At 44.4% G+C, this 55525-nt stretch overlaps 4 protein-coding genes across 11 annotated transcripts; 2 read left to right on the top strand and 2 right to left on the bottom strand.

Annotated features, from left to right (window-relative positions):
• The first annotated feature begins 1618 nt into the window (after positions 1 to 1618).
• LOC121573695 (dnaJ homolog subfamily B member 5) lies at positions 1619 to 19333 on the top strand. 7 transcript variants are annotated; one of them, XM_041885873.2, is made up of 5 exons: positions 1770 to 1824; positions 2313 to 2437; positions 3311 to 3563; positions 4098 to 4771; positions 17108 to 19333. In XM_041885873.2, the coding sequence occupies exons 3-5, from the start codon at positions 3353 to 3355 to the stop codon at positions 17339 to 17341; spliced, it is 1119 nt and encodes a 372-aa protein (XP_041741807.1). In that variant the 5' UTR covers positions 1770 to 1824; positions 2313 to 2437; positions 3311 to 3352; the 3' UTR covers positions 17342 to 19333. The 7 variants fall into 7 exon arrangements, with proteins under 7 accessions (XP_041741840.1, XP_041741849.1, XP_041741807.1 ...); XM_041885880.2 differs by having other exon boundaries at positions 1781 to 1846; XM_041885906.2 differs by lacking the exon at positions 2313 to 2437 and having other exon boundaries at positions 1619 to 1824.
• A 123-nt stretch (positions 19334 to 19456) lies between these two features.
• On the bottom strand, positions 19457 to 26885 carry akr1a1a (aldo-keto reductase family 1, member A1a (aldehyde reductase)). 2 transcript variants are annotated; one of them, XM_041885944.2, is made up of 10 exons: positions 26790 to 26885; positions 21724 to 21837; positions 21506 to 21625; positions 21255 to 21406; positions 20939 to 21134; positions 20808 to 20857; positions 20548 to 20697; positions 20380 to 20452; positions 20090 to 20176; positions 19457 to 19881 (listed from the first exon to the last, which is right to left on the bottom strand). In XM_041885944.2, the coding sequence occupies exons 2-10, from the start codon at positions 21802 to 21804 to the stop codon at positions 19816 to 19818; spliced, it is 975 nt and encodes a 324-aa protein (XP_041741878.1). In that variant the 5' UTR covers positions 21805 to 21837; positions 26790 to 26885; the 3' UTR covers positions 19457 to 19815. The 2 variants fall into 2 exon arrangements, with proteins under 2 accessions (XP_041741878.1, XP_045082878.1); XM_045226943.1 differs by lacking the exon at positions 26790 to 26885 and having other exon boundaries at positions 21724 to 22541.
• Positions 26886 to 28068: 1183 nt separating this feature from the next.
• On the bottom strand, positions 28069 to 37891 carry LOC121573746 (transitional endoplasmic reticulum ATPase-like). The gene is made up of 17 exons (XM_045226941.1): positions 37740 to 37891; positions 36431 to 36542; positions 36035 to 36207; positions 35774 to 35916; positions 34847 to 34977; positions 34292 to 34423; positions 33983 to 34085; positions 33706 to 33839; positions 33326 to 33461; positions 33107 to 33219; positions 32181 to 32345; positions 31925 to 32047; positions 31454 to 31666; positions 30968 to 31276; positions 30611 to 30766; positions 29304 to 29458; positions 28069 to 28653 (listed from the first exon to the last, which is right to left on the bottom strand). The coding sequence occupies exons 1-17, from the start codon at positions 37754 to 37756 to the stop codon at positions 28548 to 28550; spliced, it is 2421 nt and encodes an 806-aa protein (XP_045082876.1). The 5' UTR covers positions 37757 to 37891; the 3' UTR covers positions 28069 to 28547.
• Positions 37892 to 47909: 10018 nt separating this feature from the next.
• LOC121573751 (neurofilament heavy polypeptide) lies at positions 47910 to 55152 on the top strand. The gene is made up of 4 exons (XM_041885969.2): positions 47910 to 49010; positions 52562 to 52761; positions 52852 to 52976; positions 53170 to 55152. The coding sequence occupies exons 1-4, from the start codon at positions 48143 to 48145 to the stop codon at positions 54488 to 54490; spliced, it is 2514 nt and encodes an 837-aa protein (XP_041741903.2). The 5' UTR covers positions 47910 to 48142; the 3' UTR covers positions 54491 to 55152.
• Positions 55153 to 55525: the final 373 nt, after the last annotated feature.

Below are 55525 nucleotides of genomic sequence, written 5' to 3'. Positions count from 1 at the left end.
ATTTTCCAGATTGACTGACCTTCATGTCTTAAAGTAATGGTGGACTGTCATTTCTCTTTGCTTATTTGAGCTGTTCTTGCCATAATATGGACTTGGTATTTTACCAAATAGGGCTATCTACTGTATACCACCCCTACTTTGTCACAGCACAACTGATTGGCTCAGACGCATAAAGAAGGAAAGAAATTCCACAAATTAACTTTTAACAAGGCACACCTGTTAATTGAAATGCATTCCAGGTGACTACCTCATGAAGCTGGTTGAGAGAATGCCAAGAGTGTGCAAAGCTGTCATCAAGGCAAAGGGTGGCTACTTTAAAGAATCTCAAATATAAAATATATTTTGATTTGTTTAACACTTTTTTGGTTACTACATGATTCCATATGTGTTATTTCATAGTTCTGATGTCTTCACTATTATTCCACAATGTAAAAAATAAATAAATCCTTGAATAAGTAGGTGTTCTAAAACTTTTGACTGGTACTGTACGTCTATAGCAAAACACACATACACCTACCCACAGACTTGACAGATGTACAGGGTCTCTGCTGCCACAGGAAAACCCAGCTGGCCACAGGGGAATGTCTCAGGAAATGTCAACAGGAGATATACTGTACTAAGGTATGTGCCCTGACACCAGACACCTGTGTACATGCTGCATGCTCTGTTCTTCACCACTGAGTCACTTGTTTCTTTCACACCTCCTCACCACCCAAGAGAAAGAGATGACTCAAGCTACAGCCGGACTCATCCTGGGCCCACTTTCTCCTTCTTCCCTCTTCTTTCTCTCTGTCTCTATGATTGTCCCTCGGCCTCTGTCTCTCCCCCTTCCCTCTCTGTCTACCTTGACTGGCATGCCCACCTGCATCTCTACCTCTCCATCCATCCCACCTATCTCCACCTTTTCAATCCTCCCCTACTTCCTAATGGTTCTGCTCTCTCCTCTCTGAGGTACATTTACTGCTTACATTACAGGCTTCTGAACATAGTGATTTTTCTTGGAAATTGCATAATGTAGGAATAAAAACTATAATCAACTCGTTTAAATATGCTGTAAGTGCTAAGCAGGCAGGTAATGTGCTTAATGGTCAAAATGTCAAGGAACATATTCTGACAGCAGAACTCTACTGATGACATAACACATCCTCTTCAAAGAGAGGAGAAGAGAAGATGTAGACATGAGGACAGATATAAATACAGTTAATATAGAGCAGGAGATTAGGAAGGAGATGGGCTGCATCTCAATAGTCACCTCTCCTCATATGTAATGAGACTGTGGGTGAAGAAGGTTCTAGTCCCTGAGTGCCAGTGATCACATGTACCAGCGCTGATTATACCACACCAGTGCTGTTTATACCACAGGCATAGGCTACACATGCACAATATACACACACTGTCCCAGCCTCTAGAACCATCCACGGGCATTGGATACATCTGCCAGCCAGCCAGACAGAGAGAGAGAGAGAGAGAGAGAGAGAGAGAGAGACTGTTTTCTTTTACAATGGAATCCCAGCTCTCTCAAACAGAAGCAGAGCTGGAGTGTAGACTAGACTAGCCCTAAACTCCATTCCTGGGAGCTCAAGTAAACCAACAACTCAATGAGTGGATGGATGATTTAATGGATTGGATAAATTGATAACTGAATTCAATCAACTCCTCAGTGCAACAAATTATTGGGAGGGTACGACCGATTGGTGGGCGGGTCCACCGTGGCTGACAGTGCGCATTGAACAGTCCACCGGCAAAATACTCAGCTGTCGCGCAGAGGAGCGGCGAGGGACAGTCAGTGAAGTCCAGAGACAATCACTCGGACACCGTAAGACGGTACTGGACTAACTTACTGAAAGTAGGCATAGTTATAGACTTTCTGACCGGGGCCAGTTGGCTATCAGGCTATTTCAGTTTATGGACAGGCATTTGATTTCTTCACTGCAGGACTGGCCGTTGTGTTATAGTCTACGTACGCAGTATTTCTCCTTTGATGTTTTACATTGGAAGTGGAAATCAAGTGATGAAGGTCTATTTAATTGAACATCACATACCGCATAACTACCATATGTGATTTGGAGTCATTGATGGATTGGCAGTAATACGGGGTTTTTGGTTTTATTCATTGACGTCAGAGCGTTCTACTGTTTGGTCACCGGCTATTTCAGGTTAAAATTAGCTTTTTGGTCTTCATTTAAGGTTAGGGTTGGGCGTAAGGTTAGCAGTGTGGTTAATGTTAGGGCTATTGTAGAAATAGGCGGGGTTTAGACATAATTAAGACTTTGTGGCTGTGGTAGGCCAACTAGTGACGACCGCTATTTCAGAACAGGTGAGCGATTGAACTGACGTCACAAGATAAAGACTCGAGCGGGATACCCCGGCGGGAGAGAGGAGAGGGACGGGGACATGTTCGTCTGATCTGCCGATTTTCAGCTGAAAATTATCACTGGTAGGAAACGTTTAATTTCGTCCCTCATCTAGTGTTGTTTTTTCTCCCCAGCGCCGGCTGCTGTCAGTTTCCACGGCTGTCATACGCTAATTAAAGCCCATGGAATATGCTGTGTTGCGCCTCTCCGGTTTCTGCATTTGCCAATCGATAGGTTCGATTAACACACAGAGAGTCGTTATTGTCTCTGGTGGAACAGCAACTGCTCATGAAATTCGGTGCTGCGCGGATCGACTCTAAAGCAAAGCTGTGGTGACCTGTGTGGTTTCTTTGTCTCGCTCTCTACGGTAGAGATTCACGGCAGTGTGGGTAGGTTATTTTGGTTACATGAAAAACAGAAACAGAAAAGCACCTAAATAACAGCCGTACATAGTCTACCATATGTTGTAGTTTATTCAACGACGCTCGCAGGGAATGTAGGTAGGAGACTGTCGACACTGACAGACGCATGGTCAGTGTCATATTCAACAGCACTGCAGTTTCATGAGGCTATAGCATGTAATGCCTCTTTCTCACACTATGTGCGTGTGTGAGTGTGTATACCTGTTGTGCTTTAGTGTGTGTAGTAGCAGATTGAGTGGTGCCAGATGGAAGGAAATTCCTCACATGCACTAACTTTTAGCTTTTACTACACTGCCATGGCAACACAACCATACTACATTACTATAGCAACATGGCAAGTTCCACAAATATATCTTATCTCAATGGGGAAAATACTTCTAGATTCATTAGAATACTCACCTATTTACTTACGTAGGTGTGTGTGTCTCACCAGAGAGTCATGCTGGTGTGGATCAGTTTGTCAGCCATAGATGTTATAAAACCCTGGGCATCCCTAACCCAGTAACCTTTCTCACACTCTTCCTCTACCTCCAGAGAGCCAGGTGTGTGTTGGGGGGTCACAGAGAGGTCGTTGCCATGGGGAAGGACTACTATAAGATGCTGGGTATCCCTAAGGGTTCTAACGAGGAGGAGATCAAGAAGGCGTATCGCCGCATGGCACTGAGGTTCCACCCAGACAAGAACACAGACGCCAACGCAGAGGATAAGTTTAAAGAGATCGCTGAGGCCTACGAAGTTCTGAGTGACCCCAAAAAGAGGGTAATCTATGACCAGCTAGGAGAGGAGGGTAAGAGAGAGAGGCTCACTATTCTGAGAGTGTGGTCGGTGTGATTATTATAAGTGTCATAAAGTCATCTATCTTTCTGTGTGGATCATTGTGTGATAGAGCGAGAACACTGAGCAGACTCCTTTCCTTATTTAGCTATCCCCCAGCACCTCACCCTTCTGCCTCTACTGTCTGACAGTTTACCAGTCTAACTGTTCTCTCCTGTCTGACCAGGTCTTTCCACAGTGTGTTTCCATCTCTCAGAAAGGACTGAATCCATGAGGTGGCGGAGATAAGAATAGCAATGAGGTGGTGTGTGTGTGAGTGTGTTAAGCCCCCCCCCCCGATCCCATGGGAACTCTCTCGCCCATGTGGGTTCTCTATGACTTCTGCTCATGCCTCCAGGGCCTCCGCTCCTCAAACTCCCTCCTACCTGCTGTAAACAACACTAAAACTCTACAGAGGAGGAATTAGACTACATCTCCATGTGGGTGGGTGTGTGTGTGTGGTGAGTGTGTACTCACAGCCCTCTCTCCCTCCCTCTCTGTCTGTCAGGTCTAAAGGCGGGGGGCAGTAGTGGTCAGTCTGGGGTTCCTGGCGGGTCGTACCACTACACCTTCCATGGGGACCCCCACGCCACCTTCGCATCCTTCTTCGGCGGCTCCAACCCCTTCGACATGTTCTTCGGACCGCACCGCAACCACCACAACCACCATAACCGCTCCAATGGCTTCCACTCTAAGGTCCACAACAACCACAACGACCATGACATGGAAACTGACTTGGATGAGGATGACCCCTTCGCCTCTTTCACACATTTCGGCTTTCCCGGGGGGGTCAACGGCATCCCTGGCCATGGCGGAGGCAGGAGGAGGGGGGTGCAGTCGGAACGTCTGGGGGGGTCCAGGAGGCAGCAGGACCCCCCGGTGGTCCACGAGCTGAAGGTGTCTCTGGAGGAGATCTTCCATGGTTGCACCAAGCGGATGAAGATCACCAGGAGGAGGCTAAACCCTGATGGCAGGAGCAGCCGTACGGAGGATAAGATCCTGAACATTGTGATAAAAAGGGGATGGAAGGAGGGCACCAAGATCACCTTCCCTAAGGAGGGGGACGAGACACCAGAGAACATTCCAGCAGACATCGCCTTTGTGCTCAAAGACAAAGGACACACCAACTTTAGGAGGGACGGCTCCAATATCATCTACACCTGCAATATCAGTCTGAAGGAGGTAGGATCGGTCTGTCTGTCTGTCTGTCACTCTGTCTAACTTTCTTTCTCACAAAGCCTCTCTCCACAAATACCTTCACAGAAAACTGTCTGCCTGTGGCATTGCTTTGTCCAGACTACAAAACTCAATTTTTCTCTCTGCCTCTCTTTCGCTCTCCTTCTATCCACAAATACCAGACAGAACACTCACACAGAACTGGAGGCCTGTGGTATTACCCTGTTCAGACAATAGGATTTAACAACAACTATTTTACCCTACACAACACTCACTGTGTCTATTTACCTCTCTAGGTTTTCACAAGGGAAGTGTGTGTGTTAATATTATTTTAGTAAGTAAGGATGTTCTAATAAAGTGCATCAAAAGTCACGTCTCTCTGTCTTTCCTACTCTGACTCAGCGCCTCAGGCACCTCTAACAGCAGTACACTGGTGTTCATGTTTCTAGCACTAGTCTTTGGGCAGTGCCGGGAGATGTCTGTGTGTGCAGTTAAACATCAGTACTGCACCTAAAAGGAACTGTTCCTCTAATGAATACACTACCTAGCTCATCACATCCCTCCAGTTTCTCTGTGAAGTGAGCTGAGCCCAAGGTGGGCAGACTGAGTGCTGTGCAGAATGTATCTCTGACACTGCAGTGTGAGTGTGCATGGAGGAATGTGTTATCCCTGTGTGACAGGGCCACTCACACTCTACCCTGTCCTGCCTCATATGTCTTCCTTTATGATAGCTCTTTTAATGAGCACAACAGTCGTTATAGTGCTAACTAAGTCGTCTACTGCTAAAACAGACAATGAAGCATTTATACACTTAGACAGCGCTCTCTTTTTCTCTCTCTTTCTCTCTCTTTCTTTCTCTTTCATACACGCACACACACCTACACACACACAGAGAGAGAGAGATAGAGAGAGAGCAGGATTGTGGTGTGAGGGTGGTACTCTGACAGACAGTTTATTTAATTAAAGCTCTATTCATGTGTGGTCACTAAGCTCAGTTGTGACCAGCCTGTGAAATGAAACACTCTTTTATAGTTCCAATATAGCTGCCATTCATCTGCTGCCTGTATTAATGGGCTGGCTAATAACAGATCCTCGAAAGGTGCTTGTTGTGTACATATTCATTTACACAAGGAGCTCAGTGCTCAGATGGGCATGTTAACCAGTAGTCCTATCTTACTTCTGTCATAAACAGTTATCTTAGTGTCACAAACTGCCATAAATGTTTTAGTTATGAGATAGTTAATGCAGCTACTATAATGCATCCAGTAAAGACAAAGGCAGTCCAGTTCAGTTGTTGGAATGTGCAGTGTTAAATGACATAGTTGCTGTGCTCCGGAAATGCACAGATTTAGTATGCTAACTTAGATCCAGGGAAGGACAGAGACCGGAGTGAGAGGTGGGGAGGGAGGAATGGGAGTTGTTGGAGGGAGAGAGTATTGGGGAACTGGGTCATCTGAATTAGTATCCAATACAGCTTAATTTCTACTGCCAGGGAGCTCTGCTTCCATCCAGCAGCTATGGGAGGTATAATTACATAGTTCTGGCACTGGGCCTCTGTTGATTGGCTGGCTCGGTTTATATACTCTATTAGCTATGCTGGTTGATTTTAAACTCTCTGTTAGCTATGCCGGCTGGGTTTTGGCCCTATGATAGCTTGGTTAGATCCTACAGTGCCTTGCAAAAGTATTCAGCCCCCTTTTCGTTTTTCCTATTTTGTTGCATTACAACCTGTAATTTAAATTGATTTTTATTAGGATTTCATGTAATGGATATACACAAAATAGTCCAACTTGGTGAAGTGAAATGAAAAAAATAACTTGTTTCAAAAAATTATACAAAATAAATAACGGAAAAGTGGTGCGTGCATATGTATTCACCCCCTTTGCTATGAAGCCCCTAAATAAGATCTGGTGCAACCAATTACCTTCAGAAGTCACATAATTAGTTAAATAAAGTCCACCTGTGTGCAATCTTAAGTGTCACATGATCTGTCACATGATCTCAGTGTATATATACACCTGTTCTGAAAGGCCCCAGAGTCTGCAACACCACTAAGCAAGGGGCACCACCAAGCAAGCGGCACCATGAAGACCAAGGAGCTCTCCAAACAGGTCAGGGACAAAGTTGTGGAGAAGTACAGATCAGGGTTGGGTTATAAAACAATATCTGAAACTTTGAACATCCCACGGAGCACCATTTAAATCCATTATTAAAAAATGAAAATAATATGGCACCACAACAAACCTGCCAAGAGAGGGCCTCCCACCAAAACTCACGGACCAGGCAAGGAGGGCATTAATCAGAGGCAACAAAGACACCAAAGATAACCCTGAAGGAGCTGCAAAGCTCCACAGCGGAGATTGGAGTATCTGTCCATAGGACCACTTTAAGCCGTACACTCCACAGAGCTGGGCTTTACGGAAGAGTGGCCAGAAAAAAGCCATTGCTTAAAGAAAAAAATAAGCGAACACTTTTGGTGTTCACCAAAAGGCATGTGGGAGACTCCCCAAACATATGGAAGAAGGTACTCTGGTCAGATGAGACTAAAATTGAGCTTTTTGGCGATCAAGGAAAACGCTATGTCTGGCACAAACCCAACACCTCTCATCACCCCGAGAACACCATCCCCATAGTGAAGCATGGTGGTGTCAGCATAATGCTGTGGGGATGTTTTTCATCGGCAGGGACTGGGAAACTGGTCAGAATTGAAGGAATGATGGATGGCGCTAAATACAGGGAAATTCTTAAGGGAAATCTGTTTCAGTCTTCCAGAGATTTGAGATTGGGATGGAGGTTCACCTTCCAGCAGGACAATGACCCTAAGCATACTGCTAAAGCAACCCTTGAGTGGTTTAAGGTGAAACATTTAAATGTCTTCGAATGTCCTAGTCAAAGCCCAGACCTCAATCCAATTGAGAATCTGTTGTATGACTTAAAGATTGCTGTACACCAGCGGAACCCATCCAACTTGAAGGAGCTGGAGCAGTTTTACCTTGAAGAATGGGCAAAATTCCCAGTGTCTAGATGTGCCAAGCTTATAGAGACATACCCCAAGAGACTTGCAGCTGTAATTGCTGCAAAGGGTGGCTCTACAAGTATTTACTTTGGGGTGGGGTTAATAGTTATGCACGCTCAAGTTTTCTGTTTTTTTGTCTTATTTCTTTTTTGTTTCACTTTTTATTTATTTAGCATCTTCAAAGTGGTAGGCATGTTGTGTAAATTATATGATACAAACCCCCAAAAAATCAATTTTAATTCCAGGTTGTAAGGCAACAAAATAGGAAAAATGCCAAGGGGGGTGAATACTTTCGCAAGCCACTGTATGCTAGCTACATTGGCTGGTTTCAGTCCCGATGTCCTACATAGGCTTTAGGTCTAAAAAATAACAGGCCCAAAGTTATAACATCTATAGAAGAGACAGGAATGCCAATGGGGGAGGTGTTGCTATATATATTCAGTCATATTCCTGTAAATCTTCAAATCACATTTTATTGGTCACATACACATATTTAGCAGATGTTATTGTGGGTGTAGCGAACTGCTTGTGTTTCTAGCTCCAACAGTGCAGTAATATCTAACAATTCACAACAATACACACAATACACACATCTAAAAGTAAAATAATGGAATTAAGAAATATATAAATATTAGGACGAGCAATGTCGGAGTGGCATAGACTAAAATACAGTAGAATAGAAAATAATACAGTATATACATATGAGATGAGTAAAGCAAAAATATGTAAACATTAAAGTGACTAGTGTTCCATTATTAAAGTGGCCAGTGATTCCAAGTCTATGTATATAGGGCAGCAGCCTCTTAAGGTGCAGGGTTACGTAACCGGGTGGAAGCCGCCTAGTGATGGCTATTTTACAGTCTGATAGCCTTGAGATAGAAGCTGTTTTTCAGTCTCTCTGTCCCAGCTTTGATGCACTTGTACTGACCTCGCCTTCTGGATGATAGCGGGGTGAACAGGCAGTGGCTCAGGTGGTTGTTGTCCTTGATTAACTTTTTGTCCTTCCTGTGACATCGGGTGCTGTAGGTGTCCTGGAGGGCAGGTAAATTGCCCCCGGTGATGCGTTGGGTAGACCACACCACCCTCTGGAGATCCCTGCGGTTGCGGGTGGTGCAGTTGCCGTACCAGGCGGTGATACAGCCCGACAGGATGCTCTCAATTGTGCATCTGTGAACGTTTGTGAGGGTTTTAGGTGCCAAGCCAAATTTCTTCAGCCTCCTGAAAACTTGAGCATGCATAACTATTCACCCCACCCCAAAGTAAATACTTGTAGAGACGCTTGTGCGCCTTCTTCGCTTTTGCGCCTTCCTCACACTGTCTGTGTGGGTGGACCATTTCAGATCGTCAGTGATGTGTACGCTGAGGAACTTGAGTCTTTCCACCTTCTCCGCTGCGGATTGGGGCGTGCTCCTTCTGCTGTTTCCTGAAGTCCACGATCAGCTCCTTTTATTTTGTTGACGTTGAGGGAGAGGTTATTTCCTGGCACCTCACTCTCAGGGCCCTCACCTCCTCTCTGTAGGCTGTCTCGTCATTGTTTGTAATCAGGCCTACTACTGTTGTGTCGTCTGAGAACTTGATTGAGTTGGAGGTGTGCGTGGCCACGCAGTCATGGGTGAAAAGGGAGTACAGGAGGGGGCTGAGCACGCACCCTTGTGGGGCCCCTGTGTTGAGGATCAGCGAAGTGGAGGTGTTGTTTCCTACCTTCACCACCTGGAGGCGGCCTGTCAGGAAGTCCAGGACCCAGTTGCACAGGGCGGGGTTCAGACCCAGGGCCCGAGCTTAATGATGAGCTTGGAGATCCTCTTAGAGAGGATCTCATGTCAAATGCTGTTGAAGTCATATGGCTACAGGTTCACCTGCCTATTATTGTGGGAAGTTACTATAGACCACCTAACAGTCCGTATCTGGATAATACGTGTGAAAATGTTTGATGGTGTATGTGATATTAACAGAGAGGTATACTTTCTGGGTGACCTAAATATTGACTGGTTTTCATCAAGCTGTCCAATCAACAACAACAACAAAAAAGCTCCAAACTGTAACCAGTGCCTGCAATCTGGTTCAGGTAATCAGTCAACCTACCAGGTTATATACAAACAGCACAGGAAATAAATTATCCACGTGTATTGATTACATCTTTATTAATGCTGCCGAAATCTGCTCTAAAGCAATATCCACACCCATCGGATGTAGTGATCATAATATAGTAGCCATATCTAGAAAAAAGTACCAAAGGCTGGGCCTAAAATTGTGTATAAGAGATATACAAGAAGTACTGTAGTGATTCCCATGTTGAAGATGTAAAGAATATTTACTGGTCTGTTGTGTATAATGAGGAGCAACCAGATGCCGCACTTCACGCATTTATGACATTTCTTCTTCCAGTTACTAATAAGCATGCTTCCATTAAGAAACTGACTGTAAAAACTGCAAAATCCCCATGGGTTGATGAGGAATTTAAAAATTGTATGGTTGAGAGTGACGAGGCAAAAGGAATGGCAAATTAGTCTAGCTGCACAGCCAATTGGCAAATATATTGTAAATTGAGAAATCATGTGACTAAACTAGACAAAAAGAAGAGGTTAAGTGTTCAGAGATATAAAGGATTTTAGTAAAAAGCTTTCGAGCACCCGAAATAATAAAATGTTGGGCAAGAAGGCAAACTCAGCTCCATCCTTCATTGAATCAGATGGCTCATTCATCACAAAATCCTCTGATATTGCAAACTACTTTAATTACTTTTTCATTGGCAAGATTAGTAAACGTAGGCATGACATGCCAACAACAAACTGTGAACCTTCATATCCATGCAGAACTGACCAAATTATGAAAGACAAGCATTGTCATTTGGAATTCCATAAAGTGAGCGTGGAAGAGGTGAACAAATTATTGTCTATCAATAATAACAAACCACCTGGTACTGACACCCTGGATGAAAAATTACTGAGGATTGTACCAGACTATATTGACACTCCTATTTGCCATCTCTTCAATCTAAGTCAACAGGAAAGTGTGTCCCCTCAGGCCTGGAGGGAAGCAAAAGTCATACTCTTACCCAAGAATAGCAAAGCACCCTTTACTGGTTCAAACATCCGACAAATCAGCCTGCTAGCGACCCTCAGTAAACTTTTGGAGAAAACATTTGTTTGACCAGATACAATGCTATTTCACAGTAAACAAATTACAACTGACTTTCAGAACATTTATAGGGAAGGGCACTCAACATTTACGGCACGAACACAAGTGATTAATGATTGGCTGAAATAAATGTATTCATTTTGTTCGATTTCAGTGCAGCTTTTGACATTATCGATCATGGTCTGCTGCTGGAAAAACGTATGTGTTATGGCTTTACGCCCCCTGCTATATTGTGGATAAAGAGTTACCTGTCTAACAGAACAGAGGGTGTTCTTTATTGGAAGCCTCTCCAACATAATCCAGGTAGAATCAGGAATTCCCCAGGGCTGCTGTCTAGGCCCCTTACTTTTTTCAATCTTTACTAACGACATGCCACTGGCTTTGAGTAAAGCCAGTGTGTCTATGTATGCGGATGACTCAACACTATACACATCATCTACTACAGCGACTGAAATGACTGCAGTTAGTTTCAGAGTGGGTGGCAAGGAATAAGTTAGTCCTAAATATTTCTAAAACTAAAAGCATTTCATTTGGGACAAGTCTGTCCATAATAAAGCGCTGCTCTACCTTAACAGCACTATCAACAAGGCAGGTTCTACAGGCCCTAGTTTTGTCACACCTGGACTACTGTTCAGTCGTGTGGTCAGGTGCCACAAAGAGGGACTTAGGAAAATTGCAATTGGCTCAGAACAGGGCAGCACGGCTGGCCCTTGGATGTACACAGAGAGCTAACATTAATAATATGCATGTCAATCTCTCCTGACTCAAAGTGGAGGAGAGATTGACTTCATCACTACTTGTATTTGTCAGAAGTATTGACATGTTGAATGCACCGAGCTGTCTGTTGACTAGCACACAGCTCAGACACCCATGCATACCCCACAAGACATGCCACCAGAGGTCTCTTCACAGTCCCCAAGTCCAGAACAGACTATGGGAGACGCACAGTTATACATAGAGCCATGACTACATGTAACTGATGCAAGCAGTAAAATTTGATTTAAAAAACAGTTAAAAATACACCGTATGGAACAGCGGAAACTGTGAAGCAACACAAACATAGGCACAGACGCATGTATACACACACGATAACATACGCACTATACACACACGATAACATGGATTTTGTGTTGTAGATATGTGGTAGTAGAGTAGGGGCCTGAGGTCACACACTTAATGTGTTTTGAAATCTGTTGTGAACGTATTGTAATGTTTTTTAAATGTATAACTGCCTTAATTTTGCTGGACCCCAGGAAGAGTAGCTTCTGCCTTGACAGCAGCTAATGAGGATCCATAATAAATACAAATACCTGTTTCGTTTTGGTTGTTGTCAGTGACTCTTTGTTAGTTCACCCTTCTGTTTGAGCGACATTTTTAGTTTTCTTGCTGGGGAACGAAACAACACACACATTCAGTGGCAGCGTAGTGATGCCTGGAGCAGCGGGTATACTTTAATTTTGTTAAATTTTTTCCAAATGGCCCGTCCGGCGAAGGAAAGGTGCCCTGTGTGAAAAATTATATGAGAAACAGTGACATACACTCTGACCTAAAATGATACATCCCATATTGGTTACCCTTTCAAGTCAAAATCATTTTTCCTGTTCCTTAATTGTTTCAAACCTGGATGTTTTACTTCATATTATGAGGCATGTCTTACCTTGCTTCAAAGTAGCCTATAGGCAAACTCCCACTATAGAAATGTGGAGGCAATTATTTTATAAAGACTCACTGTCACGCCCTGACTTATGGGACTCTAGTATGTTGAGTCAGGGTGTGGAGTTCTATGTTGTTATTTCTATGTTCTCGTTCTAGGTTGTGTGTTTCTATGTTTGGCCGGGTGTGATTCCCAATCAGAGGCAGCTGTCGCTCGTTGTCTCTGATTGGGGATCATAATGTAGCCTGTTTGCATCATTAGTTGTGGGATCTTGTTCCGCGTATAGGCTTGTATTGTGTTTAGCCTGAGGACTTCACGTTACGTTGTTTTGTTGTTTTGTTCGTGTGTTTATTTTGATTAAATAAACATGTATGCATTTCACGCTGCGCCTTGGTCTGACCCGTCCTTCAACGACCGTGACAGAAGATCCCACCAAACACGGACCAAGCAACATGCCCAGGAGCAAACACCCTGGACACAGGCAGGGAAGATTTGGTCTTGGGAGGAGATATTTGCGGGGAAAAGACCATGGGCGAAGGTAGATGCCCAGGCAGGAGAGGAGCAACGGCAACACAGAGGGCGCCGGCCAAGGAGGAAGCCCGAGAGGCAGCCCCAATAAACATTTTTTGGGGGGCTAAAGGAGTGGTCGGGGAGCAAGAGAGAAGAGCCCCGACCACTGCACCCGGTGGGTTTCCAGTTTGAGTCCCTACGACCATGGGAAGAAGAGTGGGAACAGTTTTATACTGAGGAGTCGGAGGATGACGACGACGATGAGTTTCTGTTCTCTAACTCGTGGGGGCTCCCGGAGGAGTCCTCACTGGAGGAGGAGTGCCGAGAGAGAGAGAAGAAATCGGATCTGCAGGGTAAGAGAGGAGGCCACCACATTACGGGGGCTGATAGTAAGAATAGAGCGGGAGAGCTCCATTCAAGAGGAGGCACTGCAGGAGGCTTGTAGGGAGAAGGAGGAAGTAGATGCACGGAGAGAGGAGCTGGTTAGGCAACATAAGGAGCGTGGGTTAATAGAGGAACCCATGTATGCAGAGATACGCACTGTATCGCCAGTACGCATGCACAGCCCTGTGCGTTCTGTGCCAGCGCCCCGCACGTGTCGTGCGAAAGTGGGCAGCCAGCCAGGACGGGTTGTGCCGGCTCAACGCTCCTGGTCTCCAGTGCACCTCCAAGGTCCAGTATATCCTGCTCCGGTTCTACGCACTCTGTCACCAGTGCACCTTACCAGTCCTGTGCGGCCCGTACCTGCTCCTCGCACCAAGCCAGTGGCGTGTGTCCCCAGTCCGGTCCGGCCCGTTCCTGCTCCTCGCACCAGACCAGTGGTGCGTGTTCCCAGTCCGGCCCGGCCCATTCCTGCTCCTCGCACCAAGCCTGTGGTGTGTGTCCCCAGTCCGGCCCGGCCTGTTCCTGCTCCTCGCACCAGACTAGTGGTGCGTGTTCCCAGTCCGGCACGGCCCGTGCCTGCTCCCCGCACCAAGCCAGTGGTGTGTGTCGCCAGTCCGGCCCGGCCCGTTCCTGTTCCTCGCACCAAGCCAGTGGTGCGTGTTCCCAGTCCGGTACGGCCCGTTCCTGCTCCTCGCACCAAGCCAGTGGTGCATGTTCCTAGTCCGGCCCGGCCCGTTCCTGCTCCTTGCACCAAACCAGTGGTGCGTGTTCCCAGTCCGGTCCGGACGTTCCTGTTCCTCGCACCAAGCCAGTGGTGCGTGTTCCCAGTCCGGTACGGCCCGTCCCTGCTCCCCGCACCAAGCCAGTGGTGCGTGTGTCCAGTCCGGCACGGCCCATGCCCGTTCCACCGGTGCCTGCTCCACTCCGGAGCCAGAGCAGTCCGCTCCACCGGTGCCTGATCCAGCTCCGGTCAGCGGCTCCGCTCCACCGGTGCCCAGTCCAGCTCCGGTCAGCGGCTCCAGTCCAGACTCAGACGTCAGCTCCTCTCCAGGTTCGGGGTCTCCCACACCAGGGTCCAGACAGGGCTTGGTACATTGTGGGAGGAAGGAGAGGGGCAGCAGCGCGCCAAGGTCCAGACCAGACCAGGGGCGCAACGGGGAGGCTGAGAGAATGTGGTCGTCACGCCCGGAGCCGGATCCGCCTCCGAGGCGGAATGCCCACCCGGACCCTACCCTGTTATGTCAGGTTTGTGCGGTCGGAGTCCGCACCTTTGGGGGGGGGGGTACTGTCACGCCCTGACTTATGGGACTCTAGTATGTTGAGTCAGGGTGTGGAGTTCTATGTTGTTATTTCTATGTTCTCGTTCTAGGTTGTGTGTTTCTATGTTTGGCCGGGTGTGATTCCCAATCAGAGGCAGCTGTCGCTCGTTGTCTCTGATTGGGGATCATACTTAATGTAGCCTGTTTGCATCATTAGTTGTGGGATCTTGTTCCGTGTATAGGCTTGTATTGTGTTTAGCCTGAGGACTTCGCGTTACGTTGTTTTGTTCGTGTGTTTATTTTGATTAAATAAACATGTATGCATTTCACGCTGCGCCTTGGTCTGACCCGTCCTTCAACGACCGTGACACATACTCATATGCGTCAACATTTTAAGCTAAATATTCCGATCTGTTCCATCAGCCCTATTAATTGACATGGCATATACCTCCACTACACTACTTTGATACGTATCAGTGGGGATTATGAAGTGAGTACACACAATGCCCACTGAAAAATAAGTGGGTATACCTGCATATACCCTCCAATACACCACTGCACACATTGTAATGTTGTAGTATTGTGGATTTTATATTGTACATTTGTAATAATAATGTAATAATGTCTTGGAGGATGTATTGTTTTATTTATGATGTAGGCTTTTGTGTTTTGCTGTGATGTCATTGTTTTAACCCTGTTTGGACCCCAGGAAGAGTTGCAGCAGCTAATGGGGATCCTAATAAATACTACACTGAACAAAAATATAAACGCAACATGTAAAATGTTGGTTCCATGTTTCATGAGCTGAAATAAAAGATCCCCGAAATTTTCCATATGCACAAAAAGCTTATTTATCTCAAATTTTGGCCACAAATCCCTGTTATGGGCAGGCATAAGCTATGGACAACGAACAGAATTGCATTTTATTGATGGAAATTTGAATGTACAGAGATATCGTGACGAGATCCTGAGGCCCATTGTAGTGCCATTCATCCGCCACCATCACCTCATATTTCAGCATGATGACGCACGGACCCATGTCGCAAGGATCTGTACACAATTCCTGGAAGCTGAAAATGCATTCGGTGTCAGTGTGGAGAACAGGAAGGAAACACACACACACACGACACCCCATCCACACTTAGCAGGCTATCGCTAACTCTAGCTGCAGAGCTTTAAGAGGAAGTTGACATTACAGAGAGATATGCTCTATGCATTGGCTAAGACAACATATGCATGTGAAAATGCTTAGGCATTTGTTTTTGGATACCTTATATTGGGGGGTGAGGGGGTTGAGGTCGTGGGGATAGTAAACACTGGATGGGGCAGCTGTCAAATGGGACTGTCGACACCTGATTGGGCAACTTGTAAGTACTAAACTGGAACATGCAATTAAAAAGTGTCCTGTTATTGAATTGGGACTGGAAAATTGTAGGCCTACTGCACTTAATCAGAGTTTGCACTTATTAGGAGTGGACTATATTATTCTGGTGCTCCCTTGTCTGAGCTGAGGCTTATATCATTAAACTGGCCTTAGGTTAGCTGTCTGTGTGCCGCCAGAGTCATGGCAACCTGTCTAGGTTAGGGTTGGAGTTAGTATGGTGTGCTGCCTGCTCTGAGTAGGAGTTGCAGATCTAGGATCAGTTTAACGTTACTCTTACTAAATTTTAAACTTGACAATTAGGGTGCAAAACTGACCTTAGATCAGTGGCTATGGGACACTTCATCCTACTTCTTTGGGCGCTCAGGTTTCATTCCTCGAATCCCATTATGTTTCTCACTGCTCTCCCTGCATTCAATAGGCACTGTGATAAGGAGACGAGACTGTGTGTGTCCCAGCCCCTCTGACAAACCGTCCAACTATTTACGACCTCAGCTAATTCCTGTCTTACTTCATTAGCTCTAGAAATGAGACCACACTCTAAAATTATCCCCCTGTGCACTCTATAACCCCCCAACCACCAACCCTATACACAAACCACACACTGGGAAAGACTGGGAAACTTGTTTTAGTGTCAGAGAGGGAGTGATCCATTGTAGCTGATGATGTCATTCTGTTCTGCTCAGGGTGCCTCAGTGCCAAATCCAGCTGAACATGTGTTCTAGACTGCTGAACTGGAACAGATACTAGTGTTCTACGTCCATAGTTCCCGAAACACATGTTATCACCTATCCTTAATCACTGAATTAACAACATATTACTATGTTGTTTTTCATGTCATCATCGGGTGTGAATAGAACAAATATGTGCAATGCCTTGATTTCCCAGAGGAACGGATTGAAGAACACTGTTGTAATGAACCAGTCATATAGTAAACATAGTGAACATGTTTGTGTTATATGATACAGTAGTAAACCCTCTCATATCCCCCCTCCCCCAGGCGCTGTGTGGCTGTACGGTGAACATTCCCACCCTGGATATCCGCGTCATCCCACTAACCTGCCATGACGTCATAAAGCCGGGGACGGTAAAGCGGCTGAGGGGGGAGGGCCTGCCCCTCCCTAAGAGCCCCACCCAGCGCGGCGACCTCATAGTAGAGTTCACGGTTCGCTTCCCAGACAGGATCCCTCCCCAGTCCAGAGAGATCATCAGAAAACACCTGCCCCAGTCTTAGGACAACACCCCACCTACTCCCCCACGGACTCATTACCCCCCTCTCCACCCCAATACCTACCCCCCACCATAAACACAAACACACATCGTTTTTACCAGTTGAACCCATCCCCTCCTCCCCCATTTCAAGAACTCACTGTTTCTACCACACAACGTTACACGGAACGGCTCAGCGCGGCTTTGGCTTTTACCAGAACTTATTTTCTTAATGCTCTTTTTTCTACAGATTTATCAAGGGTTTTATACGTTGTCGTCGCCCCTCCCCCCTCCCCTACCCTCCCCCAGAGGACAGTTGAAAGTGGATTATTTTATTGTTTATCTACACCCAACCAGCAGCTTCAGTCTGTGCTCCCCTGTTTTAACCCAATAAACTGTTTCTAATGTTTAATGACGCATCATGTGTGAACTGTGTAGGTTATCTGCTGGACAAGGCCACTGCTACTACAGCAGCCACTACCCCCACCTCCTCTCAGTGCCTAACCATTAACATAGATGTATAGTTTGGCAAGCATGTCTTGAGATTTGGATTTGCTTGTTATAATCAGCACTCAGTGCAAATGAGCATGTAATTGTTGTGGAAGGTTTGGTTTTAACATGGGGGACAGTTTGTTGTATTTCTATGTCTGATCCAGACCACCTGAATGGCGGAGACCCCCAGCAGCCCAGCTGTGTGTAGTCCACTATGGGTCATCATCATACACAAAAAATGTATGCACGCATGACTGTAAGTCGCTTTGGATAAAAGTGTCTGCTAAATGGCATATTATATTATATATTTATATATTGGTACCTCAGGAGGTTCATCCAGGCCTGTCATCTATAGGTGCTTTGCTCCCTGTGGTGTCTGTGTCCCAGAGGGAATGACTGTGAGTCATTAATAACTGCCTTTAAGCTCTCCACGACTCACTAACTGAGGGACTGGTAAGTGCCTTAACCTGAAGACACACACACACACACACACGACTCCCCCATACCTACAGAAGCCCTATGTATCTATCTGAAGTACCAGGGAGGCACCCGGATTCATACTGAATGTGAATAAATATTGTAATGGCTGATACAGTGTCCACAGGATGAACACAGAGAATATAAAGACACATTTCTATGAACCTTTATAATAGGTTTTGTAAAACACTTTCAATGTAAACCTGCCCAGAGAGTCATGACTGTTCTGCTGTGGGTAGTGTACTGGGAGTGACACTGTATGCAGTGCTTAAAGTAATGGAGTGAAATAGATGCTGGTACTCATTTTGGGTGCCGGTACTGTTAATATTTAGGAGCAGGAACGCCGCAATATTTTAAAGCCGATATTCTATAAGAGGTGCTGCTACTCAAGCAGTAACAAATGTTAGGGACTGGTACTCAGTACCAGTGTGTTCCAGCCCAAGTCAAGCACTGACTGTTTGGGTGCTGCAGTGATCCATCTGTACTGTTTGGGTGCTGCAGTGATCCATCTGTACTGTTTGGGTGCTGCAGTGATCCATCTGTACTGCGCTGAGGGACCTATCAGTCTGGCACTGGTAACATCATACATCTATTCAGGACTATCAAATGGAGACCCTTTTCTTGGTCCACTTTTTGCCACCTGTAATATGTTTTTTATTGAAAGAATGTCTACAGTATAGTGGACATTGAAGGAATCTGTAAGGACAAGTTGATACTGTAGTTGTTGTTCCCTGCCTATAGGTAGTGCCAAAAGCGTGTTCCTGTTCACACAGCCAAGAGATACACAACAGACACAGATAGAGAGTGGCAAAACTCTAAGGAATTCAATCTGGATCTAATAATGATGCCTGTCAATCAGAACAGCCGCAGGGTCTCTGGGCTATGTGATGGGTGTGGGGCTAAAGCAGGAAGTGAGCATTGACATGGTGCTGTGTGAGAATGTGTTTTTACCTGTGACTGAGTGATTCTCACGGTTTCACAGCTTCTGTACTTTTGACAAAGTTTCTCATGTAAATAGAATTTTACAATGACAATCAATAAACCCAGTACTGAGCTGTGTATGGTCCTGTGTGTTTATGTGAGGAGTTATTTGTAGCCTACCCCCACTCTACTGCTTTCACCTATCCATCTCTCCCAGCTCTGTGGTTACTTCAAGGACTGAAGGAAGGGATGATATTATAATGCTTTCTTTATTTGTCCAATGAGCTCACATATTAGATATCCATACATCGGAACACAAGATCAGTTGGAGTGGAACAAAATCAAGGATTAGTAGCAAATACATTTTCATGCTAATATTGAATTCTGGATAATTTAGAATGGTGTATGTACTTCAACTCTTACTAAGGGAACATGAACTGCAGTACAGATGATTCTTCTGTAATCAAATATTCAAATCTCTAGTGACTAGGCCTAGTAACTCCAGTCAGGAGTTGTGTAGAAATTAAACAAGTAGATCTGTGTCTAGATGTGGGGTCAGTTGATCTGTGTCTAGATGTGGGGTCAGTTGATCTGTCTCTAGATGTGGGGTCAGTACGGATCGTTGAAGGGGAAATGGGGGTGCTCTGCGTCCCTCCAAACTCTCTTTCCGTCCCTCTGTGAAGAGAACACACAGTTCCATTCGGTACCACAGGAAAAAACCCATGTCTCAACTGAAACTCGGCTAAATTTGGCTGCATCTCAGTAGTCTCATATGGCATCCTCATCTGCTCTCCTTCACCTGTCTAGTTGTGACCAGGGGAGGAGGCTGTATAAGACTATTGACATGCACCCTGAGGTCTCATCTGAGACAATCAGAACTCACCTCCACAGCTGGGACGATGTACCTCTTGTTTCTGTTGAATGACTCGATCTGCTTCATGTCTTCATCCGACAGAGAGAAGTCAAACACCTGTCAATCAGACACAAACAAATGCCCACTCCAGAAAACAATCACAGCAGCTACACAGAATTGTAGCCTGTAGTTTCCTAGACTCAGACGGCCCTGCCTCTTGCGAAAAGTCGCATTTTGGGGAAGAGGTTAGTAGTTTCCAAACTGGTCAAATATAATGCAGGTCAATGGGTATTCCTTCCACTAGATGGCACTGTCCTCACCTGTAGGTTCTGCTGGATCCTGGAGGGGGTGACACTTTTGGGGATGCAGACTACCCCTCTCTGTACCTGCCACCTGGAGACAGAGACAGACACACACACCTGAGAATTGCTCATTACACTGCAGCTAGTTACACTGAGGTGTTTGTGTGTTACAGTGTGCTGCGTTACCTGAGTATGACCTGAGCAGGGGTCATGCTGTGGCGGAGGGCGATAGCCCCCAGTCCAGGGTCCTGCAGCAGGCAGGGTTCATCAGGCGAGGCCCAGGGCCGGTCACCACTACCCAAAGGGCTGTAGGCCATCACACACACACCTACCGACCTGGAATATACACAAACTATTACACACACACACACCTACCTACCACCCTGGAATGCACACACACACACACACACCATTACACACTCTCTACCTCACACACACACACCTACCTGCAGTGACTCAGCAGCTCGGCCTGGGACAGGTATGGGTGACACTCCACCTACAAAGACACAAAGTTATACCAACACACACAAAGTCAGACACAATTACACAGATATACTGTACACACACAGTCCCATACTTGGTTGACTACAGGCTTGTGTTTGGCGATGCTGATGACATCGTCTGTCTGTCTGGCGTTGAAGTTGGACAGACCGATGGCTCGGACCAGCCCCTTATCAACCAGGCTCTCCATGGCAACCCAGGTTTCCCGGTAGTGTATGTCATCGTAACACACACTCCCATCGGCCCGCTTGGGCATCAGCTCTGTCCCACGCCTGGAGAACACACAGGCAGCTCAGAGGACCATAACATGTCTGGGACGGATTTCTAGTACAGGTGTGTTTGTTGAGGTGTGCACAGTCGTATTGAGGTGTGAGTAGGGGTGTGTTGCTCACTGGAAGGCCATGGGCCAGTGCATGAGGTAGAGGTCCAGGTAGTCCAGTCCCAGGTGTATTAGACTCTTCCTACAGGCTGTCTCTACATCGTCAGGGTGATGCTGGGTGTTCCACAGCTTAGAGGTCAGAAACACATCCTCACGATGCAGGGCCTGGGGGGAAAAACAGGAGATCAACACACACATACATGCAGAGCTTTCCAGAAGAGTTTTCCTAATGCTCTTTGATCAAAAAGGGTGTTTGTGGCTCACCTTTCCTGGTCCCAGCATCAGAGCCAGTGCCTCTCCGACCTCCTGCTCATTACTGTATGCAGCAGCACAATCAATGTGTCTGTAGCCACAGTCTAGAGCTGTCAGCACCGCTTGCTTCACCTACAGTGAGACACAGATAGTCAACACACACACACATTAAGGTTTAGGTTATCTGTGTGGATGTCAGTGTTTTGAATGAGAATGAATAGCATTCTGACCTGTCCGGGGGCGCTCTTCCAGGTGCCCAGCCCCACCAAGGGAATCTTATGCCCTGACGACAGGGTCACGCAAGAACTCATGGTTCAGTCCAGAGGTTCTGACAGGCAGGCAAGCTGGCAGACAGACAGGCACACAGAAACACACACACATCATGAATGGATTCATGCAATTTTATATGAGGTAGCAACATGGTGTCCAGCTCTAGAGGAGGCCAAAATATATCTATAGAACTCTGAGTATGACCCAGTTGACCGGGTGTCAGTTGCAAGTCACCAAGACTAAGTCCTAATGCTGTGTTACTGATTATCACTCATGTTTGAATTCATTAACTCAGCACAGGGGTCTCAGATGTGTGACACGTGCGTATATAATTTGAGAGAGATATGATACCCAAAATATACATAGAACAGTAAAAACAGGCAACTCCTCCCTTTTCTCTGTCTTTCTCTTTCAAACATTTTGAACTCTCTCTGAACCTTTCATAATGTAACTCTAGAAGAACCTAGTTTCTATACCTATATAGCTGATCCAACTATATGACGTTAGTCACCGGCTGGCTTTATGGGAGCACATTACTGATTAACATCATAGCATTATAATCTTCTACTATGTCACGTCATATAGAATTGTATTAAAGTATAGTACAATGCCTAAAATAGGTTGAGTGGTCGGTCTGAGGTCATGCTGATCAAATCAGAACATCCACATCCCCCCATCTGCTACTTCTTTCAGCTTCAGCTATACAGTTTAAGTGTATTTGTATTTGTATGTATCATGGATCCCCATTAGCTGCTGCCAAGGCAGCAGCTACTCTTCCTGGGGTCCAGCAAAATTAAGACAGTTATACATTTTAAAAACATTACAATACATTCATAACAGATTTCACAACAAATTAAGTGTGTCCTCAGGCCTCTACTCTACTACCACATATCTACACAAAATCCATGTGTACATGTGTGTATAGTGCGTATCTTATCGTGTGTTTGTTTGCATGTGTCTATGTTTGTGTTGCTTCACAGTCCCCGCTGTTCCATAAGGTGTATTTTTATCTGTTTTTTAAATCTAATTTTACTGCTGGCATGAGTTACTTGATGTGGAATAGAGTTCCATGTAGTCATGTAGTACTGTGTGCCTCCCATAGCCTGGTCTTGACTTGGGGACTGTGAAGAGACCTCTGGTGGCATGTCTTGTGGGGTATGCATGGGTGTCTGAGCTGTGTGCCAGTAGTTCAAACAGACAGCTCGGTTCATTCAACATGTCAATACCACTGACAAATACAAGTAGTGATGAAGTCAATCTCTCCTCCACTTTGAGCCAGGAGAGATTAACATGAATATTATTAATGTTAGCTCACTGTGTACATCCAAGGGCCAGCTGTGCTGCCCTGTTCTGAGCCAATTGCAATTTTCCTAAGTCCTTCTTTGTGGCACATGACCACACGACTGAACAGTAGTCCAGGTGTTACAAAACTAGGGCCTGTAGGACCAGCCTTGTTGATAGTGCTGTTAATGCAGAGCAGCGATTTATTATAGACAGACTTCTCCCCATCCTAGCTACTGTTGTATCAATATGTTTTGACCATGACAGTTTACAATCAAGGGTCACGCCAAGCAATTTAGTCTCCTTAACTTGCTCAATTTCCACATTATTCATTACAAGATTTAGTTGAGGTTTAGGGTTTAGTAAATTATGTCACAAATACAATGCTTTAAGTTTTTGAAATATTTAGGACTAACTTGTTCCTTGCCACCCATTCTGAAACTAACTGCAGCTCTTTGTTAAGTGTTGCTGTCATTTCAGTCGCTGTGGTAGCTGACATGTATAGTGTTGAGTCATCCGCATACATAGACACACTGGCTTTACTCAAAACCAGTGGCATGTCGTTAGTAAAGATTGAAAAAAGTAAGGGGCCTTGACAGCTGCCCTGGGGAATTCCTGATTCTACCTGGATTTTGTTGGAGGCTTCCATTTAAGAACACCCTCTGTGTTCTGTTAGACAGGTAACTCTTTATCCACAATATAGCAAGGGGTGTAAAGCCATAACACATACGTTTTTCCAGCAACAGATTATGATCAATAATGTCAAAAGCTGCACTGAAGTCTAACAAAACAGCCCCCACAATCTTTTTATCATCAATTTCTCTCAGCCAATCATTAGTCATTTGTGTAAGTGCTGTGCTTGTTGAATGTCCTTCCCTATAAGCGTGCTGAAAGTCTGTTATCAATTTGTTTACTGTGAAATAGCATTGTATCTGGTCAAACACCATTTTTTCCAAAAGTTTACTAAGGGTTGGTAACAAGCTGATTGGTCAGCTATTCTTAGGTAGGGAAATAACTTTTGCTTCCCTCCAGGTCTGAGGGCACACACTTTCTAGTAGGCTTAAATTGAAGATGTCAAATAGGAGTGGCAATATCGTCCGCTATTATCCTCAGTAATTTTCCATCCAAGTTGTCAGACCCCGGTGGCTTGTCATCGTTGGAATTCAAAATTACAATGCTCGTCTTTCATAATTTGGTCAGGTATACTTCGATGTGTAGTGTCAGCGTTTGTTGCTGGCATGTCATGCCTAAGTTTACTAATCTTGTCAATTAAAAAATATTTAAAGTAGTTGGCAATATCAGTGGGTTTTGTGATGAATGAGCCATCTTATTCAATGAATGATGGAGCAGAGTTTGCCTTTTCGCCCAAAATGTCATTTAAGGTGCTCCAAAGCGTTTTACTATCATTCTTTATGTAATTTATCTTTGTTTCATAGTGTAGTTTCTTCTTCTTTTTATTCAGTTTAGTCACATGATTTCTCAATTTGTAATACGTTAGCAAATCGGTTGTACAGCCAGACCTATTTGCCATCTCTTTTGCCTCATCCCTCTCAACCATAGCATTTTTCAGTTCCTCATCAAACCATGGGGATTTAACAGTTTTTACAGACATTTTCTTAATGGGTGCATACTTATTAGTAACAGGGATAAGAAATGTAATAAACGTGTCAAGTGCAGTGTCTGGTTGCTCGTCATTACATACCACAGACCAACAAATATTATTCACATCAACAACATAGGGATCACTACAGAACTTCTTGTATGACGTCTTATACACAATATTAGGCCCAGCCTTTGGAACTTTGGTTTTCCTAGATATGGCTACTATATTGTGATCACTACATTTGATGGATTTGGATACTGCTTTCAAACAAATTTCTGCAGCATTAGTAAAGATATGAATCAATACATGTTGATGATTTCATTCCTGTACTGTTTGTAACTACCCTGGTAGGTTGATTGATAACCTGAACCAGGTTGCAGGCACTAATTTCAGTTTTAAGCTTTCTCTTGAGTGGGCAGCCTGATGAAAGCCAGTCAATATTTAAATCCCCAGAAAGTATACCTCTCTATTGATATCACATATATTATCAAGCATTTCACACGTTATATAGATTCTGACTGTTAGCACTTGGTGGTCTATAGCAGCTTTCCACCAGAATGGGCTTTAGGTGAGGAAGGTGAACCTGTAGCCATATTACTTCAACAGTATTTAACATGAGATCCTCTCTCTGATCCAGAAATGAAGAGTACCGGTATTTCTGTCTGAGCATAGCTAGCAAGCCCAGGCAACAACCTATTCCACCTCCCGTTACCAAAACCCCGCCCCAACAGATCCACAGATGACGCAATCTCTAAGCTTTACAGGAATGTGGTTCTGAATATAGACCGCAACACCGCCCCCATTGGCATTTCTGTCTTTTCTGTAAATGTTATAACCTTGTATTGCTACCACTGTATCATCAAAGGTATTATCTAAGTGAGTTTCAGAGATTGTTAGAATATGAATGTCATCTCTCACTAGCAAATTATTTATTTAATGAACCTTGTTTCTTAAGCTACATATGTTAACGTAGGCTATTTTTAACACTTTTCTGGGATGCTTGATAATTTTTCTTGCTTTACTGGGAAGCTTAGCAGAGGTAGACATACTCAGGTTATTTTATTAGTGCAGGGTGAGCTGCACACAGTGGACTTCCTGCTAGGGCACACCACCTCAGTGCTAACAGTATTACTCTGGTTCATAGGCATATGATTACTGCATACAATAGCTGTTGGATCAGCAGAGGCATTCCGGGCAGTAAGAGGGACATAAATTAGGTTATTTACATTGTGTCTTCCAACGCACCTAGGATAATGTACATATGCTGAATCATTATGACAACTCAGCGACACAATGGTAGGGATTAAATGAGCTGGACTTGGGTGATTGATAAGTCATTGTCTCAACGCAGCCTTATAATGCTGTGAAAAGACACAGGAACCCAAATGATTTGGGTGGATCCCATCCTCCTTATAATACGAGCTTTGTTTCCAGAAGGTATCAAAATTGTCAAATGTTACACCCACAGAGCAGCAATAGTCTCGTAGCCAGTTATGGAGGGCAAAAAGTCTGCTGAACCGTTCAATGCCCCAATTTATGGAGGGCAGAGGGCCAAATATTATGGGGCGTTTGTTGGTGTCAAGTAGAGACCCAATCAGTTCTTTAAAATCCATCTTCAGCTGTTCTGAGCTGCCCTTCATAATGTAATTTGACCCCACATGAACCATGACAGTATCAGCCCCCGGTGACTGACTCACAGCCTCGGGAAGCAACCTGGTGATATCCTGAACTTTTGCCCCAGGAAAACACAAAGTCTTTGCCCCAGGTATTTTTTTTTACATTTTAGTCATTTAGCAGATGCTCTTATCCAGAGCGACTTACAGTTAAGTGAGTGCATACATTTTTCATACATTTTTTTCATACAGATATATGCCTCACCATCGAACTCCCTATCACAATCACCGGAATGTAGTTTGTTCCATTAGATTAGTACTGTCTGTAACCCTATCCACTATTGTCTGAACCACATTGTGAGCAAATAGTGATGAAAGATAGAAATGAGAAGAGAATACACAATAGTGCATCTTAGAGTCACACTAACACCCTGGCTCATTTCAACCTGTGGAAAGAGTGAAGGTGCTCTGTAATGTGAGAAGTTATGTCTGTGTATAACATGGATAAGTGAGGAGTGATAGTTCTTACCTATCAGATGTCTGTAAATGTCAGTCAGTGTGTGATGCTCAGGAGTCAGGCTGGTTTTAAAACAGACAGAGGTCAAAGTCTGGATGGATCGGTTTATCTTTAACCCAAACGGTTGGGAAACTTCTAAAACTGACTATACTCATCTACAGAGGACCAACAGGCAATGAACAGCCCACATGTAAATAACCCATTTTCACTCTCAGAATAACACACTCATGGTCTCATAGTTGAATTAATTAGAATATTGACAGTCAACATCAATATCATGTGTCAAATCAAGATAGGGCCAACCTTAAAGGCCCAGTGCAGTAAAAAAAACATGATTTTCCTGTGTTTGATATATATTTCCACACTGAGGTTGGAATAATAATAAGGCTCTTTTAGTGTAAGAGCTGTTTGAAAAGACCGCCTGAAATCTCAGCCTGCTTTTGTGGGAGGGAGTTTTGGGCTTCCATGGTGACATCACCATGCGGTAAATGAGTTATGCCGCGTTCATGTGCTAGTAGGAACTCTGAAATTTCCGACTTGCAAATTGGTTGTAGTTATAATACACCTCGCGTTCAAACTGTTAGCAAGTCGGACATTTTCAAGTTTTGACTAGCGCATGAACGCGGCAATAATAGACCCATAAGAAAGAGTTCCAAACCTCTGCCAATAACAGCTAATTTTCAGTTTTCCCTCCCCACTCAAACAACTCCCAGACAGTCTGTTTTTATATGCAACCTGGGATGGGTTTGGTCAGGTAAGTGTGACACAGTGTGGTCAGATAAGGGATTGCAGACATTGAGACAGTAGTCACCATTTTGGATACAAATACTCATGACAGCGCACACATTCATGGCAGTTAATGCATGCAACTCCTTTCCATTGTAATTTACTGGTATTTAATGCTACACGAGGCCATTGAAGGCCGGGATGATTTGGAGGCATGGTGACCAGGTTGGGAATGACACTAGAGTTTACACTTCTACTCAACTCAAGTGCCATGGGACATTTAGTGACCACTAGAAAACTGAGGTAGTTCAGTGAACAAGCTTGTCTTAGGTCTACAGGGCTAGTCATGAGGGCTCACGTTAGCTCCCAGAGCAAATACATAGGCTTTTTAGCTCAGTGGGCTAACACGGTCCTAAAGCATGCAGATGGCCTGGGTTTGATACCTGGTCCCACACAGTAAGTCGAACCTCTGACATCTCATCTAAAAGGAATGAGAAACTGGTTAGAGAACTTCGTTATGGTGAACCTAGTGTGGAACTGACATCAATAACATCAAACTACATTGTCATTTTGTGAGATTTTATTTTTAAACTTGTCGTCATACATTATATGCTACTATTCATTAAAAAAAAAAGTGTTCTTATAGTCTAGCATAGAATCCTACCACTAAAGCTGGTAATATAGGGTTGTGATAAACTCAGGGGCCACTCAACCCCCCCACAGTCAACCAATCACCTTTAACCTCTATCCACTGCCCAGCTTTCCCCTCCAGATCTAACGTAAAAGAAACGCCTGAGCGGGGTCGTTAGAAACCGCAAGCATCCGTTTTTCAGGCTTCTCCTGAAAACCGGATCCTTCTGGTTTAAGGATGGATCAAACCAGGCAGCTACATGCTTTCTCCACCACAGAGGAATCATACAAAAAGAAACGCATGAAAGAAAGCAGAGCCCTAAAAAATTGTCAATCAGGTTTGATAGTTTGTACAGGTGTGATCACATAAGAGCTGGCCACCATGTGGCACCATCCGTTAGTCTGTCCGTCCATCTATCCATACAGGTCGTCATCGTTTTCCTCGTTAAACACTGGCCCCCCGCCAGTTCCCCCAGTACCCTGGCTGGGACCGCTGCCCCCTGCAGCACTGGAGGGGAACCTGTGAGAGAGCAAGAGAGAGATAATAGTCACCATTATAAACCAGGTAGTTAGGGTCCTGGATGCTGATTGGCTGAAACAGCATTAAAGCTGTGTGTATATCAGACAATATACCACGAGTATGATGCAAAAATACTTGTTTTTTTTTATGTTGGTAACCAGTTTATAATAACAATTCCCCTCTGGGGTTTGTGGTATATGGCCAATATACCACAGCTAAGGGCTGTATCCAGGAACTCCGCTTCGCATCATGCCTTAGAACAGCTGTGGTATATTTAAGCAATATGGCCCGAAGGGTTGTGGTATATGGCCAATATACCATGACTAAGGGCTGTTCTTATGCACGACGCAACGTGGAGTGTCTGGACACAGCCCTTAGCCGTGGTATATTGGCTATATATCACAAGCCCCCGAGGTGCCTTATTGCTATTATAAAACTGGTTACCAACGTAATTAGAGCAGTTAAAATAAATATTTTGTTATACCCGTTGTATAGAGTCTGATATACCACGACTGTCAGCCAATCAGCATTCAGGGCTCGAACCACCTAGTTTATAATTACCAATATACCACAACCCCTCGAGCGTTATTGATTAATTATAGCACATTAAACACTGTCACACACACCCCTGAGGTCACACACAAACGTACCTGAAGCTGCCAAAGCCTCGGCTCTGCTGCAGTGTCTGGGCAAACATCTCGTATTTGCGGATGTCATTGTCGCTGACGGAGCGGCGGGCGAATCGCATGGCCTCCTCAAAGTGGTCCTTCCTGATCTCTGGCACAGGGTCATCCTCTTCCACCTCCTGGAGACGAGAATAGAGGAAGGGGGTTCATTGAAGAAAGAAAGAAAGAAAGAAAGAAAGAAAGAAAGAAAGAAAGAAAGAAAGAAAGAAAGAAAGAAAGAAAGAAAGAAAGAGAAAGAAAGAAAGAAAGAAAGAAAGAAAGAAAGAAAGAAAGAAAGAAAGAAAGAAAGAAAGAAAGAAAGAAAGAAAGAAAGAAAGAAAGAAAGAAGAAAGAAAGAAAGAAAGAAAGAAAGAAAGAAAGAAAGAAAGAAAGAAAGAAAGAAAGAAAGAAAGAAAGAAAGAAAGAAAGAAAGAAAGAAAGAAAGAAAGAAAGAAAGAAAGAAAGAAAGAAAGAAAGAAAGAAAGAAAGAAAGAAAGAAAGAAAGAAAGAAAGAAAGAAAGAAAGAAAGAAAGAAAGAAAGAAAGAAAGAAAGAAAGAAAGAAGAAAGAAAGAAAGAAAGAAAGAAAGAAAGAAAGAAAGAAAGAAAGAAAGAAAGAAGAAAGAAAGAAAGAAAGAAAGAAAGAAAGAAAGAAAGAAAGAAAGAAAGAAAGAAAGAAAGAAAGAAAGAAAGAAAGAAAGAAAGAAAGAAAGAAAGAAAGAAAGAAAGAAAGAAAGAAAGAAAGAAAGAAAGAAAGAAAGAAAGAAAGAAAGAAAGAAAGAAAGAAAGAAAGAAAGAAAGAAAGAAAGAAAGAAAGAAAGAAAGAAAGAAAGAAAGAAAGAAAGAAAGAAAGAAAGAAAGAAAGAAAGAAAGAAAGAAAGAAAGAAAGAAAGAAAGAGAAAGAAAGAAAGAAAGAAGAGAAAGAAAGAAAGAGAAAGAGAAAGAAAAGAAAGAAAGAAAGAAAGAAAGAAAGAAAAAAAAGAAAGAAAGAAAGAAAGAAAGAAAGAAAGAAAGAAAGAAAGAAAGAAAGAAAGAAAGAAAGAAAGAAAGAAAGAAAGAAAGAAAGAAAGAAAGGAGAAAAAGAAAGAAAGAAAGGAGAAAAAGAAAGAAAGAAAGGAGAAAAAGAGAAAAAGAAAGAGAAAAAGAAAGAAAAAGAAAAAAATATAGAAAAAAAGAAAAAGAAAGAAAGAAAAAAAGAAAAGGAAAGAAAGAGAAAAAGAAAGAAAGAAAGAAAAAGAAAAGAAAAGGAAAAGAAAGAAAGAAAGGAGAGAGAGATGTGCGTGTGTGAACTGACCATAGCAGAGGGGTTGGTCTGCCTCTCCCTCTCTCTGCGAATCTCGTTCTCGATGCACTCTCTGATGGCCAGCTTACAGGCCCGCTGGCAGATCTCTGTAAGGTCAGCACCCGAGAACCCATTGGTCATTTTAGCCAGGAAGTCCAGATCAACATCCTATAGGACAGAGGGAGGAGACAGGGTTTAACCAATCATCATCAGCGTAATATGACAGATCTATAGCGCCTGAAACATCTTACATATTGGTGTGAGCCACTAAATCTTGTTAGATAATATAACTACCATCAGCTCTTGCTACATTGGCATGATGACAGGTGTAGAAAAATGTACTGTTTATGAGCTGTGTGTGTGTTTTACCTTGCTAATGGGGCTCTTGCGGAGGTTAGCCTTGAGAATGTTGATCCTGCTCTTCTCATCGGGCAGAGGGATGTAAATAAGCTGGTCCAGACGGCCGGGTCGAAGGATGGCAGGGTCAATGATGTCAGGGCGATTGGTGGCGCCGATGATGAAGACGTTCTTTTTGCTGGACATGCCGTCCATCTCAGTCAGGATCTGGTTGATGACACGGTCAGCCGCTCCACCACCGTCTCCCACGTTACCCCCACGGGCCTTCGCTATGGAGTCCAGTTCGTCAAAGAACAACACACACGGGGCTGCCTGGCGAGCCTGCACACACAGAAAAACACATAGTAGATTACACCATATACTATTGAAAATGGTGTAGTGGTGTACCACAGGGTTCAATGCCAAGACCACTGTTTTTCTACATGTTGATTTAGGATCTACCATAGTGCACTAATACAAACGTTAACTTATTTTTGGTGGGTCACTTCTATGTCATACCTTGTCAAAGATCTCCCTGACGTTAGCCTCGGACTCTCCGAACCACATGGTGAGAAGCTCAGGTCCTTTGATGGAGATGAAGTTGGCCTGGCACTCGTTGGCGATGGCCTTGGCCAGCAGGGTCTTACCGCATCCCGGGGGCCCGTAGAACAACACTCCCTTAGACGGGGTCATACCGAACTTCAGGAATTTATCAGGGTGCTCCACTGGGTACTACAGGGGATAGAAAGATAGAGGTTAGGTAATGTGTGTAAGGTTAAACTGTGTGCGCTCTTGTGATGGCAGGCCTGCATTAGACAAAGGCAAAGCAGCTAGCGAGGTACTGCTCTGTGTCTTGCTGTATGGAGAAGGTGCTTTCTTTATCCATAAGTGTCCATATATCCATGACCTATGAAATGTTTGAATCCTTAGACTAATGTGATTTGTGGATTCATATAAAGTATTTTAAATGTGTGTGTGTGCGCATCGTACCTGCACCAGCTCCTGCAACTCCCTCTTGACATCTTCCAGTCCTCCGATGTCCCCCCAGGTGATGTTAGGAACCTCCACCACCGTCTCCCTCAGAGCTGATGGGTTACTCTGGCTCAGAGCCCACTGAAACACAAACACACGTTTAATATCATATATACATAACTGGGAGTAGTATAGTTAGTACATACTGAGTTGTGGTAGTGTGTGTAGTCTACCCTAGGTAGTGACAGTCTACACTTGGTAGGGTGTTTCTTACCCTGAAGTCATCCATGGTTACGGCCAGGGAGTTCATGACCTCCGCATCGATGGTCTCGTCCTCCAGGTCGATTAGGTCCATCTTCTTCCTGATGGCCTGGAGAGCAGCCTCAGAGCACAGGGCAGCCAGGTCAGCACCCACGTGGCCGTGGGTCTCATTAGCCACCTACACAGAGAAACAGGGGGAGTTAACATGCAGGCCAGCCTCGGAACACAATGCTGACAGTTCAATGGGTGTGGCAAATGTGTGTCAGCCACCTAACAAGACACACCAAGGATGTGTCCCAAATGGCACCCTATTCCTTAAATCAGGGATTGGCTACTTTTTTTGCCACTTGTCCTTCGGACAAGTTGGACTGATTTTTTACTTGTGCAAAAGCTCAAGTCACCTGTCCCCCAAAGAAATGATGCAAAGAACGACTTTACAAAATAAAAAGCATTACTATCTTTTACACCATAGAGAATCAGACCAAAATGTAGGCTACACTGCCTATTCAGGGAGATTGTTCAAGATTGACGTTGAAATTGGACATTTATCCATATCCTGAGGATGTCGGGAAATGCCTTCAAAGCCGGCCACTAGGGGGAACAGTGAGAACTATTACCATCAATTAGACTTGGGTTTTACTAGGGTGTTGTGGATAGGGGTGGTGGATGGGCGTAATCCCATGAATTTTATTCCAATGTTGGCCTCTCTTATCCAATTCTGATCTGAGTAATTGTTTGATATTTTGATTTGTGTTAATTTTTTTACTTGTCCATTTGGACAACAAATCTATATTCTTCTTATCCGACAATTGTTTTTACTTGTCCCAGACAAGAGGACAAGCGTTAATGTCGAGCCCTGCCTAAACAGTGCAGTACTTTTGACCAGGGCGGTAGAGAATAGGATGCCATTTCGAATGCAGGCCAAGAATCAGCACACACCTGCTCAAGGTCAACATCGTCATTCAGTTTCATGTTCTTGGTGTGGATCTGCAGGATTTCCAGTCTGCCTGTAGCATCAGGGATTCCAATGTCCACCTCCCTATCGAAACGCCCTGGACGCACAAGTACGTTGGAGCACTAAAGCAACCAATACAACAACTGCATAATAAAAACATCAAAACACCCTGTAACCAACCAATAAAAAGTGTGTATACGTACCAAATCTCCTAAGTGCAGCGTCTATGCTGTTGGGTCTGTTGGTGGCTGCCATGACAATGACATGAGCCCTCTGCTTCAGCCCGTCCATCAGGGTCAGCAGCTGAGACACGATACGCCTCTCCACTTCTCCATGGGTCTACAAACACACACACACACGTTAACAACAGCATGATATGCCTCCATCTAACCGTCGGTCTACAAAAAATGTCAGATCACTGTTTATACCTGCTAGACTAGGTATTTATTGAAGTGATAAAATGTCATAGTTGGGTGACCCATTATTGAGGGACTTCCCTGGTTCCTTTGTATTCCATTTTTATTCTCCTGTTCTGCACATCAACCAATGCACACCGTTAATTCCCATTCTCTCTCCCCCTCACCTTCTCTCTCTTTGGAGCGATAGCATCCAGTTCATCAATGAAGATGATGGCAGGAGAGTTCTTCTCAGCCTCCTCGAAGGCCTTCCTCAGGTTGCTCTCACTCTCTCCAGCCAGCTTGCTCATGATCTCAGGACCTACGCACACACGGACAGGCACACAGACAGAAGGGTCATACACAGCAACATCAAAACAGCTACCACAAAACGACAAAAGAGTACAGTGACATATCATGGACAGTGAACCTCTGCCAGGGAAAGGGTAAGGTTTAGAATCTCACCGTTGATGAGGAAGAAGAAGGCTCCGGTCTCATTAGCGACAGCTCTGGCAATCAGGGTCTTTCCTGTACCAGGGGGTCCGTACAGCAGGATACCACGGGGGGGCTGGAGGAGAGAATAGGTGCATGTCAATCTCCTTAGTGTTGCTGACAGAACAAATTTCCAATACTGAAAAATGATTTCTTCCATTCTTAAGCCAACTGAAATTCTTGACTTTCTGAATCTGGAAAGCTTGTTTTTAAACTCCCTACTGTTCAAGAAAGTGTGTAGAGAAGGACAGAAGGCCTTGAAGATAGTGAGCTGTGTGTTACCTTGACTCCTATAGCCTTGAACAGTGCAGGGTGTCTGAGTGGCAGCTCCACCATCTCCTTGATCTGAGCCAGCTGCTTCCTCACTCCTCCGATATCGTCATAGCCCACCTCATTCAGGGACTCCTCTTCATCCTACACACACAGGAAACACACAGAAGTAAGTCTGAGGTTTGAGAGTAGGTTTGCTTACTAGGGCTGGGTATAGGCAGGGACTTCAGGACACATACAGTGAGGGAAAGAAGTATTTCCCTCATTAAAATGCAAATCAATTTATAACATTTTTGACATGCGTTTTTCTGGATTTTTTTGTTGTTATTCTGACTCTCACTGTTCAAATAAACCTACCATTAAAATTATAGACTGATCATTTCTTTGTCAGTGGGCAAACGTACAAAATCAGCAGGGGAGGAAATACTTTTTTCCCCTCACTGTAGGTCCCAATTCAATACAGATTCCCACCTGAGCCTCTTGATTGGCTAAAAGTACTCCTAGATTTCCATAGGCTAAATGAAGAGTGCTCTGCCCACAAGCGATTGGGTTGAGGTTGTGACCCACCTCTCTCCTGATAGGCTCTCCCTCGCAGTGGATGACGGTATCGGGGGCAACGATGCAGTAGGGGTTGGGGTCTGTCTCCACCGCCTTGAACTCCACCGCACGCATACCCCCCCGAACAAGGAAGATATCACCTGCACATTACAGAATCAAATACAGAACAAACACTATTGTTCAACGTCTCTGTTTTGAAACAAAACGACTTGTAACAGGTGTGTGTTATGGATGGCACAGTTAATCGACTATCTAGATATCCGAACGGACGTTAGTATTTGAACATTTGTAAGAGTATTACATTTGGGAGATTTTTTGTAGGCTTATTTTAACAATGAAAACGCTTTGTCTAAATTAAATTGTCCATGTTACACACAAGGATATACCATGACATTTGAAACGTTTAATTTAATAAAACAACAAACTTTAGAATGTAGTGTTTATGTACGGCGCATTGAGCTACTGCTGTTTCAGACGTCACGTATTTTTGAAACAGTAATCGGTTATATTATAGCGAACATCAGACTTCTCTTTCGCTGTTAGCCTAGGCTACTGTTAGCCAAAAACTAGCATAATAGCACCCTGAAAACAACTGCGCACTGTCTGCTGCTGTGGCATGTTGCGTCATTCTGATTGGTCAAGAGTAGAGAATATATATATTTCTATTTTTTTAAATAGAATTTTGACTATCCGGATATCCGGAAAAAATTATCAAACCAAATCAAATTTTATTGGCCACATGCGCCGAATACAACAGGTGCAGACATTACAGTGAAATGCTTACTTACAGCCCTTACCCAACAGTGCATTTATTTTTTATAAAAAAGTAAAATAAAACAACTAAAAAGTGTTGAGAAAAAATATTATTTGAATAGTGAAATAATTTTAAATGCCCATCCCTAGTCAAATCAAACGTATTGGTGTGTGTGTGCTGACCCTTGCGGATGGGCCTGTAGGCCTCTAGGAAGTAGGGCTTGAGGTAGACCTCAAATAGGTTGCCAGTGATTCCCTCCACTGTATCATCAATAGGCAGAACATGGATCCTCTTCCCATACTTCACATCAGGACATGGCTGGATACTGCAGCAGGAAGAATAGAGAAACATCACTCATCTCAATTTGCTTTGGGCAGATGTACATATAAACAAACTTGTTTGTTTATGTGTGTGTTCCAGTGTGTGTGCATCTGTGTGTGTACCTGATGACATCCCCCAGACGGACGCGGAGGTTGTTGCGGACCACACGGTTCATGCGGATCTTCTCATCAGAGCAAGTGTCGTCAGACAGGACAATACACACAGACTCCCTGCGCTTCTTCCCCTTCATCAGCACTGTGTCTCCACGGAACAGCTGCAGCTCATCCATCTTTGCCTAAAAACAGAGCATGAACGCCATGAATTTCACTAGATGTTCTAAATACTTTTAGATACTTTGAGTACAGCAGGACCAGATATTTTCCACAGCAGCAGCAGAGGATCAAAATAACACATGGCTGCTTAGAGCCAGAATAATTGCATTCTGGGAGTGTAAATATGTGAACAGTGGATGTGTATGTGGATACAAATCCACCCAATCACCTGCAATTTAGGCCTACCTGAGAGAGTGAGACCACACTGTTGTCTTCATTGATGGATTCATCGACAATCAATCTGTTAGGTCTTGTCTTCTGCTTCAAAATCGCAGTGGAAAGATCATCATTTTTGGATCTGGGTGAAACAGATAAACAACAGCGATAAGTTAAAACTGAAACCTGACTGTCTGATATTTCGCAGTTCCTACATACACATGAATTCCTTGTCCTATTGGGAATATTGATTAAGCAACGTCATTAGCTAGTTAACTAGATAGATCAGTATAGCTGGCTAGCAATGCTATTTTTGCTTGTTAGCTAGCGTAATTTATGCAGAAAAGACTAGCAAGCAAGCTAACATCGCGCAATCACTTGACTTGGCCAACTTTCAGATGTTATACATTTTTCTATACTAGTGTTAGCTAGTTCCGCAATACTGTTCATTCGTCGCCAGCTAATGTTGGCTAGCTACTAGTAGTAGCCCAGCAGCAGATGACACAGCAAAAGGACACCTTTTGGGATCCAAAGTTGTCAAGTTACTACTATTTATTACCTACACCAGCTAAAACAGAGGTGTAGCTAGTTTGGTAATGTTATTGCATAAGCTAGTTTGGTAGCTAATATGCCATACTCCTAAATTACATAAGCTGTCATAACACTTTGAAAGATACGTTTATTAGCTAGCTAACTAAACTGGTAACGTTAGGTTAGGATGTTAACGTTAGTTTAGCTAACCCAGTAGTGACATGGCCGGCATTTTCAGATGTGACAGTTAGCTAACTAGCTACGAACTACTTACGCTAGTTAACGTCAGGTAGCTAGCGAGTTGGCTAACTAACGTTAACGCATTTAAGTTACTTGGTAATGTATTTTTTAAATGTGCCCTGCTTCTAATTCATCATCATCATGGGTCATTGGATGAGCTTGTCAAGCCTGCAGCAGGCCAGCGAGTCACAGGCTAGCTAGTTAGCAACATATGTTAACATTGGTTAGCAAACTGTGCCGGTAGGCCCAGCTAGCTACGTTTTGTCAGGTTAAGTTGGCTAACGTTAGCTAGCTAGATACAAACGCCTGTCAGTCACGTACGATAGTTTGGGTCATTCCATTGACTGGTCTCAATTACAGTGTACAACGTTAGGAGCTAGCTAACACTTGGTTACCTAACTAGCTAGCTAGCTAAATTAACTCTTAGTAAGAGTCTTACATAAACCGTAACATTAGTAGGGCATGTCATCCAGTACGCTAACTAGCTAGCTGAGGTAAAATACCAGTCTAGTAGCTAACCTAGATAATTCGCTTGTGAAAGGACACCTTTGTATATATTCATACTTACTCTCCTCCCGAGGCCATGGTGGTACTCCTCCTGAAATAAATAGTGTGTATAAATAAAAAGTAGCTATTTGTTAAGCTTTTTCAGCAAAGTAACTTCACAACGTTCTCGTGAGTTCTTCTCCTTCTTTACATTTGTATTGGCGGATCGCAACCGTGAGGTGCATACACCGCCACCTACTGTAATGGAGTGTGAGGCCATTCAAGGCCTCTTCTTCTTTGATGAGGTTTACGGCGGTTAGCATCCAATAAATGTTGCATTACCGCCACCAACTAGACTGGGTTATAACTCCCTTATACTTTACTTGAAAAAATGAAAATAAATCAACAAATACCCTACCATCTAGCCCTACACTCATTAAAAACCCACCACCCTACTCCACTATTTAAACCTATCTAGTACTACCTCAGGCCAACAGCCTGAAAGGATGGGACACCACCAGTCAACACACCCTGTAACTCTTCTGACGTCAAATCTCGTACACCCAAATACTTCTCTGCAGCTGCAACCATAACCTCTATTTTCTGCGACTTACGTTCCATTCCTGTAGTACAGTTGATAACCATTACTATGAACGCTAAAAGGCCAATCTTACTGAAACATATATCACTTGTTGGTTTATCCCTCTGTACTGGTACAGATCTACTACTCACACGAATCCTCTCAGGATCCCTCCCCCTTGACCCATCTTCCTCAACTTTCTTCACTGCCTCAGCATACGACACCCTCTGCTTTACTCTAACCCTGGTAACCTCAACCTGCCTCTCTCGCACCGCATTCAAGGCCTCCCTATTCATGTATTCCTCTTATCTAGCTCTGTGTGCGAGTTCATTACACATCGTAGAAAATTTGCCCTACCAACTAAATCTACACCCATTAAAAAACCTCACCACTATTCCACTACTTGGCCCTATCTGATCCTACACCAGGCCGGCAGCCTGGGAGGACAGGACACTATCGCTCAACACAGCTTGTAACTCTTCTGCAGTAAAATCTCGTACAAGTACTTCTCTGCAGCTGCCACCACCACAGCTATTTTCTTCAAATCAAATCAAATCAAATTGTATTGGTCACATACACGTGTTTAGCAGATGTTATTGCGGGTGTAGCGAAATGCTTGTGTTTCTAGCTCTGACAGTGCAGTAATATCTAACAATTTCACAACATATACCAAATACACACAACTCTAAGTAAAGCAATGGAATTAAGAATATATCAATAAATATATGGACGAGCAATGTCAGAGAGGCATAGACTACAGTAGAATAGAATAGAATACAGTATATACATATGAGATGAGTAACCCAAGATATGTAAACATTATTAAAGTGGCTAGTGTTCCATTTATTAAAGTGGCCATTGATTTCTAATCTATATATAGGCAGCAGCCTCTAATGTGCTAGTGAAGGCTATTTAACAGTCTGATGGCCTTAAGATAGAAGCTGTTTTTCAGTCTCTCTGTCCCAGCTTTGATGTACCTGTATTGACCTCACCTTCTGGATGATAGTGGGGTGAACAGGCAGTGGCCAGGGTGGTTGTTGTCCTTGATGATCTTTTTGGCCTTCCTGTGACATCGGGTGCTGTAGGTGTCCTGGAAGGCTGGTAGTTTGCCCCCGGTTACCAACAATGACGAGACAACCTACAGGGAGGAGGTGAGGGCTCTGGGAGTGTGGTGCCAGGCAAATAACCTCTCACTCAACGTCAACAAAACAAAGGAGATGATCGTGGACTTCAGGAAACAGCAGAGGGAGCACCTCCCTATCCACATCGACAGGACTTTCTGTGATTTACGTTCAGTTTCTGCAGTACAGTTGATAACCATGGCTATGAACGCTAAGAATTCAACCTTACTGAAGTACATGTTATTCCTATCACTCTCTATTGGCCTGGACATACTCACAGGGATCCTCTTAGGCTCCCCCGCCCTGGATCCATCTGCCTCTACTACTCTCTTCACTGCCTCAGCGTATGACACCTTATGTACTACTCTGATCTTGGCAACCTCAACCTGCCTTTCTCTGTACCCATACAGTTAACACACACAAACTCTTCCACTGGTACTACACAATCCTTTGTCTCATGCCGTCCTGCACACTTCTCACATCTAGGAATCTCCCTCCTACACACTGCTGTAAGGGTTAACCTCTCTACCCTGGACAGGTTAAACTAACCAGCATGAGGAGCTCTAAATGGTTCAGACCTTGAGCGATGACAGTGCCGATGTGAAGGAGGCCCTTCAGCTCCCTGGGATGCACTACCATCGCTGGCCTGACTGCACTCATCTCCACATCCCACTCTTCTGCCCCCAGTCCCTCAGAGAGAGAAAGTAGCTCTTCCTGCAGACAGAAGGAACCAGAAAAACAACATGAACATTTGTGATGTGATTTCATTGTGTAACTGTCAAAGAGCTATTGCTTCATGACCTCATTTCTGATTACTTTACCATGACCTAATACTCTAATCCTGTCCAGTTACATGCAAGGTTGGTCACACACACTCACACTCACAGAAATTTAGGAGAATACCCACAGAATTCCTCAAGTTAGAGGGACCCACTGATGAGTTTAGAATTCCAGTTAATGTCAATGTGTGTTTTATGTGTCCAGTTATGGCCCTCTCTCTCACTCTCTCTCTCACACTCTCTCTCTCTCTCTCTCTCTCTCACACACACACACACACACACACACACACACACACACACACACACACACACACACACACTTGGATTAAACACTCACACTCCAGTATGTGCCCCAGTCTGCAGGTAGGCAGCCAGAGAGTCTAGTGCAGACAGAGCAGCAGGGAAGACGTGAAGCCCATGGACTTTAGAACCGTACCCCAGAACACTGGGGGGTCGGGACAAGGATGATCACAACCTACAGCCCCTAGAGCTGCACAAAGGGTTGGGGGTGAGGTGAGAGAGTTGTGGGAGAGGTCAAAGATAGATGGGGGAAGGAGAGAGACTAGTGAAGAGACAGTGTTTTCCTTTCTTCCTCTCATATTATTCGCATTACATCACTACTAGAGCATCAAACCTAGTCATATCACAGCTAAGGTGTCTGGGGTTTCCTACCTCTCCCCAGGCTAGTGTTTCCCAGACTAGGTCCTTGGGACCTCAAGGGGTACACGTTTTGGTTTTTGCCCTAAAACTACACAGCTGATTCAAATTATCAAAGCTTGATGATTAGTTGATTAGCTTCCAAAATATTTTTAACAACGGTGAGGGAGTGCCAAGATGGAGGCACAGTGGCTTCAACACAGCACACCCTGTCAGTCATCTAATGTATATATAAATCATTGTGTAGGCCTGGGTACCAAGATGGTGTAATTTCAGATCGCAATTCGGGCGTCCCTGGCGCGAATGAAACGGCCACGGACCAATGGCGAGAATCAGAAAAAGTCCCTAATTGCGGTCTGCAATTACACCCTTCTCCTTTGTACAGAAGTACAGAGTTTGGAAACGGTCCTGACTGAGTGTCCATGAGATGGCGCCAGATGAACACAGTGAAGAGAAATTTAGAAGAATACCCACAGAATTCCTCAAGTTACAGAGGGACCCACTGATGAGTTTAGAATTCCAGTTTATGTCAATGTGTGTGTTATGTGTCCAGTTATGGCCCTCTCTCTCACTCTCTCTTTCTCTCTCACACTCTCTCTCTCTGTCTCTCTCACACACACACACACACACACACACACACACACACACACACACACACACACACACACACACACCCACACCCCCACCCACACTTGGATTAAACACCTCCCTCTGCAACTGGATCCTGGACTTCCTGACGGGACACCCCCAGGTGGTGAGGGTAGGCAACAACACATCCACCACGCTGACCCTCAACACTGGGGCCCCTCAGGAGGGCCGAGCACGCCCCCATCCACATCTACAGGGCTGTTGTGGAACAGGTTGAGAGCGTCAAGTTCCTCTGTGTCCACATCACTAAGGAACTATCCTGGTCCACACACATTAACACAGTCGTGAATAGGGTACGACAATGCCTCTTCCCCCTCAGGAGGCTTAAAAGATTTGGCATGGGCCCTCAGATCCTCAAGAAATTCTACAGCTGCACCATTGAGAGCATCTTGCCTGGCTGCATCAAATCAAATCAAATGTTATTTGCCACATGCGCCGAATTCAACAGTACAGTGAAATGCTTACTTACAGCCCTTAACCAACAATGCATTTATTTCTTAATAAAAAAGTAAAATAAAACAACAACAACAAAAAAAGTGTTGAGAAAAAAGAGCAGAAGTAAAATAAAATAACAGTAGGGAGGCTATATACAGGGGGGTACCGGTGTAGAGTCAATGTGCGGGGGCACCGGCTAGTTGATGTAGTTGAGGTAATATGTACATGTGGGTAGAGTTAAAGTGACTATGCATAAATCATTAACAGAGTAGCAGCAGCATAAAAAGATGGGGTGGGGGTGCAAATAGTCCGGGTAGCCATGATTAGCTGTTCAGGAATCTTATGGCTTGGGGGTAGAAGCTGTTGAGAAGCCTTTTGGACCTAGACTTGGCGCTCCGGTACCACTTGACGTGCGGTAGCAGAGAGAACAGTCTATGACTAGAGTGGCTGGAGTCTTTGACAATTTTGAGGGCCTTCCTCCTTTCTCACCACTTGGCATTCGACTGCAAGGTGCTACAGAGGGTAGTGCGTATGGCCCAGTACATCACTGTGGTCCTCTGTAGCTCAATTGGTAGAGCATGGCGCTTGTAACGCCAGGGTAGTGGGTTCGATCCCCGGGACTACCCATACGTAAAAATGTATGCGCACATGACTGTAAGTCACTTTGGATAAAAGTGTCTGCTAAATGGCATATTATTATTTATTATTATTATATTTATCACTATCCAGGACCTCTATACCAGGTGGTGTCAGAGGAAGGCCCTAAAAATGGTCAAAGACTCCAGCCACCCAAGTCATAGACTATTCTCTCTACTACAGGCACGGCAAGAAATAGTCTGGAACCAACAGGTCCCTGAACAGCTTCTACCCCCAAGCTATAAGACTGCTAAATAGTTTGTTAAATAGTTTGTTAAATAGTTAACCTATAGCTACCCGGAATATCTGTATTGAACCTTTTTGCACTAATCTCTTTTGACTCATCACATACGCTGCTGTTACTGTTTCTTATCTATCCCGTTGCCTAGTCACTTTATCCTTACCTCAGTTACCTTGTACCCCTGCAATTACCTTGTACCCCTGCACATCGACTCGGTACTGGTACCCCATGTATCTAGCCAAGTTATCAATGCTCATTGTGTATTTATTCCTCGTGTAATTATTTTTCTATTTATTCCTTGTGTTATTTTTTAAATTTTATTTTGCATTGTTGGGTAAGTAAGCCTTTCACGGTTAGTCTACACCTGTTGTTTACGAAGCATGTGACGAATAACATTTGATTTGACACACACAGACAGACAGACACACACACATTGGTACAATGTAATACAATCCAAAAGCTTAATTGTACAGAAGCTGACTCATCTACAGTGGCTTGCGAAAGTATTCACCCCCCTTGGCATTTTTCCTATTTTATTGTCTTACAACCTGGAATTAAAATTGATTTTTTGGGGGTTTGTATCATTTGATTTACACAACATGCCTACCACTTTGAAGATGCAAAATATTTGTTATTGTGAAACAAACAAGAAATATGACAAAAAAAAGAAAACTTGAGCGTGCATAACTATTCACCACCCCCAAAGTCAATACTTTGTAGAGCCACCTTTTGCAGCAATTACAGCTGCAAGTCTCTTGGGGTATGTCTCTATAAGCTTGGCACATCTAGCCACTGGGATTTATGCCCATTCTTCAAGGCAAAACTGCTCCAGCTCCTTCAAGTTGGATGGGTTCCGCTGGTGTACAGCAATCTTTAAGTCATACCACAGATTATCAATTGGATTGAGGTCTGGGCTTTGACTAGTCCATTCCAAGACATTTAAATGTTTCCCCTTGAACCACTCGATTGTTGCTTTAGCAGTATGCTTAGGGTCATTGTCCTGCTGGAAGGTGAACCTCCGTCCCAGTCTCAAATCTCTGGAAGACTGAAACAGGTTCCCCTCAAGAATTTCCCTGTATTTAGCGCCATCCATCATTCCTTCAATTCTGACCAGTTTTCCAGTCCCTGCCGATGAAAAACATCCCCACAGCATGATGCTGCCACCACCATGCTTCACTATGGGGATGGTGTTCTCGGAGTGATGAGAGGTGTTGGGTTTGCGCCAGACATAGCATTTTCCTTGATTGCCAAAAAGCTACATTTTAGTCTCATCTGACCAGAGTACCTTCTTCCATATGTTTGGGGAGTCTCCCACATGGCTTTTGGCGAACAAAAGCCATGTGTTTTCTTATTTTTTCTTTAAGCAATGGCTTTTTTTTGGCCACTCTTCTGTAAAGCCCAGCTCTGTGGAGTGTACGGCTTAAAGTGGTCCTATGGACAGATCCTCCAATCTCCGCTGTGGAGCTTTGCAGCTCCTTCAGGGTTATCTTTGGTCTCTTTGTTGCCTCTCTGATTAATGCCCTCCTTGCCTGGTCTGTGAGTTTTGGTGGGCGGCCCTCTCTTGGCAGGTTTGTTGTGGTGCCATATTCTTTCCATTTTTTAACAATGGATTTAATGGTGCTCCGTGGGATGGCAGGTAGCTTAGTGGGTAAGAGCGTTGTGCCAGTAACCGAAAGGTCGCTGGTTCTAATCCCTGGGCCGACTAGGTGAAAAATCTGTCGATGTGCCCTTAAGCAAGGCACTTAACCCTAAATGCTCATGTAAGTCGCTCTGGATAAGAGCGTCTGCTAAATGACGTAAATGTAATAAATGTAATGTTCAAAGTTTCTGATATTTTTTTATAACCCAACCCTGATCTGTACTTCTCCACAACTTTGTCCCTGACCTATTTGGAGAGCTCCTTGGTCTTCATGGTGCCGCTTGCTTGGTGGTGCCCCTTGCTTAATGGTGTTGCAGACTCTGGGGCCTTTCAGAACAGGTGTATATATACTGAGATCATGTGACAGATCATGTGACACTTAGATTGCACACAGGTGGACTTTATTTAACTAATTATGTGACTTCTGAAGCTAATTGGTTGGACCAGATCTTATTTAGGGGCTTCATAGCAAAGGGGGTGAATACATATGCACGCACCACTTTTCCATTATTTATTTTTTAGAATTTTGAAACAAGTTATTCTTTTCATTTCACTTCACCAATTTGGACTATATTGTGTATGTCCATTACATGAAATCCAAATAAAAACCATTTAAATGACAGGTTGTAATGCAACAAAATAGGAAAAAACGCCAAGGGGGATGAATACATTTGCAAGGCACTGTATATGAGGCCTGCCAGTAGAGCTCTGTCTTCCCAAGGTCACTCTCACCTCTTTTTCTCCCTCTCCTTTTCTCTCTCCATCATCTCTCTCCTCCCTCCATGTCCATTATGTCTCTCTCTTTCTTCCTCTCCCTCTCTCCCCTTATCCTTCCCTTCCTCTCTTTTCATCTCCCTCCTCCTCCCCTCTTCTCTTTCTCTCCCTCTTACATCATCACCTTCCCCTCCCTTCCTCAAACATCAAACTGAGTGACATTCCAAGGACTGAGAATGCAGGACTGGCTCCACCACTCCATTCTGGCTCAGTGATCTCCACTCACAGTGGCCTCATATATAATGGATGTAGTGAGTAACTGGGACTCGGAGCGTGTTTAGTGTTTATTTCTGGTCTGAATGTGATGCTCTGTCTGTCTGACTGATATGTGATGTGAGAGGTTATGTCTCTGAGGAGGAGAAGGTCATGACAACGTGTGTGTGTGTGTGTGTGTGTGTGTGGCGTGCGTATGTGCATGCGTGTGTTTATGCGGAAACATTTGAGTGTTTGTATTCCAGATGCTGATGGTATAAAGTTCTGTGGAGAACGGGTCTGCAGAACTACACAGCGAAAGAGAGATAGCTGAGCTGTTCCTTAAAGATTTACAGCCATTGAACTCGTATGCCCTCCATCGACTGCTGTGAATCTGAGACCAATCACTATCTCAGAGAGGAAGCCAGATGTGTGTGTGTGTGTGTATTGTCATGTATTCGCAGCACTGACAGACAGAGAGAATGAAGAGCTGCACATGAAACATTCAAACTAGTCCAAACAAAATAATATAATTGAAACCATGCACCTTCTGAAGTCTTCAAGGGCAGATATGTCAACAAATGTCTATAAAAGATTGTGACAGATGAATATATTGTACTGTATATGTATATTTATAAAGATATAAATGCGTATATTATATTAACGAATATAAAAAGCAGAGAAAGACTACGAACCTGCATCTTAAACAGCTCCCTGTCCAATGGATGTGCTGACTCACTGTGCTGTGGTCAGTAATTATGCTAGGCCAGTGATGAGAACTCTGAAGTCAGGGATGGCTGTGCTATGTATAAACTGCTAAGAGTATGCAATACAAACTGATGAACTAATAAAGGTTAAAACCGAAAGATTTCTGTGTTTTGTCATTATTATATTACTCTAATACAAATGCAAAGAGATACTGTATTACTCTGGTGTGAATGATAATGATGGCTGCTGTGATGGTCTTGATGTTACTTGATGTGCTCACTTCGAGAGAGAAAAACTAGGTAGCTAAAATAGATAATTGATTGGTATAGTACTAAGGTACTAAACTAAACTATATAAATGCTACAGCTTCTGTCTAGTTCTTGCATGTGTGTGTGTGTGTGTGTGTGTAGAGCCTGAAGGAGTTTGATCAATAGGCGCTGGAGGGACAGAATCATCCTCCTCAGATGCATCCCTCCAAATCAGCTGACACACACTTACAAGGACTGCACTAAAATAGCAAGTGTGTGCGTGCGTACTTAATGCTCAGTCATCTCTACTGTGTGATTTTTTTTAAAACAGGGCTATTGACAGAGGTATTTCTGGTCCCAACTATTGCACTAGAGCTGGTCCATTCACTTTCATCAATTTCTTAGGATCATGATGAAGACAGATTATGACATCAAACCTCAAACACTCTTACGATGTGTAAAGCTGTCAGTGGGCCAGGTGTGTGTTTGAGAGAGGGAGAGAGAGACCCCCTTCCAGCATTGGGGAACATCTCGTGCCCCCCCTATTGGCACAAGCACTGTTCATGACATAAACTGTTAACACCCCTCTTGTTGGCGGAGAGAACATTTTGCAGGTTTAAAGCTTATTTCCTGCAATTCTACACCTTTTATCATAGGGTGCAGAGAAAATGTTGCAGTTTTAAAGCTAATTTTCTTGCAATTCTATACATTTTGCCATGTCTAATGTGTATTTATGTGATATTTAAGTGACTCAAACATTACAACAAAATCTATGGGCTAAAAAACCTAGCAAAAAAACGTTAGCTGACATGGGCTAGTTTATCTGGACATTTCTGAGAAGTTATGAATAGCTTTCTAAGGTATGCAATGACTGACATGGTAAAATGACTAAAATGTAAAATGTTCTGCTGATGTGGTTACCGCTGCAGTGTGAGTCTGCAGATCCACTTCAACCCACCTGGGACACACACCTGGCCGACTGACAGAACCACACACATTTACACACACACACACACTGTAATGTATTCACAGAGCACTGACAGACAGAATGAAGAGCTGCACATTAAACTTTCAACCTAGTCCAAACACAATAAAATAATTGAAACCCCAAATCTAAATGTTACATCAGCTATATTTCTTCTGGTGAACATGGTATTGTGGATATAATTCTGTTGGCCTACTGTAATGAAGATCGCACAATCCTATTGATGCATTATGCACACTCAGACACCTCTAGCTTCCTATTGATGCATTGTGCACACTCAGACACCTTTAGCTTCCTATTGATGCATTGTGCACACTCAGACACCTTTAGCTTCCTATTGATGCATTGTGCACACTCAGACACCTTTAGCTTCCTATTGATGCATTGTGCACACTCAGACACCTTTAGCTTCCTATTGATGCATTATGCACACTCAGACACCTTTAGCTTCCTATTGATGCATTATGCACACTCAGACACCTTTAGCTTCCTATTGATGCATTACGCACACTCAGACACCTCTAGCTTGAGACGACAACTAGGATCTTGTCGGGACATTGGACTTACACAGATGGGTCCTTACACGGATGGATCATTATACTAGATATGTAGTAGGATCCATCTGTATAAGCCCAATGTCCCGACAAGATCCTTGCGGTCCGAAGCTATTAGACACCATGTGTAAATCATGCAAGTGACTGACTAATGTCAATTGGACATTTGGTTCAAAATTCAAGTTTCATGCGCTGTGTCATGTTGTTTTTCTGTTGTTAGTCTGAGTGAGGAAGGAGTGGTGCATGACGATAGCGAAGATGATGTATCCTTAAAGAGAGAGAGTGTCCATGCTGAGTTGTGAGTTTCTCCTCCCGCGGTATAAAAGCTCTTCTCTCTCCATCCTGCCGCAGTCTGCATCCGGTTTAGAGATGAGCTACCCACTGGACCACCTCTACGGCCACGGCTCCTACCGCAGGGCACCACAGGGCCACTCTGCCCGGCCCGCGGCTTCCCTCTCCTCCTCTGGCTTCCACTCCCAGCCCTGGACGACCCCCCAGCTCCGCCGCCAGGCCTACAGCCAGACACCCTCCGCCGACAGCTTGGAGATCTTTAACAGCGACATGACTCGAAGGAACGAGAAGGAGATTCTGCAGACACTCAATGACCGGTTCGCCAGCTACATCGACAAGGTACGGAACCTCGAGCTGATGAACTCGAATCTGGAGCAGGAAGCGGCTGCGCTGCGACAGAGCCAGACCGGGCGCGCTACTGTGGGAGAGCACTATGAGCACGAGCTGGGGAACCTAAGGGGTCTGGTCCAGCAGCTGACCGGAGAGAAGGCACGCGCACTCTTGGAGCAAGACCACCTGGAAGAGGATATCCAGCATGTGCGGACCAGGCTCGAGGACGAGGCACGCAGCAGGGAGGAGCTGGAGGCCAAGGCACGCGTCATGAACAAGTATGTGGATGAGTCTGGGCTCGCGCGGCTGGAGCTGGACAAGAAGCTGTGCGTGCTGCAGGAAGAAGCCGCGTTCCTGAAGAAGAACCACGAGGAGGAGGTGGCCGAGCTGCTAGCACAGATCCAGGGTGCACAGGTGAGCTTCGAGGCTCGAGACACAATCAAGGCGGACGTCACGAGCGCCCTGCGGGAGATCCGCGCTCAGCTGGATGGCCACGCGACCAAGAGCGCAACGCATGCGGAGGAATGGTTCAAAGGTGAGAGGCGCAACTTTATATCAACTTACCTTTACCTGGTTTTCCCAGAGATGGGTCAGTGTGAGAAAGCCAGGTTTATATAGTTTTAGGGCTATGATGTGACCGTGCTGTTCGCTGTCCATGGTGCTGAACTTTGGATGACTTGGCTATGGAGTTCGTTTGTTTTACAATCAAATAGGCTCTTGGTACATAGTGGTACATAGTGGTGCATAGCCTATAAGCTATTATCATTCCTATTTGGGACATTGATTCGTTGTAAGGTCACCATTGGAAGCAAACTGCATTAGACTCTAGGCTATATATTCAGTTAAACCACTGAATAAACATCATCCAGTGAGCACCAATGACTGCAATGACAGCTTGTGTTACCCAAGGATAGTATTGAATTAAACCATTATAGGCTGATTGCATTTGGAAAAAGAACAGATGTGAATAATGTGGTGAAATAGCCTACTGGTTTATTTTATGGAGAGGAGAAAGTGTTCTGTTTGGTGTAAACTCGTGTCCTTTATCTGTCAGCTAAAACTGTCCTCTGCAGTCCTGTTTTGAACGCCTTATTGCTGCTCTGAGTCTGATCATGCATTCCTGCCGCAGGCAACTATGAGTCAGCAGTATTAGGTCCCTAGAAACACTGATGCCGCATGCTAGTGTCCTTGGAAATGTATCTTGCCAAGAAAGCATCGACCCCCCCCCAAATCCCTTACCTCATAAGATATTGAATATGTCTCTCAATCATTCCCGGCGTGGCCCTTGTGAATGTACGTATTAAGTCCGTAATTAGATGTATTTTGCCCATCGAAGTTACCTATCTTATCTCACCGTCCGACCTTTTCTTATGACTTGCAGTCTCTTGAGTGTCATGCCCTGTTCCTACCACAAGGAGAGCGCTCCTCTGCAGAGTCAGACGTTCGCAGGGTGAGATGACACGGTATATGGGGCGTCTGAGTACAGTGTGTATATAGCATGTTGATGTGACCATAGAAATATAATCAATGGATTATATTCCTATTGATGTGACTGCAGGGGTTTGCCTGTGTTTGGTTATTATGTGTTTGAGTATGTTGTGGCCCTGTGTGTGTTGTTGCCAGTGAGTGTTGTGTATGTTTTCTAACCTTCATAACATTATATAATTTCCTGATGGCTACTGCCTCTAGCTGAGAGAAGAGACCAGAGGGGTCTGCTTCAAGGTCACTAAAACATGTTGACAATAGTAGATGAGTTAAGATCAGGGCTAATGCAGGCCTCCACCTCTAACTCAGCCATCATGGTCATGCCCTGTCCACATAGATCTACATGCAGACTGAAAAGCAATGCATTGTGTCCTGACTTTGGTATGTACCAGTGTTAGTGTTAGAATTAGGATTAGAGACCTTAGTTAAACTCTCTGAATGGATGGGTAAATGTTGTGCATGGCTTGATTTGTACTGGTCCACCACCTCACTGAGTTAAGACTCCGCCAAGACTCCAACATCCAAAAGTGGATAATGAAACAATATTCCTACTTAAAAGAATGTGGGAAATGGTCAGTGGGGATCTAAAGAATAATCATGTCATATTGTTTATTATTTTGTGATGTCATTAAGGATGGTATCAAGTAATAACTGTAACTCGGAAAGTGTACATATTCTATCTATCAAGTTTACATCTAAATGTTGTATACAATATATGATTAAGTATGAGAGTATTTTGGTGAAGATAGGAATGTGATTTTAGTCTTCTAATGAGATAATAGTTTTTCATATAAACTATGCACAGTGACTAGCCACGCCCAGAGTGACATCAGAGATCGTGTAAACATGATGGAACGCCCCTTTTACTCCGAGTGCATAAAAAGCCTTGAAAAACAAATCAACCTTAAGACCAGCAGACGTGAAGCGTGAGCTAAACGTTGCAAATGGTTGAAACTCTACAGACCAGCAGACGTGAAGCGTGAGCCAAACGTTGCAAATGGTTGAACTTCTACAAGACCAGAAAGACCAGAAAACGTGAGACATTAGTCCACACGTTTGAAATGGAGAAACTCTGAAACTCTCAACCTCTACACGAGGTGAAGAAGAAGACAATGCACTAGACCTTCTCATTTCAGTCTGCAGCTGGCATGTATAGTCGTCTAGAGAACTTTCACTAAAGACACGAAGTGGGAAGGACAATCCCTCTCAGACAACCGCTGGTACATCTGAAGTATCCATTTGTGTGTAACCTGTACAAGTGTGTGGTTTGAAATGTAAATGTTTTTATTTTTTTGCATATCCCACCCTCGGAGAGTGGGGTCACGCCCAGGGATCAGCCATTATTGACGGCGACCCTGGAGCAATCAGGATTAACATTTACATTTTACATTTACGTCATTTAGCAGACGCTCTTATCCAGAGCGACTTACATGAGCAATTAGGGTTAAGTGCCTTGCTCAAGGGCACATCGGCAGATTTTTCACCTAGTCGGCTCGGGGATTAGAACCAGCGACCTTTCGATTACTGGCACAACGCTCTTAGCCACTAAGCTACCTGCCGCCCCATTCTAACCAGCACTACGACCAGAAACTCTACCAAGGACATTGGGATCTCTGGTGGGCAAACCAGAGTCCTACATCATCAACTCAACTATCGAGGACAGCTACATGTAAATACATGTTGCATTTCTAATCCGAATGAGCGTTATTAGGGTGCATAAGTATTATGATTACTGTGAGCATAGTCTCCAAAGGAACCACAATAGTTTGAATCTCTGTCTCTCCCTTCCACTCTGACCCTCCTACCCAAGCAGTCATGCGATTGTTAGTCCAGTCCACTAGGGACCTGTCTTCATTGTATTACGTTAGTAATCAATAACCTATGTGTGTGTTTGTATTGTGTTATTATTTAGTTAGTTAGTAAATAAATAATTAAGCCAATTTGTGTATTGCTGATTCATCAATAAGGTTAGGGTTCTTGCAGGTTCAAGGATTATGCGACGTTCAGAATGACTGAAAAGAGGTAATCATTTGATAAGTAGCCCCCTGTAGCTCAGTTGGTAGAGCATGGCGCTTGCAACGCCAGGGTTGTGGGTTCGTTTCCCACAGGGGGGCCAGTATGAAAATGTATGCACTCACTAACTGTAAGTCGCTCTGAATAAGAGCGTCTGCTAAAATGTAAATGTGAATAAGTGACTGTTATCGATATATAACATATCTTCTAAGAGTTTAGTTCGGGAGATGGTAACTCGTTAAACAACTTATTCCGTGGTGCCCCAAATTCCTAATGAGTTAATTGTTACATGATTAATTTAATCGAGTGACAATTAAACATAGTTAGGTGATTTGATAAATAACAGTCATACATTAAAGTAAGTCACGTCACGACACTGGCACTGTCAAGGTTACTCCTGGAGGAGAGGATTTGTGTTCTCAATGACCGACCTCTGTGGTGGTCACGGAGGAAAAGAGACAATGAGAGTATACAAGGAAAGGACACTATTTGAGAGTATTGGGTTGTTATAGTCCCTGTCTCTATGACCTCTAAAACCCTGTCTCTGACCCTGTTCCCCAACCTCCCACCTCTCCCAAACCCCTGTAGTGCGTATGGAGCGGTTGGCAGATGCAGCTCACTCTAACACAGATGCGATCCGCGGTGCCCAGGATGAGATAGCAGAATACAGACGGCAGCTGCAGAGCCGCACCATCGAACTGGAGACCCTCAGAGGTACCAAGGACTCTCTGGAGAGACAATGCATGGAGACTGAGGACAGACACCATGGAGATAACAAGTCACTACAGGTACACTCCTCTGCCTGTCTGGCTCTTCTATTTCCCTTCATTTTGGCACGCATTTCTCACCAACGTGTGTGTGTGTGTGTGTGTGTGTAGGAGACCATTCGTCAGCTGGACGGTGAACTGAAGAGTACTAAGTGGGAGATGGCCAGTCAGCTGAGAGAATACCAGGAGCTGCTGAACGTCAAGATGGCTCTGGACATAGAGATAGCAGCCTACAGGTGGGTCAGAGGTTAAGGGTGGGGTATATTTTTTGTCAATGCACTTATGCAGACTCAGATTGTCTCTGAATAAGCCCTGCTCTTGTGAAAAAAACATGATTATCACAGAATAACTACTGATATGTTTTTGAACAGGAGACTGTATTGGCACACCCAATTCAGACTGTACTTCTTGTGTTCTTCCCATAAACAGGAAGTTGCTGGAAGGGGAGGAGACTCGGTTCATATCTGGGCCAAGCCTGTACTCCTACTCCTCCGCCCACCTGAAGCTGAAGGGGGAGGAGCTCTCAGACACAGTCATACTGGAGGAACAGACGGATGAGACACAGGTCACTGAGGTGACAGAGGAAGCAGAGGAAGAGGAAGATGAAAAGGGAGAGGGAGAAGAGACAGAAAAGGAAGAAGAGAAGGAGGAAGAGGAAGAAGAGAAGGAGGAAGAGGATGAGACCAAAGCTGAGGCAGAAGAGGGAGAAGGGGAAGGAGCTGAGGATAAGGGGGGAGAGGAAGAGGAGGCAGGTGAGGAGAAAAAGGAAGATAAGTCTAAGTCACCTGAGAAGGCTGCTTCCTCTCCATCCAAATCTCCCCAATCTAAGTCTCCCCCCAAAACCCCCCAAGCCAAATCTCCCCTCCCCAAATCACCTGCCAAATCTCCCGCCCCCAAATCACCTGAATCCAAATCACCCCAAGCCAAATCTCCCCTCCCCAAATCACCTGCCAAATCTCCTGCCCCCAAATCACCTGAATCCAAATCACCCCAAGCCAAATCTCCCCTCCCCAAATCACCTGCCAAATCTCCTGCCCCCAAATCTCCCCCTGCCGTGAAATCACCAACATCTACATCTCCCCCCAGCAAATCCCCAGAGTCTAAGTCTCCCCCTCCCAAGTCCCCCCTCCCAAAGTCTCCTGAACCCAAGTCCACCATCCAGGAGAAGGCCATGACCCCTGCAGAAGACAAACTGGCCAAGGAGAAGAAAGAGAAGGAACAACCCCAGTCTGTAAAGGAGGAGAAGAAACAGGAGCCAGAACCAAAGGAGAAGGAGAAGAGTGAGAGCCAGCCTAAAGAGGAGAAGGTTGAGGAGACGACAGACAAACCAGATCCCAAGGAGAGCAAGCCAGAGGAGAACCCCAAGAAGACTGAGACCTCAACACCTTCCCCTCCTGCTGCCACCCCGGCCAAGCCTGCAGAGGAAAAGCCCGCCCCCGTCAAGGAGAGCCACGGCCCTGCTAAGAAAGAAGAGGAGAAACAGGCCAAAACAGATGATAAACCCCAGGCAGAGGTGAAGCCTGCCCCCAAAGAATCACCACAGAAAACAGAGAGCACAAAGGAGGAGAAGAAAGCAGAGCCCAAAGAGGAGGTGAAGAAGGAGCATAAGGAGGATAAGAAGGAGGACAAGAAGGAGGCCTCTAAAGCATCCGACAGTAAAGAGGCAAAGGATACGAAGGAGGGAGAAAAGGCAGAGACGGTCAAGAAGTCTTCTAGCACTGAGGTCAAAGATGAGAAAGCCAAGAAGTGAGTCACTAACACACTGCGTATGAGCCAGGAGAAGAGAGAGAGAGATGCCAAAGAACTATCGGGGAGGGAGGAAGGGATGCTACTGAAGACCTGAGCAGCCTTTGTAAAGGGAAGCCATACCATACCATAGCAGAGCAGAGGACAAACAGTAAACAAACAAAGCAATAGTGTTTCTCTAGTTACTAACCCCCGGGTACTCAACCCTGATATGATGCTTCTTCTAATGTATGACTGTAGTGAATGCAGAATGATCTAAAGTATCGAAATGTGTCTGATTGCCTGTCTATAATAACAAGTGCATTAAAACAGCAGTATCGCCTTGGCTGGGAGCACAGCACAGGGCCATGTACCTTCTGAAGCCTTCAAGGGTAGAGATGTCAACAAATGTCTACAAAAGATTGTGACAGATGAATATATTGTACTGTATATGTATAAAGATATAAATGCGTATATTATATTAACGAATATAAAAAGCAGAGAAAGACTACGAACCTGCATCTTAAACAGCTCCCTGTCCAATGGATGTGCTGACTCACTGTGCTGTGGTCAGTAATTATGCTAGGCCAGTGATGAGAACTCTGAAGTCAGGGATGGCTGTGCTATGTATAAACTGCTAAGAGTATGCAATACAAACTGATGAACTAATAAAGGTTAAAACCGAAAGATTTCTGTGTTTTGTCATTATTATATTACTCTAATACAAATGCAAAGAGATACTGTATTACTCTGGTGTGAATGATAATGATGGCTGCTGTGATGGTCTTGATGTTACTTGATGTGCTCACTTCGAGAGAGAAAAACTAGGTAGCTAAAATAGATAATTTACTGGTATAATACTAAGGCATTAAACTAAACTATATAAATGCTATAGCTCGTCTATTCCGCTCATGTCCATTTCAGTATACACACTGAAGAAAGGAACAGTTCTGAACAGTACACTGTCTGAGTGCTAAGGTGGGATGAAAAGAAGCACAGTGGAGGTGAGGAAGATGAGGTGTGAGAGGGAGGAAGTTGAGGTGTGTGGGAGGACGTTGAG

Source organism: Coregonus clupeaformis, chromosome 18 (assembly GCF_020615455.1).
Source record: "Coregonus clupeaformis isolate EN_2021a chromosome 18, ASM2061545v1, whole genome shotgun sequence".
NCBI lineage: Eukaryota > Metazoa > Chordata > Actinopteri > Salmoniformes > Salmonidae > Coregonus > Coregonus clupeaformis.
The sequence above is the reverse complement of the archived record's forward strand: the minus strand, read 5'-3'. Positions and strand labels throughout refer to the sequence as shown.

Excerpts from the sequence above, each read along its gene's own strand:
- LOC121573695 (XM_041885906.2), top strand. The coding sequence starts at position 3,353 with ATGGGGAAGGACTACTATAAGATGCTGGGTATCCCTAAGGGTTCTAAC. Across the intron at positions 3,564-4,097 it reads TGACCAGCTAGGAGAGGAGG|GTCTAAAGGCGGGGGGCAGT; the intron begins GTAAGAGAGAGA and ends TCTGTCTGTCAG. Across the intron at positions 4,772-17,107 it reads GCAATATCAGTCTGAAGGAG|GCGCTGTGTGGCTGTACGGT; the intron begins GTAGGATCGGTC and ends CCCCTCCCCCAG.
- akr1a1a (XM_041885944.2), bottom strand. The coding sequence starts at position 21,804 with ATGAGTTCTTGCGTGACCCTGTCGTCAGGGCATAAGATTCCCTTGGTG. Across the intron at positions 20,858-20,938 it reads ACAAGCCTGTAGTCAACCAA|GTGGAGTGTCACCCATACCT; the intron begins GTATGGGACTGT and ends GTGTCTTTGTAG. Across the intron at positions 20,177-20,379 it reads GGATCCAGCAGAACCTACAG|GTGTTTGACTTCTCTCTGTC; the intron begins GTGAGGACAGTG and ends TCTGATTGACAG.
- LOC121573746 (XM_045226941.1), bottom strand. Across the intron at positions 33,220-33,325 it reads CGCTGCACTTAGGAGATTTG|GGCGTTTCGATAGGGAGGTG; the intron begins GTACGTATACAC and ends TTGTGCGTCCAG. Across the intron at positions 32,346-33,106 it reads ACGATGTTGACCTTGAGCAG|GTGGCTAATGAGACCCACGG; the intron begins GTGTGTGCTGAT and ends TTCTCTGTGTAG.
- LOC121573751 (XM_041885969.2), top strand. The coding sequence starts at position 48,143 with ATGCTGAGTTGTGAGTTTCTCCTCCCGCGGTATAAAAGCTCTTCTCTC. Across the intron at positions 49,011-52,561 it reads TGCGGAGGAATGGTTCAAAG|TGCGTATGGAGCGGTTGGCA; the intron begins GTGAGAGGCGCA and ends AAACCCCTGTAG. Across the intron at positions 52,977-53,169 it reads ATAGAGATAGCAGCCTACAG|GAAGTTGCTGGAAGGGGAGG; the intron begins GTGGGTCAGAGG and ends TCCCATAAACAG.